Source organism: Phragmites australis, chromosome 5, assembly GCF_958298935.1.
Source record: "Phragmites australis chromosome 5, lpPhrAust1.1, whole genome shotgun sequence".
Taxonomy (NCBI): Eukaryota; Viridiplantae; Streptophyta; class Magnoliopsida; order Poales; family Poaceae; genus Phragmites; species Phragmites australis.
Window position 1 is genome coordinate 34,521,945 of NC_084925.1, and position 63,999 is coordinate 34,585,943.

Here is a 63,999-nt window from a genome sequence, read left to right on the forward strand (position 1 = left end):
AGTGACAGTAGTTCCGCACCTCATAGGCTAAAAGCCTTGATCGCGTGACGCACTACCTCGACAACCCCATGCCTCGGCAAAAGCCCTCAACGAGGGCATAAATAAGTCTATCATAGTGATACTAGCTTTGCACCTCGAAAGCCACAAGCCTTAGTCGCGTCGAGCAGATACCCCTCCATCGCCTTGAAGACACAGCCTCAATCGCGTTGAGCAGGTACCCCTCCGTCACCTCGAGGGCCACATGCCTCGGTCGCATCGAGCATGTACCCCTCTGCCGCCTCGAGGGCCATAGGCCTTGTCGCATCTAGCAAGTGGTAACCCTCCTCGCTCAAACCTGCAATAGCGTCACAAATTGGCCATCACCACAGCACTGTTCAGCCTCTGAAGTATCAGGACCTCGATCATAAAATATATATGGTATAAAGGCTCCACGCCCAGCAAGAGACCACACCTGCACATAAGATGCGACACACGCCCTCTGCTCGCTCACAATCAATAGACGCGAGGGGGTTGGCGAATGACGCTCCGCGCAATACACACTTGCTCGCAACCATTGCTTGCTCACGACCAATAGACATGAGGGGAGCCAAGGGTCAGGAAGCCCATGATGGTGGGCATCGCGCAACGCTGAATCAGGTTGCGTGCTAAGCTAGCCCATAATAGGTCACCACCTTTAGTCCTTATAAGAGTTAAAAAGGCTTGGCCGATCCTCACGAGCTGTAGGATTTTACTGACTCTTGGCTCCCCTCGCGTCTATTGGTCGTGACAAATACAGGAATAGTGCAAGGGTCAAGATCTCACGAAACTTAAGTGGGACTCAGAATATGTTGGCTTCGGGGGTGTGCCGTAATCATGACGACCCCTGGCTCCCTTAGCCTCGCCATTGACTTCATCTCCGGCCATCACCGTGGTGCTCCGGACGGTCGTGCTAAATGGGTCACGGACTGCCCCCCTCAGCCTTGCCGTCGACTTGGCTTCCGGCTCTAGTCGCGGCACTTCAGATGGCCATGCCTCCGTCGAGCATCGTCGCGGCTACCTACCAAGAGGCTAGCTGGTTGTCTCCTTTAGCCTTGCCATCGACTTTGTTTCTAGCCATCATTGCGACGCTCTAGACGGCCACGCCTCTATCGAGCATCACCGCACCTACCTACCGAGGGGATGGCTGGCTGCCTCACTCGGCCTTGCCGCCGAACTCATCTCCGGTCATCACCGCTGCACTCCAGACGGTCGCGCCTCCGTCGAGCCTCACCGTGGTTACCCGTTGAGGGGTCGCGGACTGCCTCTCTCGGCCTCACCATTGACGTCATCTCTGGCCAGCACAACGACGCTCCAGACGGCCCCTCCTCCATCGAGCCTCGCCGTGGCTACTTGCTAAGGGGGTGACTGGCTACCTCCCTTAGCCTTACCATCGACTTCATCTCCGCCCAGCACCGCGGCACTCCGGAAGGCCTCGCCTACGTCGAGCCTTGTCGCGACTACTTGCTGAGGGGATGGTCGGCTCCCTCCCTCAGCCTCGCTGTCGAATTCGCCTCCACCACGGTGCTCCGTACAACCACACCTCCGTCGAGCCTCGTCGCAGCTACCCGTTGAGGGGTCGCGGACTGTCTCCCTTGGCCTCATCGTCGACTTCACCTCCGGCCACCGTCGTGGGGCTCCGCATGGCCATGCCTCCATCAAGCTTGCCGCAACTACATGCTGAGGGAGTCACTGATTACCTCCCTCAGCCTCGCTATCGCCTTTGCCTTCGGCCCTCGCCGCGGCGCTCCGGATGGCCCTGCCTCCGTTGAGCATCGCCACGACTACCTGCTGAAAGGGTCACGGATTGCCTTCCTCAGCCTTACCATCGACTTCGCCTCTGGCCATCGCTTTGAGGCTCCAGATGGCCATGCCTCCATCGAGCCTCGCCGTGGCTACCCGGTGAGGGGATTGCGGGTTGCCTCCCTCAGCCTCGCCGTCGACTTCGCCTTCGCCTTCGGTCATTGTCGCGAGGCTCCAAATGGCCTTGCCCCTATCTAGCCTCGTTGCGGCTACCCGCTGAGAGGGGCAGCGAGCTGCCTTCCTCAACCTCGCTGTTGGCTTCCCCTCCTGTCACCGCCATGAGGTTCTGGATAGTTCTGCCTCCATCGAGCCTCGCTGCGACTACCCACGGAGGGGGTCTCAGGATGTCTCTCTCTGCCTCGTCATTGACTTCGCCTCCGGCCACCACTAGGAATGTCAATGGGGAAATTTCCCGTGGGGAATGGGTAACCATTCCCGCCTCGATTGGGGGAAATTTCCCTCGTCCCCGTCCCCGCTCGCCGGGGAGAAAATTCTCCCATCCCCATCCCTGCACGGGGAATGTATACCCGACGGGTTCCCCGTCCCCGCTACGCTAGCACGGTGAAGGGCTCGCTAGCTAATGGGTTTTGGTGGGTTGGGCTTTAGTTGGACCGTTTCTTGCATATATGGGCCATGGGGAGTTTAACAATTTCGGGGAATCGACTCCGCGGGGAAACAGGGACGGGAGATAGAGAACCGTCCCCGCCCCCGCCATAACCGACGGGGGAGACTTTTCTCCCATTAAACCCCCTGCAGGGGGAAAATTGGCCCCATCCTCATCCCCCAATAGGGGAATTCCCCGTTAGGGAACGGGGATCGGGGTCCCGTTGACATCCCTAGCCACCACCGTGGGGCTCCGGACGACCATTCCTCCCTTGAGGCTCGCCACGGCTACCTGCTAAGGGAGTTACCGACTGCCTCCCTCGAGCCTCGCCATGGCTGCCAACTTGCCCCTTGTAGAGACCCAGAGTGCTCATAACCGTTGCCAAAGTAGAGTCCCACCACGACTAAGACATTGGCCGCTGGATCTCGATGTTAGATCCTCCAAAGCGACGCTTCCGTAGAGTATACGATGCTCCAAGCACCGTCGTCGCCCATCCAGGCACGGATAATGTTTTCACCCGAGAGATCCCACGACGAAGAAAAGGAGGGGGAGCACCTTCAACAAACGCATCAAGGAGAAAGCGGTGCCCGACAATGTCGCTATTGTCGGCTCAGACCTAACGCCGAACAAGGTTTTCGCCTGAGCCACCCAATCCCCACCTAACGCCACAACCGGCACGAGCACCTATCACCATAAAGCCGCCCTCAAATCACAAGACTCCTCACAGACCAAGTCTGAGAGAATGAAAAAAATCCGATAATGGGAGGAGCCGCCATGGCAAAGGGACTGAGCGTAACCCGCACCGCGCCGTCCATACCGCGCCCACCACGACAGCACAGGACCCTACCGGCAAGGGCGACAGCATGCACGCGCGTACGCAGACACGCGCGCACGCGAGACCGCACCGAGCAGCCTCATTTTCCTGGTATTATCTTTTTACTTATGCGGCCGCATTTTCCTGGTTCTTGGTTCTTGGCGTACGTTGAATTCGTCGCTATTCAACCTGGGCATTTCTGACACAAGACTGTATTGTAGGGCCGCGTGACTTTCAGAGAAATATTTTAGTGGAAATATTTCTGAGTTGGAACGACTGCAGTGATATTTATAAAGTATCCACTTTTTATTTGCTCTGACATTGCGTATTCTTCTGTAGTGGTATACCCCTGTTGATGAAGAAGAGGACAAGAGAAGGTGGAGCTAGTCTAACACTTGCTGCACCATTCTGGATGTGCCATTTTTTTCCTAACACTTTCTTGGTTCTATTTTCCGGAATTGTAACAGAGCCCTGGTAAGCTCCTGAAATCGAGATGGCAGTTTCAGTTTCCCTCAGATATTTTTTTTTATTTGCTACGACAATTGTTTGGCGTGGCTTTTATCATCATGAAAAAGTAGAGTGCTTCCTGTAAACTCTACTCGCAAGTCCTTTGTAGCGCATAAAGAATACCGATTACATTGTTGTTACTCTTTTTATGTGTTCCTCATCCCAGTTATCTATGGGAGAGAAATAATTTGTGCATCTATTGCCTGATGATGAAATTTGTGTTGGAATTTCCCATACAACTTATCTCTTTAAGCAATGCTTTCCAGTTTGGTTCCCATCTGCCATCTAACTACTTAGTCTCAGACAAAAGTACAGAGATAGGAATCCAATGAAATTTGTTTCATAAGTTTGTGCTCGAATAAGTAGATAGAGTAGATAGGGCGTATTTGTGCAACGGGAAAAAAAAATGGAACCTTGATATTTCTTCCATCTTACTGATATTTTTCATCAGTTTCCTACATCCAAATAATTTAAAATGAGCAGTAACTCAGATCATGCGCCACTGCTACTAACTGGAGAGGCGTTGATACATCGCTCAGCTTCCTTCTGCTTCGAATCTTTTTGGACCACCGTGTTTGGCTTCCTCAATTCTGTCCAGCAGACATGGGCGCAACTTGTTTGCGTGTTCGACGCCATTTTGCGATTCCACGTCAAGCTAAATAGAATGACTAAGGCAATCAAAGTGTGGAATAGAGCCAACAATCTCGAACTTCGCATGGACATTACAAGGGAAGTCATACTAGTAGATATTGCCCAAGAAACAAGAAACCTATCCAACGATGAGCTTGAACTCAGGAGATTCTTGAAGGCTAAACTATCGGGACTGGCATCCGTTGAAAAGAGTAGGGCGCACCAAGAGGCTCACGTAGATAATAAAATCAGACACAAATACAAAAAAAAAATCACGTCAAGGCGAATGCAAGGAGACAGAAGAAATAAATACAATGTACCCGAACATAGGTGGGCTTTGTGATGACACACCAAGAAAAGCAAACGGAAATTTATTGGAATTTTGTCCAACAACTTGGCACAACAACACTCCGACAGCTGCGAATCAATTGGGCTGCCCTTGGATATCAGCCAATGGATCTCTCTAGTATGGAAAACCCATTCGATGAAGAGGAGATTTGGAGCGCAATCAAGTCTATGCACCCTGAAAAGGACCCCAGCCCCGATGGCTACATTGGCTTGTTTTACAAGCACTGTTGGCAAACAATCAAGGAGGACCTCATCGATGCTATCAATGAATTCTTTAGACTGGGATATGATAAACTGCACCTCATCAATGATGCCAACATCATATTACTACCCAAAAAATTTGATGCACAAGCAGTGTCTGACTACAGACCGATAAGTTTGATCAATAGCCTCTCCAAATTAATCACGAAGCTACTGGCAAACAGGCTAGCGCCATACCTGGATGAAATAATCCGAAATGTTAAAGTGCTTCATAAAAAAGAGAAGCATCCATGATAACTTCATGTATGTGCAAAACATCATCAGATGCCTGCACAAAAGCAAACGACCCGCTCTATTCATAAAACTTGACATTTCTAAAGCTTTTGATTTAGTGAGCGAACCATATCTTCTAGAAGTCATGGAAAATCTTGGCTTTGGGCAATGGTGGAGAGATTGGTCTCGGTCGTTCCCGTGACCTCATCATCGCGGATCTTGTTAAACGGTCTGCCAGGTCCACTGTTCAATCATGCAAGAAGGCTTCGACAAGGCGATCCGCTATCACCGATGATGTTCATTCTTGCCATCAACCCCCTACAAAATATGATCTCATTGGCCGCACGACAAGGAATCCTAAAGCCCATCCTATCGCATTCGGCAAAATTAAGATGTTCCTTATATGCAGATGATGCAATTATCTTCACCAACCCCAACAAAGAAGAATTGATTTCTCTACAAACAATCCTCAAGACCTTTGGTGATTGCTCGGGTTTAGTCACCAACCTAAACAAAACTGAAATCTACAAGATCTGGTGCAATGAACTACCTATGGCCAAAATACTATATGGATTCCTCAACAAAAATTAGCTTACTACCATGCAAATATCTTGGGCTCCCCTTACATACCAAAAAAGTGAGAAGAGTAGATGTCCAACCTATGATCAATAAAATTGGCAACAAACTATCGGGGTGGCAGGGGAACCTCCTTTCCTTAGCTGGCCGTGAAACACTGGTCAAGTCGGTTCTGTCCTCACAGCCGACTTATCATTTAACCGTTCTCCCCCCGCAGAAAGGGCTAATCAAGAAAATTGATAGGACTTGGAGAAGCTTCCTTTGGAGAGGGGAGACCCAAACAAGGTCTTGGGGGGACATTGCCTCGTCAGCTGGCCGCCCGTCACAAAGCCTAAAGAATTGGGTGGCCTCGGCATATTGGAATTGCATAATTTTGCCAGAGCACTTAGAATTCGTTTGTTGTGGTTTCAATGGCAATATGACAGACTATGGAAAGGCTTTCCCGTGCCTTGCGATCAAACGGATGTACATCTCTTCAACACATCAACGACAATCACTATAGGAAACGGGAAAAAGACCTCCTTCTAGCACTTGAGCTGGGTCCATGGGCAAGCCCCAAAAAATATTGTGCCCCTAACCTATGCCACTAGCTCAAGAAAAATTCTCTGTTAAACAAGGACTAACGTAGAACATATTTCTAGGCTACATCAGTCAGATAGACACCGAGGCAGAACTCCTCCAATTTTTGCACCTCTGGAGCTTGTTACGTGAACAAAACCTACGCCTAGAAGAGCCAGATCAAATAACATGGCGTTGGACAAATAGCGGTACATACACAGCAAAGAGTGCATACAAAATTCAATTCATAGGATAAATAAACATATGCAAGAAATAGTCGGTCTGGAAGGCAAGGGTGGAACCAAAATGCAAGACATTCTCTTGAGTGCTCCTTCAAAATAAGATCCTAACTGTAGACAACCTCGCTAAAAGGGGATGGCCCCATCACCAAGCATGTCGCCTCTGCGATCAAGCGGATGAAACACCAACACACATTTGCAAAGACTGCGTGTTCACACGACAGATTTGGTCCCAAGTGACACGTTGGTCGTGACTGCATAATATCCCACCATTAACTTCCTACCGCACAATTAGAGACAGGTGGAACGCAATGTTGCGTTGTATTGACAAACAGCTACGATGAACTTTTGACGGGGTGGTCATCGTGTTTTGATGGAACATATAGAAAGAAAGAAACTATTGAACTTTCTAGAACGTCCAATGTGATGCAGTGCAGTTAGCAAAAAAATCAAGGAGAGCAAGTACAAGAATTTCAAAAGGCACTACCAATTTGATCCACACTGTAGTAGCAGCATGTTATATTTACGTGGATTTGTTTCTGACCGGTGTGGCCGGGATAGCCGTGTTGTGCCTCTCACTACCGTGAACTTTTGTTTTGTATATGCTTTTATTCCTTCTCTAATTTTTTTTCAGAATCGGGACCCACACTCACACAGTTGCACAGGGACAGCGCCGGGGCTCGAACCTAGGTCACTCCCCCGACGGCAGCCTCCAGGAGCCACTCGGCTCGGCTGCCTCTAATAAAAATCAGCAATCCTCATGCTGTCTTTAAAAAAAAACAGCAAAACATTAGTCTGGGAGAAAAAGAAACTGTTTTTCAAACTTCAAATGTAGCCAAGTCCAAACTACTATACATGTTCTTGTATCCTGAAACGGGTACTCATCATTTAGAGTTGAGACTTTATCATACTCCCCAGCTAACCTAGAACTGGTAACTGTTCTGACTGCATTAGTATCTTTACTGCATGCACGCCCATAGTATATCTGGGGAGACAACTGAATTACTGACACGATGACGCAGGTACTACGCAACCGCAGCAGCAGCCGCCATCGGCATCTATCTCAATTCTCAACAAGCCCCCTCCCGGGCGTGTATATATAGAGCCCAGAGCCCACCGGGGACGATGTAAACGACGCACCAGCGGCAGCGGCAGCGGCCAACGGTGAACCACACGCACTCTCACTCACGATGGCCTTGCTCGCGCTCGCCTTCTCGCTCTGCTTCGTCATCGCGGCCGCAGCGCAGCAACTGGACGCCGTGGCAGCGGCGCAGCAGGCGGCCTACCGCGTGGCGGGGCTCCCCGGGCAGCCGCCCGTGGGGTTCGCGCAGTACGCCGGATACGTGACCGTGAACGAGACGCACGGCCGCGCCCTCTTCTACTGGTTCTTCGAGGCCACCGCGTCCCCCGACAAGAAGCCGCTCGTGCTCTGGCTCAACGGCGGTACGTACGTATATACCTCCGTGCAACGTCCTAGCTCTTACACCTACACTCCAGTCTACCGTCTGCTCGTACTTCAATTAATACGCACCAACTATTGAATTTCCATTGCTTCTTGCTGCTTTTATGATCCATGCATTTCTCCAGGAGCAAAAGCTTCTAGTAATCCACGTTTAATTTTTCAAGCCTCCTAAATTTTAAATGTCTAAAATTTAGGGCTTTTTCAGAAGAGAAACGCTAGCGTGGGTTAGGAGATGGGTTAATTTTGAGCTCCTTCGTCGCCGGACTTATAAGACACCCTGAAAGGGAGACTAACCTGACGGATGAGGTGGGCATAGGGCAAAATGGTGAGGCGACAGGGGCACCGCCGGCCACGGGTGACAGAGGATTGTCAGTGGGCCAGTGCTGTGTAGGAAGGCAAAAAGACTACCTTAATGTGGCGACAGGTGGTGCCGATAGATTTGGCGACGGAGCATCATCGGATACGAATGGAGGCGGGGTGAGCACACGAACTAGATTGAGGAGCGAGGGAGCGTGACGCCAGAAATTAAAAAGAAAAAACAGGCGGTTGATAAATATCTTGCCTTTAATTTCTTGCGTTAGGCCATGACTCCATGCATGTGGTTGATGCTGTAGCAGCTAGGAATTCAGACAGACAGAGATAGGAAGACGCACGGACAGCTGGTCGTCTCTGACAATTAGTTGAGACGTTCCTTCTCACTTCGAAGCTGACATCGATTAAGAGAGAAGACCTCACTGAGCCGGAGTGGCTGGTCAGAAGAAAGAAGAGCATGCATGCTGCATGCATATGTTCTAGTCCATTACCAGTGGGGCGCACACGACGTAGACTGCGCCATTCGAGAAGGATTGACGCTACGCGCTTGCCGTAGCTGCACGCACAGACACAGTGATGCTCGAGCTGATCGATTTGCTCACTTCAATTACGAGTGCTTTGCTTGCCTCATCGCAAGCTTGGCATGGTCAGCAGTCAACACGCGCTCCGGGAACTATGCAAGGGGATCCATGCAGCCAATGGTGTCTCGCTGTATGTTTCTTCCAAGCGATGAGCAAGCTTTGTGGCCTAATTCACGTCCTCGTGGGGATCTGCATATAGAGCGTTGCCAACATCCCAAGCAAGGTGTCAGAGAGGTCTAGTGGTATAGTTTTCCCTTCCTGCTTGCACCGACTGAGCTGTTCGTCAGACCGGATCCCTGGGGTGATAGTTTAGTAGAAACGTGTGACTCCAGCCTCTAGAGAATGATTGAGCAATGCTACTTAGAAATGGCCCCGCTTGCTCTGCAGTCTACCTGATAAGATAGTGTTAAGTTCTTTTTGGTACAAATCATGGTCCAGGGGTGGCTTAAGATACTTAGGTGCTCTATATGTAGTTAATCTTTTGATCTTAGGAAGTGTAGAAATTAAGAGCTGTGATGGTTAGTTCGATCACCATTTTATTTTGGTGGAACCGTCCAATCAGTTAGCTAGGACAGAACTATAACTTGCGAGTACAAATAGTTCTGCAGGTAGGTAGTTAGGAGACGCAGCAATTTTCTTTCCAGTTTTGTGGAGGCTATTAGGAGACCAAATCCGAGCATCCACGCTAAAGGTCTCCGACTTAGCCGTCGATCCCCTGAATAATTTGCTCTCGATAAGACCATTAAGCGCGAATGCGCACCACAAGCCGCCAAGCCGTTCTTTGTCAGTCGCTGGTCAGACACCGACCGGTCGATTCCCTTCTGCGATGCAGCATTCGTGAAAGGCAATATTCTTTCACGCATGTGCCCCCCCGCTCTCTCCTGATCGAGACACTTCTCTTTCAGCTAACGCACGCGCCTGCGCGGCCTCCACCGTCTCCTTTTCCGCACCGGTCGGCCTTGGCCATCATCTCGAGTTGGATAGCGCTCTCTCTCTATATATATATATATGGATAGATAGATAAATAGATAAAAAACAAGTCTGTACTTCTAGAAGTACATATTTTCTACTATAATATACTATATAAATAAATTAGATATACTTCTTTATCACTATGAATATATTTATATACTCATTCAAAGATACTCTAATGTGAACTATATAAAAAAATAAAAAAGAAGTCCATCAATTTTATTAAATTTTGATAATATCTTTGTATTTATACATAAAATGTAATACACTCAAAAAAAATATACAAACCACTAAAAAAAACTATACATATTATTTGAATGATCTTATATACTCACATGCTATATGTACTTAATATTTATCACACGAGATACTCTCTGTATAATGAGATATAATATATATATACACATATATAGTGACATTTCCATTGAGGAAAAAAGAAACTGAGGCGAGCGGGCGAGCGAGCGAGCACGCATGCATCTATCTCCGGGATATGTAGAAAGTCGCTCGTCCCTTTCTGCTTGTATGGAACTCATCAGCCCCGAAAGGCATACGCAGATCGGTCGTGACTCGTGGTGACCGAGCCTGAACTCGAAAGCACGCAAACGGCAAGAGGAAGCAGCTCGGCATGCCGCTTTCACGGGCGAGGGCGCACGAACGTAGGTAGGTACGCCACCACCAGCTAGCTACTCAGTACATGCGGGCCTACGGAATCGAAGCGCGGGAAAAGATCTAGATCCGAATCGCATGCGCTTCCAAGAGCAAGGGATCCGGTCCCTACTTATCTCATTTTTTTTAACTTAATTAGATAGAAGTGAATCTTTACATTATTTTTTAAGTTTTAGATCAACCAATGATAAAAAAAAAAAATACAAAACATGCATCCTACATCGGAGTGCAGCGCAGCGATGGTAGCTACAGCTTGACCGCTAGCTAACTCTCGCACCCACCACGGTCCACGAACTGTACTCCACTGTGCTCTGCTCTGCTGTACCCATCAGTTTCAGTCGCCGGTCAGTCGATCGGTCGCATGCGCGCAGCCGCCTCAGGCGGACGAGATGCGGGCGGGAGAGCGACGTCGGCGACTTAGCTGTAGCTGTAGGTTTCTCGTTGAAACGGCGCGAATGATTTCGTCTGTCCCTTGGCTAGCAGGTTTCTGCTGCTTCCACTGTTAATTTGTCTATCCGTTCGTTAGCAAGCTAGCTGGACCTCGTGTCGTGTCGCAACGTGAACCTTGGGGTTCTTGTCCTCGTCATGGCGGCGCTCCGTTCCCACTCCCTGCTGCGACGCTTTCGGAGACGTGGTTTGATTATGTGCGTGCAGTGATATTTTTATCGTCATGGTTATGAGCTAGTAGCTGGATATGGTTCGAGTTTCCTTCGGCTCGACTTTGGATGCCTCCTTTCTTCTCAATATAGGGATACCTAGTTCTTCTCCCAGGGAGCCAAAAGAAGTGCAAGTTAGGTGTGTGTAATTCTTGGCCAGGACTCAGGACGGATATTTGTTGTTGTGGTTGCAGGGCCTGGTTGCTCGTCTATTGGGTACGGAGAAGCGGAAGAGCTGGGGCCTTTCTTGGTGCAGAAGGGCAAGCCGGAGCTGAAATGGAACAACTACTCTTGGAACACAGGCATGTAATGTAGTACTGATAAAGGCAGGGAATCCATTGCACTCGTATGTTGACGCTTCTGTCTCAGTTTGCTGAAACTTAAACGAATTGCAGAGGCCAACCTGATGTTCCTGGAGTCCCCGGTGGGCGTCGGGTTCTCCTACACAAACACAAGCTCCGACCTGCTGCAGCTTGGTGACAAGATCACCGGTAAATTAGGTTTATAATTGGCATAGCTTCATATCCAAAATATTTTAGAGCTAAGTTAAATTTAGCTTTAAAAAAATCTTAGATCCAGAGTGTAGGCGAATTGAAAGTATTTAATTGAGTCATCTGATTTTTATTTTAAATTAAAAATAAAAGTTTAAACTACTTTATTTTATCATATAAACTCCAGATCCAACGTGAATCTCGAAACTAGATATGTGCTGAACATGCTCTTAATCCCCAGTATCACCTCTCTAAAAGTAAATATAAAAACAAAAACAATCTTGTTGTTTTTGGATGATTCGAACCATCTCTGAACTTGAATCGATTGCCATGTTCGCGTGCAGCTGACGACGCTTACATATTCCTGCTCAATTGGTTCAAGAGGTTCCCGCAGTACAAGTCCCACGACTTTTACATCACCGGAGAGAGCTACGCCGGTGAGTGGGGACCGATTGGGCACTGCACATCTCAACATCTGAGCTTCAATTGCAATTCAGTCGGAGCACGCAACTGGAAAAAAAAATCATAGATCGTGACACGAGTTGGTTTCGCATTTTTGCTGTCAGGGCACTACGTTCCTCAGCTGTCAGAGAAAATCTTCGACGGGAACAAGGCGGGCCCCAAGGAGAACTACATCAACCTCAAGGGCTTCATGGTCGGGAACGCCCTGATGGACGACGAGACGGACCAGACGGGCATGATCGACTACGCCTGGGACCACGCCGTCATCTCCGACCGGGTGTACGGCGACGTCAAGTCCCACTGCAACTTCAGCATGGTGAACGTGACCGATGCGTGCAACGCCTCGCTGGACGAGTACTTCGCCGTGTACCGCCTCATCGACATGTACAGCCTCTACACCCCCGTCTGCACCGACCCCAGCTCGTCGGCGTCCTCCGGCCACAGGAAGGTCGCCGTCCATGGCGCCGCGCCCAGGATCTTCTCCAAATACGTGCGTAGCGCACCGTCGCATACATCACTTTGAGTCCTCGATGATTACGCGATCGACGTGACGAGACCATCTTTCTTCTCCGTTGATATTGCAGCATGGGTGGATCATGAGGCCGGCGGGCTACGACCCCTGCACCGCGGAGTACGCCGAGACCTACTTCAACCGGCCCGACGTCCAGGCGGCGCTGCACGCGAACGTGACAAAGATCGGCTACAACTGGACTCACTGCAGGTGCTGTATGACTTGCTACTCCGGATTGAACAGCAATGCTGCCACTTCTCCTCAGGTTTGCGAGAACTGACCGATCCTCGTGTACAGCAATGTGATCAACAAGTGGAACGACGCTGCCTTCTCTACTCTCCCCATCATCCGCAAGCTCGTCGGCGGCGGCCTCAGGGTCTGGGTTTTCAGCGGCGACACCGATGGAAGGATCCCCGTGACGGCGACGAGGCTCACCCTGAACAAGCTTGGGCTCAAAACCGTTCAGGAGTGGACGCCATGGTACGACCATCAGCAGGTAACCTGACGAACCCAACCCGTGCAGCCGTGCGCAGAATATAGCTCGTCGCGAGCACCAACTGACATCTTTTTCGGCTGAAAATTAGGTTGGCGGATGGACGATCGTCTACGAGGGCCTGACGTTCGTGACGATCCGCGGCGCCGGGCACGAGGTTCCTCTGCACGCGCCGCGGCAGGCGCTGACGCTCTTCAGCAACTTCCTGGCCGGCACGAAGATGCCCCCAACGGCTTTCCTCTAGCTGCCGCCCATTGTCCGGCAACGCCGGCTGATCTGGGTTTTTTCCTTTTCATTTCTCCCAAAGATACAAGTGTATTTCCATTGGAAAAACCGGGAATAAAGACTTACTGCTGATTTCAGTGTTCACATCACATTGGCCTGCCTGTTGAATGCCCTTTTGCGTGTCCTTGAAAATGAGTACTCCACGAATGTCTCGTAGCTGACAACATATGGGAGGCGAGACCCTAAAAATAGTGTTACAGGACAAAGTGACAAACTAATCCATACCGTGAATACTGCAACAGATTACCAAATCCCAAGTAAGATTTATTACACCATGGATCAAGCATCTGGAATTCATGTTTTCTAACTGCTACCCTAAATACACACATAACAAGGGACACAAGTTCATATGCTGACATCACAAGGTACACCTGACAAGTTCAAGTGATGCACGAATCTGCCCACGTTCCTGGCTTGGCGCATGTTTCCTTTCGCACCTCTGCAGCTAACCTTTCTTTGGCATGGCAGCCAGCCTTGTATACATACGGGCCATTGATTGATAGCCCCTAATATCGCCTGATCGCAAGAGATTGCCTATGGTTCAAGAGGAGGAAAAAAAAGGTTAGATAGAAAGTAATGCAAGATTTAGAGTAACATTGTAGGCCTCTCCGAATAAATGAAGCCCAAGGGGGTCAATATTGTAATTTTTTCTAAGCGGTACATGACTAATCAGAAATTGATCTTGCAAATTACAAATACAACATATTTTTTCCATCAAGCGTTCTAGTAGCAGATCGTCAGTTATTACGTTCATTCTTTTAATTGGTCCATGTTTGGATCCACAATGAAGAACCAAGTAATATAGTTGACAACATGCTGTACATTCACAGGATCCTAAGTCATGCTAATGCAGACTAAAAGACAAGATCATATTAAGCGTAGGTGGATACCTACATAAGTATAAACAACTAAGATAGAAGGCGCCATCATTGCTTCAAGGGCTAGAAATTCCAACAATAATCCATAGAAAAGAAGAAAATCATAAACTTCTTGAATCTAGATATTACAACTGTTAGTTATATAAAACAGTTAAAATGCAACTGTTTCTTCAAATCTAGTTCTGCCATTGTACAATACGGTTAGTTCAGTCGATAACACAGAATGCCAAGAATTATATTTTTGTGCTCACCCTAAATTTGAGTACAGTTCCTTCACCACGATATCAGCTCAGACACTTGATATATATTATCACCTCCATTAGACCAATAACCTAATATTTCTTATTCATCTTATATGTGTCATCTATTATAGTGTACAACATTTTAGGTTAACATTGCATCACCTCAATCTAATTCAGAAAATCGTGTAATAAAGTGGAAGGTGGTAACTTTTCATATAGCATAGCTTGATGCAGAGTGAGAAAATGAACTTAATACAGCCAAATTCATAAGTAGGAAGATAGAACTACCTGAATCACAGTTAAGTGGGCTGTCTGGTTCGGGATGAGCCATCAATGCAATTATTGCTCTACAAACAGATTGCAGGGTCCATGCAGGGCTCCATGCATTCTTCAAAATATCCAGGCATATTTCACCTGTCTAGAAACAGAAATGAGGGCAAACAAATGTAACTAAACAGCAATTGCCCCAACATTTTGTCGATTCATATTTAGCAATTACAAAAACAGGCGTGCTGTGCCACTTTCTTAGCTAACCTTGAAATGCACATTTGGGTGGAAAATTTTGGTCATAAATCGAACTTGTGGAGGTAGCAGAGGATACTGCTCTGGAATTGCAAACGCAAGTTGAAACACACCACCTTCATAAGGTGTCTCGGAAGGGCCCTAACCACATAAAAATAGACAATCAGAAAAGCCGTACAAAGCTGATCCTGCTTGTTTCTGCATCACATTGCAATAAAAAACTACCTTGATAAGAGCTGTCCACTTGAATATGTTTGAATCATCGCATATTAGTTGGATATCTGGGTCAGCTGATTTCTCTCGCTGTACCTCCTTATACTCCTTGAAAAGCCTAGCTCTAGATGCCTATGGATAGAACATATTGTCAAAAAGGTTACCCTGGGAATCTTGATAGTTATTCATTGAAGACATTGGGAAACATATACGTCCTATGAGTGTGGTGGAAAATTTGATGTAGCATTTCAAACTGTCCCTTCTGACAATAACCCTATATTATCTCTTGGGCATAGTCTTCCAAGTAATTAGCAGCTACATTGTTAAGGAAGAATTATTAAATTATAATTCATTTCATTACAGAATTTGATAGTTCTGGACAAACTTCAATTTATAGACAATAACTAGAAGGAATAGGGAGCAAAATGTTCTCACTGATGTGAAGTGCCTAGCTACAGAATCTTGGCATGGGGGCATAAGTGAAATCACCAAGTAAAATTGGAATCATTCAATCTTTATGGGATGACTGACATATTTCAGAACTATGCAATCAATGTGCCACTGAAGCAATTGTGAACTGACCTGCATCAGTTCTCTTCTCTACAGGTGGCCACAGACCTGATATGATGAAGGTGTCACTGGATGCAAACAAAATAAGAACTAAGACTAGTTAGCAAAATTCAATCAAAGTGAAAAATGAACAAACTTAGTATGACATGGACAAAGAGGTATGCAATCAAATTAAACTTCCTGGCACTAGATTCAGGAAGCTAGAAGCAGTTCACAAGAATGACGAACCGGGCTTATAATCCACAAGTTTTCGTGAATATTAAAGATGGTACAGCAAAAACTGGACCAGGCATTGTTCTAGTTAAGACGGAATCGAATGCGGTCCTCTAACTGCAACTAGGAATGACAATATCTTACAAGAACATCCACTGGACTGCGTTAACCGGAATCTAAAGCTATCATCAACATGCACGTCATCTTCAAGCATCCACTACGGCGTATCAAGAACCTGACTCAATCGCCCCCCACCCCCAAACTTTTCGTCAACGGAAAACACCGATACCACCGATCTGGACATTTGCCTACCGCGCTCATCGGACCGACCATCGACCGGCAGACAGCGTGGGACTCAGGACGCCAGCCCGTGCACCGCAAAACCGCGCATCCTCTCCGAAATCAGCTGGCAACGTTTCCCTCGTCAACGTCCCTAAACCTTCCCTCAGCCCCAACCGTGAATACATCGAGGAAAAATCGGGGGCTGCTCAGGAAGAAATCAAGCGTACCAATTTGAAGGCCAGGGCCTCGCGAGTTCGATTCCGGCGAGGGGAAAGTCACCTCGTCGGAGGTTGCTTCGGAGAATTGGGAGGAGCTCGAACTGCCGCGACGGTGGCCGTGGACAGGAGGAAGAGTTCGGGGCTCGAGGGAAGGCGATGTCAAGCGTGCGTGCGCGGTGGGCCCGGCCCGATTCTGCTCTGCACTGCAGTAAAGAAGAAAAGCGTGGGTTGGACTCGGAGCCACTACGGGCCTGATTTTCGGTTCCCAAGCCTAACTATTTTGGGCCTGCCAAACAATAATCAGACCGTATACGTGGAGAAGGCTTGGTTTCCCAGCCCAGCCGGTCAAGCTGTAAACTCTCTAATTCGCCTATCCGTAGCATATCAATGGGGTTTTTTTTCAAAAATATATATTTATTTTGTCATTAATATTGCAGTGATGGATGTGCATATGAAAGATTTACGAAAGAGCCAGGTCTTTTTACCAAAACCATTTAGCGAATTTCCTTTTCACAAAAACTAAGGCTCGGTAGCCTTTCAGAAGTGCTTATTTATTTATAGTTTTAATGTAATTGTAGTTGAAAGCATCTTTATAGAATTTGTAATAGCAAAAATTACGCTATAAATGGTAAATATTCTTTTAACTAACTAGTTCATTTCTGATGGTGCGAAGATGGCAGAGGCATTTGTGAGTAAAAAAAAAGATGCAGAATCACGTAGCACAATAACCATAAACATAAAATCATACCTGGTTGTTTCAAGCCCCTCCAACACTCGATTTTTTGACCTCACGATCTGCTGCAAGTTTTGTGCCCCGGCACCAGTAAACTGCTCTAGCAAGGTTAGGATTTCGGGTTTTGGTGTGGGGATGGGCTTAGAGGGAAGGCCGCACGAGGCGACTTGGAGGTGCAGTAAGGCGGCAACGACACCGCTGGCAGGCGAGCGGTGTACGAGATTAGCGGTGGGCATCAAGAAAGAGATATATTAGCGAGCGAGTGGGTGGCAGCAGCTCTACTGCCGGAGACAAGGAAGGAGGGTGTGGCGAGAGTGAGGATGTTGTTAAGAGGCATGTCGAAGGCAAGGAAGGAGGAGGTGGGGTGGTAGTAGGGACGGCAGCTCTACAAGGATGGCCCGCTGGCATCAAAGGTGAGCGGCAACACATTGGGTGGCAGCGGTAGGGCAATTTCAATTGGGAGGGAAGGAATTAGAAGGTAGATGACGATGTTAGGACTGTAATATCCAAATAGGGAAGATGTCACTACTACAAAAATGGTCATCAGTGCCGACTCAAAAATATCACCAGTTGTGGTTTTTGAACTGGCACTAATTACTCGGTACTGATAGTCTCCGGCACTGATAATGAGTATCTGTGCCGATCCATAACAAAGAACCGATATTGATGCTCAGACTATCAGTGCTGGTCCATAAGAACAAACCGGTACTGGTAGTCTGAGTATCAATGCCGGCTAGTGTGATAAGCCGTCATTGATACTTCTGTAGGCACAAATAAATTATGATTCAATAATACAACATTCAAAATGTGATTTTAAATTTATATTCAAATATACGTAGGTATTCATCACCGGAAGATATATACACATGGATCATAAATAGTTCATCCACATCCACACATAATTATGAGTTTATCAATATCCACACATAAATATTATCATAGTTCACATCATAGGTTAAACATATTGCAAATGCACTCATTTATGATTCTACGATGCACGTCGAATCATATAGTCTTCATAGTAGAAGTCTATGATATCAACTCCATATATCTTTTTCAAATGGTGTAGTGCATAAACGAGCACACTATCTCGAGCAAGAAAGAGCAGATCCATCACAGTTCCATAAACAGCAAAACCTCCTCCACCAAATTTCACGTAAGTCTAATACCTACCTTCACAAACTCTCTTGACTTTCAGGCCAATCATTGTGAAACCCAGCCGCTCCATGACATAAAGTAAGAGTACGTCACATACATTTTTGTTAATTTCAAAAATAAAAAATCCCAATACGTAGCCTCAACTCAAATAACTGGCCCACAAATAAAGGCCCAAAGCCGATTTAGACTCCAGATTCTCAGCCCAAAACCTTCTTGCGAAACACTCCACTCTCTCCTCCCTTTCCTCCTGCGATTCCACCACCTCCTACTCGGTCTCGTCGTCCTCCCACTTTATCAGCCGCCTCGCCGTGAATCCCCCACGCGGAACCCCAACCCGGAGAAGCCGAGGAGGTGGCCGCGCGCGCCAGCCATGGGCGACAGCCAGTACTCCTTCTCGCTCACCACCTTCAGGTTTGTGCCCTCTCTCTCTCTCTTCCCCTCCCCCTTTGCTCGAGATCGGGCGAGATTTGGGCTAGTTTTGGTGGTTTGATGTGAGTTTTTTTTTTATTTCGTTGCAGCCCGTCGGGGAAGCTGGTGCAGATCGAACACGCGCTCACGGCGGTCGGATCCGGCCAGACCTCGCTCGGGATCAAAGGTGCGATCTGTGTAGTAATTCCTCTCCTGTACTTTCTCCTGTTGGTTGTTTTGCGTCCGGTAGAAAAGTTTGAGGTCTATCTGTGCCATTTTAAGACGGCAGTGCGGGGTTTTATGATGTGCACAACATTAGGGCAGTGCGGAGTGTTTAGTGTTCGTGACCTCCTGTGTGAAGTGTACGATTTAGGTTTTGCCTTCGTGTGTTTTTAGCCCTTGTTGATTTATGTGGTTTGATTAGGGCTTTTCTCCTATTTCATTGGCATCACAGAGTGCTAATGTTGGATGTAAATACAATTGCGCATATAGTTTGATTTTTTTTTGAACTCTTTGATGCCTGTAGACACTACTGACCGTGTTGAATATGTGGGTTGCCTACTACTGTATTGGGGTGTTGCATGCTTCATAGATTCAGGGATTTCAGTAGTGAGGAGTGGTGCACAACAACAACAAAAAATCCCACTGACTGATTGCTTCTGCTAGTAACAATTAAGATTATGTGCCAATTTAAGATACTAAGATTACTTTTCTGATATAGAGTGCATTATCGAGTTGCATACGAGGTTGAACTTTATGAGTTCCTTGATGTCTGTGATGACTATTGGAGCTAATAAATTTGATGAACTTAGCCCCATTCGTCCTGTTGAATGGACTGTCAGAGATGTGGCATATTTATAGTTGTATCCCTTTACAACAGTGCTTATCATGGTTGTAGAAGTTGATGCCTTTTGTGATGTAGATTTTATAGTTGTTTGGGTATTTGGAAGATATTGAATTATATTCTTAAGAGCGTGCCCCATTGCAGAGTTGGAATTCTAGTTTTCTATCTTCTGGCTTTTCAATGTTCAATGGGGACTGCTGGAGCTTCTCTATCGCAAATTGCATATTTATTTGTCTACTTCATATCCACTGATTAGTTTACTTGCGCTTCAAATCATCTAACGGTGCCTCTTAACAGCATTGTGCTATGGAAGTTGAAAGCAATAATTTCAATTTTAGATCATGATTTTTGTATTAGTGTTTGAATTACTGAATGGAACTAATATTTGACATGCATTCCTCTAGTTGCTGCCAATGCATATTGTTGTTTTATTGGATGATTTTTTAGCATAGTAGGTATTAGGTATGTTTTTATCAGATTGTTCTAGTCTATGTATTATATTTGGTTACTGTTCAGCGACCAACCTTTTTAGTTCTCTTTTGCATGTTCTGTTGATTCTGAGATACATTTTTGATGTTTGCAGCTGCTAATGGTGTAGTTATCGCCACTGAGAAGAAATTGCCTTCTATTTTAGTGGATGAAACATCTGTAAGTGCAAATCATCCTTAATTTTTAACTTTCTCTTTCAGCCGCATCATATACTTTATTCTTTTTTAAGAAGTGCTAAATAAATACCTATTTGCAAAATTGTAGGTGCAAAAGATTCAGACATTGACTCCAAACATTGGAGTTGTCTACAGGTAGTTTTCTACACTGTCTTGTATAGTCTTGTAGTTCATTTTTCTATTTTGGATACATTGCGATCATGTGTTATATGTTTACTTTGAATTACCCCCAACTTCATATTATTGGTTATGTTCTTAATTTTTCATGATGACTGAATCAGTGTGTCAATATTTGCTTCGGCATTTTAGTTGTTGTACTTTGTTCATTGACGAATTTTTAAACACAATAAATAAAATTATCAATTGGTTTGAAGGAACTTATTTTATGGGCACAGGGAACACTCTTGACCTTAAGAACTGTAACTGTGTGTAGTCATAGACTCCTGAAAAGGCAAAAATGGAAAATACCTGTCCAACATGTGCAAGACCACAAGCTAATTGATATTTCAGTCTATGTTATATACTCTTCTGCACACATAATTTCAGAAATCCGTAGTTAAAACTTTTGTTTGTAGCACTAGCAAATATGGAGCATCAACCCATTTTAGGCAACTTGATATCTTATCAAGCAGAGTTTAGAACTTCTGTTTGCTATTAACATGGAAATTATGTGTTGATCAAGGGGCTGTTTTGTTCTATGCCAATGCTTACCTTACCAAAATTTGGTAATGTTGACCAATTTTGGCAAGCATTTTGTTTGCTACCAAACTTTGGTAAGATTCTTTGCTCTATTGGAACTCTAGTTCATTTCTTTGCCAAAGTTTGGCAAACCCATGGATGGTCAAATTGGTGGCCAAATTTTGTCATTGCCAAACTTTGGAATGGTTTGGTGGGGAAAATTTGTCACCAAATTAAACAGCCCCTTGAATTCTCTGGTTAAAAGTTATAGTCTAGAAAATGCAAATACTTCATTTGATTTGAATGATTATCTGAAAACAAAAATTGGTCTTTCAGTGCACTGTCAAAACAAGTTGACTAAGTTTCTTTAATCACAGAAACAGAAGTACATGTTGGAGATAAACAATTAGCTTTGTAGTGCTTAGCAATGTGAAGAGCTATATTTTATTTTCTTCAAACAGACTTTTCTTTTCATTTCCTTTCCATTAATACATGTTCCGTTTCAGTGATATGATTGTTGGAGTTACTGTCATGTGTATTATGAATTGTCAAGTCTTTCATTTTTGCTGCACACACATGTACTTACCTCACATTATTTTCAGTGGAATGGGTCCGGATTTTCGAGTTCTAGTGAGAAAAAGTCGGAAGCAAGCACAACAGTATTATCGGTTATACAAGGTATGCTTTTTTGACAGTTCATTTTGTTTGGACTTCCCCAATGTTTCTATATTTGATAAACGCCATTCTAAATAAATTGCTATTTGTATGCCTCTACTCTTATGTTCACCTACAACCAGGTAAATATTTTTGTTTCTGATTATTGTTTCTCATTGTCAAATACAGGAAACTATACCTGTTACACAGCTTGTCCGAGAGACTGCTGCTGTTATGCAGGAGTTCACACAATCAGGGTATGTCACTATGCTTGGTAACTTTCATTGGTGTAAATGAGATTGTTAGATCATTTACTTGCACTACCTAATTTATCCATGATTCATGAGAAATTAAGTTGCTGAGTGTTTGTATTAGCATTATTTAGTCAAAGAGATTATTGGCATCGATGCCATCATGTTAGAAACCACATAATAGACTCTGCGATTGCTTTTGCTTATGGTGATTGCTGAAGCCAAAAGATCTCTCTTTTACTCCTTATAGATAGGATGTACTGATGTTTTTTTCTTGTGAAATTTTGTTTCAGTGGTGTAAGACCATTTGGAGTATCATTGTTGATTGCTGGGTATGATGACAATGGCCCACAGTTGTACCAGGTATGCACAAGGAGCTACATGATAGAAACCTTGTTATTTTCGTTCCCTGTTGTTTTTGCCTTATTTTACGTGATGATCCATATCTCAAGACAAGTTAACAAATATATAGTATTGTTCATACTTATTACCTTGTTATGACATATGGCCAGAAGTAGTTATAAATTGAAATATTGTACTTTTGGACTAATTAATATATAGCTGTTATATCAGTTTGGGGTGTAGTTAATAAATGCTGGATGGCTTTTCTATCATCGACTCTTTCTTCAGGTTGATCCCTCAGGATCATACTTCTCCTGGAAAGCATCAGCCATGGGGAAAAATGTGTCCAACGCAAAGACGTTTCTTGAGAAGAGGTACATACAGGATTGATCTAGCTTACCACTAATGTTGTGTTACACACTGTTGACTCAGTGTTACTAATATTAATTGATAATGATCATAAATAAATTACAAGTGATTTTATATATCTCCTTTCACTAGTATAAGCACATGTATGTTGTAAATGTTCATTTTTTTCATCCATAGATGTATGACTTCACTTGTCTAAGTGTGTAACTTATTTTGTTGTTTCATTTCAGGTACACAGAAGACATGGAGCTTGATGATGCCATCCATACTGCAATCTTGACTCTGAAAGAAGGGTATCACATCCCTGTCTTGTAGTTGCTTACTTTTGAAACATCCTTAGTTACTGACTGGTTCTGGCTGGACTTTGCAGATATGAAGGACAAATCTCTTCTAACAATATTGAAATTGGAATTATTCGATCTGATCGCGAATTCAAGTATGTTGTACAGACTCATTGACCTGTTTCTTACTGCCGCATATTTATCAGATGCAGTGCCCCTTTCACCTTTTCCAATGAGCTTAATCTTGAATCCCTCCCGAACTTGTGAAGATCTTCATTTGCTCGCTAACAACCTATGCTCATCTTAACTCCTCACTATAGCTCCTTTTAACTGTTGAGCAATTGTCAAATTTGTATTTCTTTTAGTTGCTTAGTTTGTGATAACTGGTAAGCCCTAGATCTTTACTAGTTCTTTTCTGTAATTTGTGCTTGTCTAGTATTTACCAGCTGTTATTGTAATTTAGTTTGTGATAATTGATAGTCCAATGATTTTGTTCTTGTCGGCTTATATCTGTTGCAACTGTAATAATAAAGTAATCAAGTGGTTTACTGACAAGTAATACTTTTCATACAAAATGCAGAGTTCTAAGCCCGGCAGAGATCAAGGATTTCCTGGAAGAGGTGGAGTAAGTGTTGACAATTTACTGCTTCGAACATGGAAATCGTCACTCTTGAGCAGCCGCCCTGAAGCTTGTCTTATTCTCTCTCTTTTATTTTGTCATTTACTGTAAACTGATTTGCTCCAGTGACATGAGATGAGCTTACATTTGAATCCTCTTGATGCACATTGTAGACAAAGATGTTGTATTAGTCTTGCGTTAGGTGGATGTTACCTAAACTGATTTACGTTAGGTGGATGTTGTATTTGTCTTGCTTCCTGCTATTCGCCAGAGCTATTTTGGCATCGTATTATCTTACGCATATTCTTGTGATTCCTGATTCTTGCTGTCTGGGAATCGGAGCTTGAAGGCACAAGCAACTGCAGATTTGCAGATGTGATGGCTTTCGAGGTTGCAAAAATCTACTAGCTCTGTTGGCTTACCATGGAGATAAATTGACCAAGAAGGATTGAAAGGTGATATGGCTTAGTGTGCCCCAAACCCAGTGCCCAGAATTTCCTCGTCACAGCGTAAATCAGAACAGAATATGTGAACTTGGGTAGGCAGATTGGCATCATTATACCGCTTATGTGCTTTTAGACGTTTGAAGTTCCCATGGAATTTATGTGTTTGAAAGGGTAGCAATGCCTGAAAACAAAATTAGTCTCGATCACTCGTCATCCTATGCGCAGTTCGAAATTACATGGTCGTTGGCTCGCCGTCCCCTCTTGCTCGAAATTAACTGTTTTAAATTTTAATTATAAATCATTTTTTATGTATTGAGTTTGGATATATAAAAATGTTATAAATAGATTTGCCTCAAAAAATACTTTTATAATAATATACTTTTAATATATTTTATCAATATATTATAACAAAAAGTAGTAATTAAAGTTGTATTTTGAAGACCATGTCAATATCTAAAATGACACTTATTTTGAATTAAGTAGGGATTACTGCTACACAGTAAAGAAAAAAGAAAAAAGAATACAGTATGTGACATGTAAAATGCAAAAGTTCAGTGACCTGCATAGAACTTTTCAAATCAATAAACTGGAAGAACCTAGGGTTACCGTCTTCCTCTTTTTCCAGTTGCCCTTCTCAGTAGTAGTTCCCGTTTGCCGTTATAATTTATAAGGTTTCATTTGGCACATCTCAGATAAAAAAATCTTAATCTGAAGCTATAGGTGGATTAAAAGTATTTAGTTGAATTATCTTATTTTGATTTTAAACTAAAAATAATTTTTTAATAATTTTATTTTATCATATAAACTTTAGATTAAAAATAGATCTTAAAATTAGAGTGGTACCCACTAGCCCTAAATAACCCACCAAATCCCTGAATCCAAATCCTCTGACTTCTGATAGGCGCTACAGGAAAACAGTAATCCCATACTTCATTTACTGTAGAGTGGGTACTTAGACAAACTCGCTATCGTAAAACTACTGTAACAATACTGTAACATCAAGCTTAACCCTCCACCGTGAAACACTCAACCTAAAGTCAGAGTATCTCGTTCCCCAAATCCGACGGATGGGGTGGTGCTCCCCGTCCACTCCCCGGCAGCTCCTCTCCACCGCCTCGCTCTTCGCCCTCGGCGCGGGTCTCCTCGCCGCCGGCATCCACCTCTCCTACGTCCACATCGAGCCCCAGCGCGCGCGCACGCTCGCCCGCGACCAGTTTGTACGCGACTACCTCCGCAGGAAGCACGACGAGTAGCCCGCCCCACGAGATCCCCCTCCCCTAGATCGGAACTCGGAGGCGATGGCTCTGGCCCCAGCGAGCTCGGGGAGCGGTTCCTTGATCGCGGAGGTGGAGATGAACGCGGGCGCCGACCTGGGCGCCGCCACCGTGCGGGCCACCGTCGTGCAGGCGTCAAGCGTGTTCTACGACACCCCTGCTACCCTCGGTGCGTGCTATGGTTTTGCTCTTTATCCGCTGCTGCCATTGTTGTTGGAGTAGCTCAAAAGGTGTTCGATTCATTCTCTCGCTCGCTCGTGTAGCTGTCAGGATTGGTGCTGCACGCAAGGTGCTTGTTTATTTGTCTCGCCGACACTAGGTTACCGACTTGTATTCGATTAGACTGACTGCTCATATAAAAGTGCGTTTGGTTGAATTGAGATAGCGTCAGTTGATTGACATGATGGCAACTACATCAAGAAGACATTGTTCTCCATTATTTGTTATGATCTTAGATATATGGAGGGACCAGTTTGCTCAGAGTGTATGAGCTAAATGGAAAAAAGGAATGGACGCAGCTTTTTTCTTAGATAGTGGTGAGTGAGTTGCGTGGATAGTTTCTGTTGCTTGGAGGACGAGGTATTTGAGGTGTGACACACAGGCATGTAAGGCAAGAAAATCTTGGCATGCTACTATATGTGACACCTAGTTCGTACCCAATAGTGGGGTTACATCTTTTTTAAACAATCCTTTTATCAACATGAAGTCCTACAGGATTGGAGATTGGATATTTTATAATTTTTTACACTGCACTGTACTTCAGATAAAGCGGAGAAATTGATAGCGGAGGCAGCTGGATATGGTTCACAGTTGGTTCTGTTTCCAGAAGTCTTTGTTGGTGGCTACCCTCATGGGTCTACCTTTGGACTGATTGTCGGCAATCGCTCTGCGAAAGGAAAGGAAGACTTTCGGAAGTATCATGCAGCCGCCATAGATGTGCCTGGTATTCTGAAATAATGTTAATGTATCCATGCTTTACTTTATTTTTTGCAAGTTTTTCCATGTTTTGTCATTTTACTTTTTCCTTCAGAGAAATAAATTTATTCTCAGAATTGAACTTTCAGTTCTGGAACTGCGGTTGAACCCATCTTAAGTTGAGCTAAACACCTTTATCCTTTTGTAATTTACATTGATAATAATTTTTATACTAGAAACTACAGTGCTAAGAATGAAGCGCAAACCTCAAAAGAATTGTAAGCACTATACTGCCCCTATTTTCCGGTCCCATTGAAAAATTCAAATGGAGGAGCAATCGGGGAGAACCTTTAACTTGCGGTTCAGATGGCAAACTGATAAATTGCAGCTTATGTCGGCTATATATTACTGAACAAAAGTACTTACAACATGGCATTTAGTTTCTGTTTTAGGCCTTAGCATGTGAGTAGTATTGTTTCTAAACTTAGTATACTAGGATTGAGCCTTTTCTTGCTTGTTCCTAAGGAAATTTGGATGGAATATCTCTTCAAGTAGAGTTACGTGGTTGACAAAACCTTGTGGTAATGCATTTCTTCTTCTATGAACAGATGCACCCATTTTCTCATCTCTTGTCAACTTTTCTGTCAAAATGCACTAACAACAACGTTTTTTAATGTAACTTGGCTAATTATCAGCATCAAATAACCACTCATGTATTGGTGGAGAAGTGCTATATCTAGAATTTGCACTGAACATATTTCCACTTGTACTCTTTTGTATTCATCAATTCTCATTTAGTGTAGTTCTTGCACCACTAGTACCTACTGTCATCCACTTTCTATTTGATATCTTTGCCCATTGAAAGAATGTGTTAGTACACATCTGCTAGTTCTACAGAGCATTTTACAATCATTTGAGGAATGCAGGCCCAGAGGTATCCCGCCTAGCTGCGTTAGCGGGAAGATACAAGGTTTTTTTGGTGATTGGGGTGGTTGAAAGGGCAGGCTACACACTTTACAACACAGTGCTTTCCTTTGACCCTCTTGGAAAATACCTAGGAAAGCATCGCAAGCTCATGCCTACTGCTCTGGAACGAGTATTCTCGGGATTTGGAGATGGATCTACAATACCTGTATATGATACTCCTCTTGGAAAAATCGGTTCCCTCATTTGCTGGGAAAACAGAATGCCGCTTATCAGGATGGCCATGTATGCCAAAGGTATTCCTATTAACTGGAATGTTATAGTTGCTATAATAAATTGAAACAATAAGCGGGATTGTACTTTAAAACAATAAGGGATAAATGAAGATGCACAATGTCACTTGTACTTTACTTTATATTTTTGTATTTAATCCTTCCTATGTTTGTGCAGGTATTGAGATATATTGTGCTCCCACTGCTGATTGCACGCCAAGTTGGCAGGCATCTATGACACACATTGCCCTTGAAGGGGGATGCTTTGTGCTGTCAGCATGCCAGTTCTGTCGCAGAAAGGACTATCCTCCCCCTCCGGAGTATACATTTGGTGGTTTAGAGGAAGAGCCATCCCCAGAATCAGTTGTTTGTTCTGGAGGAAGTGTCATCATTGCACCATCTGGAGCAGTGTTGGCAGGTCCCAACTACGAAGGCGAGGCCCTCCTCACAGCTGACCTGGGTAAGATATCCAGAAATCAAGTGAATCATTTGCGAAATACATTCCTTGTTTGGTGTTCATATCTTCATATGCATTACGACATGGTACTTCTAGTTAAGATGTTTGCAATGATTTATTACAAATGACATTATCGTGACTGTGAAACGCCACGGAGACATTTCTTATTGGAAATTGCCTGATGTCTGCAGACCTTGGAGAGATTGTTCGAGCCAAGTTTGATTTCGATGTAGTGGGCCACTACTCGCGACCTGAGGTGCTGAGCTTGGTCGTGAAGACTGATCCAAAATCCGCTGTCTCTTTTGCTTCTGCCGCAGAGAAGACTTCAGCTGGAAAGAGTGACGACGTTTCAAAGACCTTATAACTGTTGAAGAATATAATGCCATATAATGAGCATATATCTTATTCCAAATATACAAATATTTGAGCTATTTATACACATGAATAAGCAGCTGAGAGAATTAAAACTAACAGCAGCAAACATCTCAAACAGGTGTATCACCAATAGCTGAATACCAAAATAAAACATATGAGGATGATCTCAGAATGTAATGACAGCGTAAAAGTGAAAGAGATTATATTGCTCTCAGATTTGTGTAACAATTGGCTCTAATACTTAGAAGTCTTGCTCCCTAATTGTTCTTTTCTCTTTATCATAGATTGGGCTATTAATAAGATCTTAACTAGCTCAAAGAACTTGGACAGCTAAACAATTTATGTTCTGGATAGTAACTGAAAAGAATTTTTTAACATAATCCATCTAGCCATAACAGAACCAACTAAGCCATAAAAAAATATGAGATCAACAGAAGTATGTTATGGCTAGACATTTCAGAATAGAGCTGCACATTGCACCTTCAAAGGAACTGACAGTGCTACAAGCAAGATCAGCAACACATGCGCATAAGGTTGTAGTCAACATACAACCATATGTGCACACAAGTCTGCAGCTGCTATTCTTTTCACAGCAATAACAAAATTATGTCCAAAATTATGCATACTACAGGAACATCAGCACCATGTCCAGATCATAAGTCTATAGCTATTGTACTCATCTAATAGCCCAATCTAAACATATATAATCATCACAAAGCATGTTGTCCAGGGGAAGTGGAAGAAAACTCACAGCGAAAATTTGATCGAAATCAAAATGAAGAATGGCTAGGCACGGCTAGCAACCGCTGACCCAGAAAACCTATCACTCTCTGTTGCCGGCAGTGAGAGGAGATCGGAGATACAAAGCCTTTCACCGTACTGCCACCACAATACAGGCAAGCCTCGACACTGCAGCTCTGGCCACCAACACCCTTTCTCTAGAGTAGAGCACCAGAGACAGCACGAGAGAAACCTCGGGCTCTAGTTCCCGATGCAACACAGAGAGAAATCACAGGGGAGATGAATTAGCCAAAGCTCATGCCTTCACACCGAGAGAGGGAGAGGGGAAGAAATAGGGGCCTTATCCTCATCGCAGAGAACCGGCGCCAGCTCTCCAGCGAGATTCCCGCGGCCACCCAACGAACCGACGGCCTCCAGTGTTGCTGCAGCCAGCCAAGCGACCTGGGAAATCGGCCGGACGTTGCCGTCGCCGCCGCCGCCAGCACCCGAGCCATCGAAGAGCGCCACAGCCAGAGGAAAAGTTTCCTTCCCAACCCTAGAAGCTGCACTTATATGGTGCCCACAGTGAGCCTGAACCAAAACAGATCAGAGCCCAGTTCTGACAGCCCATAAAACAGTCCAAGGCATAAACATTGAAATTTTCATAAATTACAACAATGACCACTTCAATCGCCTATAACAATTGCATCTCGCCACCGCATCACAATAATTGTGGCCTTTTGTTTCTTGTAAGATGGGACATGTCAGAATAAACTGTTTTGATCAGTATGGTGGATTCTATACTATATAGGTCTGGCAATCGTGTCTGTTTCTGCTTGTGCTCAACTTGGTGGTGGTGTCACTTCATGATAATGGGGACAAAGATGTTTCCATCTTCCATGCGCCCGATTCCCATGACTAATCTCTTGTTAGCTGTCACTTGACAATCGATCGATCACTTAGATAATGATGGATTTTGTTTCATTCCGTTCGCTATGGTCAAGAATAGTTCCTTGGCTGAAAGCGACCATCACTTCTTATCACACGCCACTTTGTCATTCGTCTATTTCCTTCATTCTTTTTTTTTAATCTGGACCAAGAGAAATCATGATTTTTGAATTCATATCAATAAACACAAATGCTCCTAAATAAGAAATTCATAAATCATACAGACCGAAATTTCTAGACTTTCTTCGTCCTTACAAGCCCTAAATTTCCACTGACTTCACTGCACTTGTAGCAGCCATCTTGGCTACTAATCTAACGTGCGGTTGTAGAACTGTGAACGTTTTTTTTAAAAGAAACTGTGAACGTGAACCAAAAGAAACGGAGAAAGACAGAAGCACCAGCAGAAGAAGACAAGCCTAGAAGCATCGTGATAGAATATATGGGAAAATTTCACTAGACTATGCTGACGCATGATTTATCTGTATTATTTATTTATATTGAGATTCATATTAAAAAGATAAATAAAAAAATTATAAAATATGTAAAAGAATTAGCAGGTAGATAAGTATTGAAAGTTATAAACAATTGCTATAGTCCGTTGACCACATCTCAGGTGAAGGTGCCTTTCCCGTGATAGAAGTTCCTCCTCCCTCCGAATCGGAATCCTCTGGTGTGCAGTCGGCAGAATCCACCATCCGCTACATCCGACGCCTCTTCTTCTGAGTCTTGCCTGCCTATAGAGCGGCCCAGTTCGGCCCAACAACACAACATGGCATGGAGCTCTTCTCGCTGAGGCTATGGCGGTACAAGTCGAGGCGGCGATGGGCGAGCTGAGTGACCCGCTGCACGGCGAGGATGAGCGGCGCGGCACGATGAGAGGCCATTTCTTGCTCATCAATTCACCATGGCCCACTCGACCTCCTCACTCCATCTATCTCTCTTGGCACCGTCATCGTCTTCCCGAAGACCGGCCGGGGGGCTGCCACCGTCCACGCCAGGAGCCTGACCCTTGCACCCCGCCGTGGTACTGCGCCATAGTGTTGGTGTGCCACGCGCGCCAGGGAGCCGAAGCCGCCGGACGGGGCCCGTCCAGTACCCCCGCGCAAACCGCCGGAGCGCCGCCGTTTTCGCGCCCATGCGACTTGGCCGAGTGCGCCTCTCGGCACCGCGTCAGAACTGCTCTGCTGGAGCATAAACACCAGACACAAGCACAGTACGAGTCACCGCTGATCTCCACTCCGGCAGTCGACAGCGAGCTCTGAGCCTCTGACAAGCCGCCTATACATGCGGACATGGCTGTTCTGCTTTTCCCTCTTGCTAGGAGTCAAACGCTCAGCAGTACGCCGTGTGTTGCTGGGCCGAACTGGGCCGCTCAGTAGGCAGACAGGATTTATGAGAGCCGTCGGATACAGCGGACGGCCGATACAATGCCGACAGCACGCCCGTGACGCCGGAGGCGAACTCAGAAGATCCCGATCCCCTTAAAAAAAAAAGAGGAAAAAATGCGAAAAACCCCTCCAAAAGTCATTGGATTTTGACTTTTCCTAAAAATTGTTTTGTTGAAAAACCCCCTAAATGTTTGATTTTGTTGAAAACCACCCTAAAAATTCAAAAAAAAAAATCACCAAAAATTCTAAAAAAAACTAGAGACAATTCTAAGACCTTTGGTGAAATTATTTTTCAAAAATAATATCTTTTGCATCATATTTTATGGAGAGTAAGTTTGAAAAAAAAAAAAGAAAAACGTGTAGCTCATTTATTAATTTGAGTTAAATGCATAGTTAATTATTTACTAATCCAAAAATCATGAAACAAATTTTTTTAGTCTTCTTACATGATCCTCTATCTTGTAAAAATACATAAAATCTTGAAATAGTTATTGTAACGTGCATGATTGAGTAAATGTGTTGCATATAGATTAATTCATAACTAATCCATAACACCCCAAAATTAGTGAAACCACTTTTATTAGTTTACTTAAACAATTATTTGTGTAGGAAAAATAATGTTAGACATGACAAAATTAAAATAACATGAGTTAATAAATGAGCTGCACATTTTTTTTTCAAACTTCCTCTCCATGAAATGTGATGCAAAGGATATTATTTTTGAAAACAAATTTCACAGAAGGTCTTATAATTGTCTATAGTATTTTTTAGAATTTTTTGATTTTTTTAATTTTTGGAGGGTTTTTTCAACAAAATTAAATTTTGGGGGTGTTTTTTTGCAAAAAAATAACTTTTAGTGGGAAAGTCAAAATTCAATTGACTTTTGGGCGGTTTTTGCATTTTTCCAAAAAAAGAAGGGTTAATTAGATTGGTGCCATTATAATTTTCATGGTTTAGAAATATGTCATCAAACTTCACTAAATCGGCCTGATGCCATTATTGCTTTGCATACGTCCGAATCTTGCCATTTTGTACGCCTCCGTGCTCCTTGGGCCCACCTGCAGGCGGGCGTACTTCGGTATATCCCAAAATACCCCTCCTCGGTCTCTAACACGGCCACCTGGTCCACTCGAGCTGCTCCCGCACCACTCCCTCACTGATCGTCACCAGCGACGACGGCGACCAACACGGCGACGGCGGAGGCGACTGGGAAAGGCAACATTGTCACCAGCGATGGGGGCGGAGCTCGGCTGAGGACGACTGCGCCCACACCTAGGATGGACGACGCACTTCCCACTGCGCCCGGATCTCAGAAACCGTGAGTAACCCTAGACTTCCCAGATCCCCCTAATTCCTGCACAATGCATCAGTTCTCGGTAGGAAATAGCTCGAATTCGTGGTTTAATTCAGTTCTCGGGAGGAAATAGCTCACGATTTGATTAGGTTTCCTCTCTTTTCTTGCTAGGATTTAGTACACAGTAGAGATTAAGATTGAAGGTTTTGTCACGGTTGACTCAAATGGTAGGAAATCGTATACAAAAGGTTTAACTCGGGATTGGGTAGTGGATTCAGACAGCTTTTCATTGGATTTCCTTATGAGAAGCTTAAGTGTCAAGGTTAAATGGGGCACGAACCAAAAGCCAGTGGTGTGGGTCTTTGACAAGAGGATGGGTGAGGATATTCTATTAGTTGATGAGAGTCAAATATTAGACGTGCTTGACATGTACAAACCAGAGAAACACTTAAAGCTCCTGGTAGCAGTGTTTGACAAAGACACATGTGATCAGTACGATGCTTTAGTCTAGAACCTTTGTGTGTTGTGCCACTAGAAGCAAGTACCATTCCCAGTGAATGTTTCCCACCTCCTGCTCAAGAAGGCCAGACAACATTTGAATCTAAAGTAGCAGGTTCTAAAGGAATATAGGAAGACTGATGGAGGATGGGATCTTGCCAAATGTGATCAAGGACATGAATAAAGCAAGCAATAGCTTAAGAGTTATCAAGATTGCTAGAGGTGATGATGACTTTGCAGAAGTCACTCTTGTTCATGCTGACAATATCACCAGGAGGCATACAGTGGACCTGCAAAACCACAGATGCTCATGCAGGCAATGGCAAATCACAGCAAACCTTGCAACCATGCCTTGGCTTGGATATGTGCCAATAGAGGTAAAATAGAATATTATGTCCATGATTACTACTCTGTGCAGAGGTTCAAGGCAACATATGCTGGTATGATACCCCCAATGACAGATAGGTCCCAGTGGCCTATTGTGGACCTTGGTTACAAAATGTTTTCACCAAAGCAAAAGAGAGGTGCATGGAGGCCTAGAGTTCAGAGAATAAGATGTGTTCTTGAACCAGGAAGAAGAACTGTTAAGTGTAGGAGATGTGGAGACTTTGGACACTTTGAGAAGACATGCAAGCTAGCTGAGGCATCTGGTGAGGAGAGCAATGAGGAGCATGTAGGCCCAAGTCAATCAACACCAAGGAAGAGGTAACCCCAAACTGTACTGTTTTTATTTTTTATTTCATATTTGTGAAGTGTGCCTGACAATGTGATTATGTAAGCAGGAAAAAAAAGGCTTTCACTGGGGAGGGTGAGAACCAGACGCCCAAGAAGCAGAAGAGGACACCCAAGAAGAGGAAAACACCAAAAAAGAAGAAGGCTAAACCAAGTGCACCAACTGCCAGTGTTGTCAAAAAGCTCTCGGAGTGGTTGAAGACCTGATGCATGTAATATGTAGTTCTGGACATGTAATATGTAGTTGCTAGTTTTGAACATGAGGTGTTAAGCTAGTTCTGGACATGATGTGTTAAGCTAGTTCTGGACATGATGCATGTAATGTGTAGTTGTTGTTATGCTAGTTCTGGACATGACATGCTTGTGTTTAACACGTTCTGGATCTGATGCTTATGTTAAGCTTGTTATGGACCTGATACTTGTGTGAATCTTGTTCTGGATGTGCTGTTCTGCTATGCTGTGCTGCTGTTGTGGATCTGCTGTCCATTAAGTCTGCTGTTCTTCTATGCTGCTAGATCTGTTGCACTAAGCTTATTCTGTGCTGCTGTGACTAGCAATTTAGTGTTCTGGACATGATGTGTTAAGCTTGTTCTGTTCTCTCCCATTTTATACAGAAGTATATCATCACACCATCCACTAAAGCAACGAGTACAAGGCTTTGTATCACCTTGTAGATCTGTAGTAGTGCTATTCTTCTTTCACATTGTGCACTGTTAGATTCTACTTAACCCAAAGTAGCAATATTGTACTTGGAGCAATCGTAATGCCTAGCAAACAACATTTAATTCAATTAACAAAGTAATTACACAATCCTTCACTACTTGCACACATTCAAGCTTCTAAATACTTGCACAGAACTGCAACCACAATACCTAGCAAACAACCAACTAAAGAAACACACACTATCAACTACAACTCATTTCTTCCCTATGCATAACATTGTCCTCAACAACACAATTTGCTGTTTCAACTCCCTGATTTCATTTGTCAGATGGGCAATCTCATGCTTCAACTCCAAAATTTGTTGCTTCACTTCTCCATTGTGACCACTGTGGAACATATCGTCAGAAGAGCAGGGCATGACAACATCTTCCAGCAAACGCTTACGCCGCATCCACGACCTGTACTCGTTCTCCCATTTGTAGAATCCACAAGTCAATGGATCATCCTACCAATATCAACGAAATCAACAAAATCAAACAAAGTCGTGGCCAAGAACACCGAAAACTAAACATCGATTTGATCCAGCTCACCTTCACATTCTCCTCATACTTGTACAAAACTCTACCATATGTCGCAGCTTGCTTGCTTTGTAGCTTAATCACACGTTTCCCACAATATGGACAATCCTCCACATCGCTGCCGGTTGCGCTTGACCCCGACGCCGCCTTCATCGGGCTACTCCAAACCCTAGATTGGGACATGCTTGGGGCTGTCGTCGCCGTGTTGGTCGCCGTCGTCGCTGATGACGATGAGTGAGGGAGTGGTGCGGGAGCAGCTCGAGTAGACTAGGCGACCGTGTTAGAGACCGGAGAGGGGCATTTTGGGACATACCGAAGTACGCCCGTCTGCATGTGGGCCTAAGGAGCACGGAGGCGTACAAAATGGCAAGATTCGAACGTATGCAAAATAATAATGATATTAGACCGGTTTAGTGAAGTTTGATGATATATTTCTAATCCATAAAAATTATAATGACACCGATCTAATTACCCAGAAAAAGAAAGACGTTCCTCCTCCCTCGCCCCACCAAAACCGAAGAGCGCAACCACGGTACGGCGCTCACCGTCCACGGCCTGATCTACTCCCCGCGAACTCGCTCCCACCTCCGCCCCCTCAAAGTTACCGATGGCTCTGGTCACATCGGGCTCGGGCGGCGGGCCGGTGATCGCCGAGGTGGAGATGAACACCAGCGCCGACCCGAGCGCCACCACCGTGCGCGCCACCGTCGTGCAGGCCTCCACCATCTTCTACGACACCCCCGCCACTCTTGGTAAGCACGCGCTCGCGTTCCCCCTATTCTTCTGTGACTGTGAGTGCGCGCGTGGGAGGCTGGGAGTGCGGCCGTGCGCGCGTGTCAGTGTGCGGTGAATTAGTAGGTGCACATCTGATGTGCTGTACGCAAGCTGTTCGTCCGATTGCCTCTGTCGCACGCTCTAAGCTTGGATTTGATGAGCGCGCCGCCATAGTGCGATTGTATGAGTGATGGATATGGGGGGAAGGTTGCAGATTCACAAGGGGCTGGATCTATGGTCTTGTGATGGAGATCACCTCGCCCCAAAGCTGGAGGAGCTCAGAGTGGAGGCTAGCTCTGCTTCTTCTATCTCATTAGTTTCGGATTTCGCTAACTGATGCTCACCATCACCATTAATGCTGCATTGGCTTCATGACTAGGAAAATCATCCGGTCTACTCGACACATTTCACTAAAGGATCTTTAAGCAGCGAACACATTACTCAAAGTCTCAAACTCAGATAGCAGGCACTAGAGGAGGTTTCGGTGATGGTGTTGACATATAGGTTACGGTTCGTTTTGCAAAGCTTATGCTTATCATATTGAAATAAACCAAGTGATGCATTCCAAATGAATTTATTGTTCTCTAAAACATGAATATTTACTGTACTAAGCCAAATACCAAAAAAAAAAAAAACAGATTGCAGTTACACTTTGAGGTCCAAGGTTTGCCATTGTAGTTTCATGGCTTCGTTTCCGATTTCCATCTTGGCCGGCACCTCCTCTAATCAGTGCCATTGCCCGGGAAAGGAATAGGAATGGAATGGATAATTTTGTATATTTCACTGGATATGTATGCAGTAGTAGTACTTTTGAGAGGACCTGATGCATTTCAATGAATTTATACTTATGAATTTGTTGTTAATAATACTATTTCCACTACAGATAAAGCAGAGAGATTGATAGCAGAGGCTGCTGGGTATGGTTCACAGCTAGTTGTGTTCCCAGAGGCTTTTATTGGAGGTTATCCTCGTGGATCCACCTTTGGCTTCGGGATCAGTATTAGTATTGTTAATCCAAAAGACAAAGGAAAGGAAGCATTCAGGAGGTATCATGCAGCTGCCATAGATGTGCCTGGTATGTGGAATATAATGGAGTATGTCTGTCCCTTGTTATTATTAGTTCTCTTATTGTTATCTAATAAGTTCTCAAGACATTTAGGTGTTAGATTCTTTGTATTTTCTTCCTGAATTTGGGAATACTGTTACTTTTTTCATGTTCGATGTATGCATAAACAGTCTAAGGTTGGCAGGAAGGACTTGTATGGCTTTCCAAAAATTGCTGACTGTTTGGTAATTCTTCTACTCTTCCTGATTCAATTGATGGACAGTTAAGCTTGCTTGGAGTGTCCCTCAGATGTGGACGATCATCTAAGTTGGTCCTTTCGTTGATACTTGGTGTTGCTGCTTCAGCTACATGTTAGGATCACGTTTTGGTGATGGTGTCGACATATAGGTTACGGTTCATTTTGCAAATCTTATGCTTGGTTGTGCTGCTTCAGCTACATGTTAGGATCATTTCTGACATCGATTGCCATCCAGTAACTTAGTACCATTCTTAGTAGTAATTATGTCTTATATATGATTTCCACTGTTTTTAGTTTTCCATCTATCACAGTTGATAATATTTCCATATTTTTCATTACTATGGACATATAGTTTGTTTTTACTGTATATATCTCCTTACTGACAGAACAAGCATACAGGTCCAGAGGTGACACGCTTGGCTGCTATGGCTGGAAAATATAAGGTCTTCTTGGTAATGGGAGTGATTGAAAGGGAAGGTTATACACTGTATTGCTCGGTACTCTTCTTTGATCCTCTAGGACGTTACCTGGGTAAGCACCGCAAGCTCATGCCTACAGCATTAGAACGGATTATATGGGGATTTGGAGATGGATCGACAATTCCAGTTTATGATACTCCACTTGGAAAGATTGGAGCCCTCATTTGCTGGGAAAATAAAATGCCACTTTTGAGGACAGCGTTATATGGTAAAGGTAAGACTCTTGAACTATTCTTAGTGTTGTGCTGATAAGTTTCCTAGAGACAGCTTACCAAGAAGTATCGATATTTCCTGACTTCACTGGATGGTAGCCTTGAAATGAAAAGGAAATATACTTGAAGCACTAGTTCGATAAGCAAATACTGAAAAAACATTGGCACAACAACATGTACTTGAGTTTCTTCTCTTATGTAATGTGCAGGTATTGAGATATACTGTGCCCCCACTGCTGATTCCAGGCCTGTTTGGCAAGCCTCCATGACTCATATTGCCTTGGAGGGGGGATGCTTTGTCTTGTCAGCAAACCAATTCTGTCGCAGAAAGGACTATCCTCCCCCACCTGAATATGATTTTGCTGGTTTAGGTGAAGAGCCTTCTCCAGACACTGTTGTATGCCCTGGCGGCAGTGTCATCATTTCTCCATCTGGAACAGTCTTGGCAGGTCCCAACTACGAGGGAGAGGCACTGATTACAGCCGACCTTGGTAAGAATGCAAACACACTGCTTTTGTACATGTGTTTGTTTACACAGTTCTGCTCTAGTGTTCTCATAGTTGTTTTGGCATCAGTTTTGAATTGTTGAGAACTACCACATTCACATTCTGGTTAGAAGGTTGTAACGAAATGCCTTTTGCAGACCTGGGAGAAATTGTCCGAGCCAAGTTTGATTTCGACGTGGTGGGCCACTATGCACGACCTGAGGTCCTGAGCTTGGTGGTGAATGACCAACCACAGCTCCCTGTGTCTTTTTCGTCTGCCGCTGAGAAGACCCCAGCTGCAAAGGGTGACGGCATTGCTAAGTCCTATTGATGAACGATGACCCTTAAAACTCAGTTGCATCAATACGTTGGTGACCGTGGCCCAGTTCCCCTGGGTGAGTCAGTCTGGGATGGGAGACCGTGGCCGGCGTGCCGTGTGCCCTGGTGGACCACCTGGTAACCACGGACGCACGGATAATGCTCCTTGTTTGTAAAAGACACACTTATGCTGCTTGTAAAGGGATGTACAATGTCTCAAGGATGAACAGCTGGGGTCTGTGCAGATTTTGCTCTCTAATAAAATATCCTCGCAGCTGTTTCTTTTCCGCCCGTGCCCTCTTATGTTACCATGGCATTTTTTAATGATGATAGTATACTCTAGTTTACCCAAAAAATCCGGGTTTTTTCGTAACTATTCGTGTGTTGTTCCAAGGCTTCAAGGGCACGAGAGCATGGGGAGCGCAATATGCTTTCCCACTTCACTACTCTCTCATATTTCCACAGTTAACTTTGCGATTCCGATTAACATATAGCATAAGAAATCTTACGCCCATTTATATGCCTGGACCGTATTTTGTGCATTTTAACTCTAGTGCTTAGGTGGGGGGCAGCCTATTTACGGTTTAGGGCTTGTAGGGAGCGATGTCTCTGACCATAGAAGCCAGGAGAGATGGGTAATGGCAGCGAGGAACCGGGCATCCACTGGTGATCAGTGGGTTGCGGCCGAGGGTTAGGGTGGTGTCGGAGAGGGCGCATTCTCAAGGAGCAGAACATAGAGCCATAGAGGTTAGTTGCGTCCGTTAGATTTTGCGAACCTATTGTGCGTACGTAGAAACCGGGGTTAATCAAGCTTCCTTTTCTCTAGCAATTACTAATAGCAAATATAGCAAAATCAATGTTTAAAAAAATCATGTGTATTAAGGGGTGTTTGCCAGGGGCTCCAGCCTCCAGATCTGGGATCCACTATGGATCTAGGCAAAGCATTATCAAACAGGACAACTCTACAATTTTGTAAAGCAATCCAATCTATGATCTCCTTATTCCCTAGTGTAATTTTGTAGAGCAGTCAAAACGTTACTTCAAATATGGATTCGTCCCCGTGAAAACCAATCAACTCACCGAGTTGAGAGGATATTACCTACTTTTATCTTTAGTTCATTGATGAATCTGTTCCACTGTAGATCTGCGGAGCAAATTTTGGATCTAGAGCCCTTCCAAACAACCCAATGAATCTAATCTGGGTTTGGAAACTTGGCGAGCCTATCTATGTTATCATACCACGCCGTTGCTTCTCATTTTACCAACTCTAGAACTCAGCATCTCGATAAAAGAAAAAAAGGAGTCTTATAACTCAAGAGACCAGGACTGCGAAGATGGTTTTACTGATCACAACTAGTTCGATATCATCAAGGAGCTGCGTGTAATCAAGAATGCACTTGCTTACAGAGAAGAAGGTTCAAGATAGAATGTGTTGAAGTACTTTGGCACTAGATTCAGAGAGTTTATACGGTAGGTTGTGACGTAAATTTTGAAGAGGCATTCCCGGATGCATGGTTCAAGTGTAGAATATAGTAAAGCGATGCAAAAGCAGCATGGACTTTCAGAAGTTTGCCTTGTTAGCATGCAATACGCTTTCAACGTGTGAAATGTTTAGTATAGACGCATAAGTTTTGCCAATTCAAATCCTTCTTGTTCTGATTGAACTTTTGTGTAACTATTGCATACTCTTCTTAGAAAGCTCAAGCCCTCATTTGAAGGTTAAACCTAGATCTTTCCCCCACCACATTTCTTACAAAATTAAGGAGGGTCTAGCAAAGCTGCACAGGTATTGCAAGTCTTTCAAAATAGCAAAACCACTTCAGCTCCTGTTTATTTCAGATTTTGGATTCTGATTATGCTCCAATAATCGGATTATACAAATAAATGGACGGATTCTAAACGCAAATTGCAGCAATCTAGATTTAGATTGTGACACCATTCATAATCTACCTCAAAGTAGCTTCTACAGTCCATAATACAGATTTTAGATTCTTAAAATTCGCAGGGAAACAAACATGCCCTCAGTACCAGAGGAGCGTAGCAGAATGATGCCGAACACTTTGATGAACAAAGTGGGTGTATCCAACTGGGCCAAAAGAGGACTGATGAGTTGGCCCAATAGTTGGGATGCACATATCCAGCGGCCCAGCGACGGGGGTAGGAACCACCGAGCCTGAGAAGAGGCCAGAACTAGAAGAGGACGGCGGACCAGGGAAGAACCAGGAGGCGGAAAGAAGCAGCGAGAGAACGCCGGCAAGAGGCCATGGAACCCGAGAAGACCGAGGCGGCGGCAAAGCAGCCGATGGAGGCGGAGGCCGGAGACCCCGTAGATCCCCGCGAACTGGGTAACTTACTTAACCCCCTGGATTACTTCTGCTTCAGATCGTTAATCTTCATATAAACCTTTTTTTTTTCCCTTCTTCCTCTAAGAATCATACCCCTGCAATTTGTGCAAGAAACAGCGGACTTTTTTTGCCCTGTTGTAATGCGCTAAAGCATTGTCTCTTACTCGCCTTTTTGGTTCCTGCGGTCTCTGATTTGCTAGTGTCCAGCGACGATGAGATAGACTACTCCGTCGAGCCCGAGTTCTACGACCCCAACCTGGATGACGCTGATGAACGGTGGGTGAACAGGCAGAGGAAAGGCCGCACATCTGACGCCGTGCTCAGCTGCCCCGCCTGTTTCACTACCTTGTGCTTGGATTGTCAGAGGTAATCCATTACTGCTTGAGTGCTTGACATAGCTCAAGGATGGGGAACCTTGGATTATAGATTTATATTCAGATCGATTTTTTGAGATTACCCAGTTTTGTTTCCACTCTTGTTAAACAAAATAGTTTATTTTAATGTGAGAACTTTGCAGTGATGATTTTCCTATGGTAAAGAACCTATCAGTTACCATTACTCTCATCAGGGGCGTGGTGTTACTGCCTTTGTGAAACAGGAATGTGAACAATTGTCATCAATTTACTGATTCACTGACAATTATAAGCAATGTCTCTTATGTAGTCATGTTTAGAAGAGCTTATGCATATTAGACTACTTGGAGTAACTATATAAATTGATCTTTTTATGTAGACATCACACCAAGGCTTATGAGCGGCTTGATTTGTGCCCCAACCAAGCTTGCCAAATTTTGGAAATGCCCCAAAAAATTGGCACTTGATTGGATGGTTGCTGAATTTTGGCATGCCAATGGCCCCTTGGCTACATCCTATGCATTATCTTGCCAATCATTTGCCAAATCATGAGCAGGCAAATTTTTTGACAGAGTTGGTTGGGGCACAAAGCAAATAAACCCTTAATGATCAGATTGATTGGTTATTGTCAAACAGTGAAATTCCTTAGTGTATGTTTTATTTGTCTACTTTACATGAGATTTATTTCTGAAAGATACTTCTCTTAATATGGGAGAAACACTCCTGGAAGTGAAAACCCACTATTTTAAACTTGTGAGGAACATCTAAATGCCTGCCTTAATAAACTTGTGGACTATTGGCTGTAGGATTGCATCAATAACCCTAGCATTCACTGTGCCTTCTCATTTCCTCCTTCAGAATACGCAATTATAGGACTCGTTTCTGCTCAAATTTGTTTGAACAAGAATGAGAATCCCAGGTGTGAAATGAATCAGGAGATCTAGTTAAGTACTATTTATTTGTGATTCTTTGAGGAATCACTTTATATTGTAAATTTTGAAGCATGAATACCTCTGAAAACGTGGTGCTGTTGTTTCCATTTGCACATTGTTTGGAACTACCTTATTTTTTAACTTTGATTAAGTATTTTTCCCATTTTTGTCGGGTTAATTAATTTTCTGCCACTCTAGTGGATGACACATTTCCAAAAGCCACCCATTCAAGATGCTATGCTAAAATGCCACCACGGCCCCACAAAAACATTTTCGTTTGCCACTTTGAGCTCTTTTTCACCGCCACGTGGCATTTTTATTTTTATTTTCACCTGCCGATGTGGAAGCGAAGTGGAATGATCACTCTACCCATCCCGCCCGATCTGACGATGCGCCGCCATCGCCGTTCGACTTTGACCGCTCGCGCGCGCTCCTGACGGTCTCCTCCCCTGCGCCTCCTCTGCCACGCACGCGTGCCGCCGCCGCTGGCTCCTCTCCCGCGCCTCCTCTGCCACCCGCTCGCGCCGCCGCCACGGTCCTATCACGCTAGCGCCTCGTGTAGCGCTGCGGCCTTGTCGCCGCAGAGGGGGTAGAGAGGGGGAGGAGGGTCGCCAGCGTTGGCCATGGAAGGACGACACGTGTGCATCTAAGGCGAGGGGAGGTGGCGCTCGGCTGAGTGAAAGGAAGAGGAGGGCAAAAATGATATTTCCACTTCGCTTCCACATCGGCAGGTGAAAAAAAATTAGAAATGCCATGTGGGAGTGAAAAAGAGCTCAAAGGGGCAAACGATAATGTTTTTGTGGGGCCTAGGTGGCATTTTGGAATAGCATTTCGAGTGGGTGGCTTTTGGAAATGTGCCATCCGCTAAAGTGGCAAAAAATTAATGAACCCATTTTTGTCTGTTGCTCCGGTTATTGATGCAAAACTTCCAGTTGTTAATTGTGGGGTGTCTCTTGTTGATGTTCAGGCATGAGAAGTACGTAAACCAGTACCGTGCAATGTTTGTGTGCAACTGCAAGGTCAAGACTGATCAAATTTTACGCGAGGACAAGGGAAAAAGGAAAAGCCGCAAGGGAAGGACTGCTGATTCCTCTACTACATCAACAGAAGGTGAAAGCAAGGGACAAGCTTATCACCCAGTTTGTTGCGAGGTCTGCTCGACTGAGGTTGGAGTGCTTGATGAAGATGAAGTTTACCACTTCTTCAATGTCGTCCCAAGCAACTCCTGAATTTAGTGCTGCTGCTGTTCTGTGAACTGTTACTGTAGAATAGATTGTCGGTCCATGCGCCCCGTGGTAGTATGATATTGTACTTGTTTTAACTTTCATATCGTGAATAGACATAAACAAGTTACTCAGGAACTATGGGTGGCATGTTGCTTTAATTTGTCTACCTGAACGAGAGACTATCAGGACTGCAGTAAAGTTCAGACCAAATGCAAGAAAGTCAAGAAATTCTTCAGAAGCGCACATCTGCTGGGAGTCCATTAAACAAGGTAGCTCCAGGTCAGCAACCTATGTGCATCCTGCGGTCTCATATCGTGCGCTGATGTATGGTTGCAATGTGACAGATGGGGATCGAAGATGGAGTGCGCACGGTAAAATCAACAGGAGGACCAGATCGAACGCCGACACCCCCCCTTTTGCCAACGAAGCCTTTGCCGGCTGGGGCTCCCTCCCTCCAATTATACGCGGCCGCGACATTCTGATCATATCCAAAACTAGGAAGGCTGGTGGCCCGTCTATTCGCCTTCGCTTTCAGCGCAGGTCATAATCATCATTACGATGCCGGAGCCGGAGCCGGAGCCTCTCCGCAGTCCACATCTACCCCAGCCATGCTGTGCTGAAGAACGCTCCCGTCCCTCGCCTAAGTCAACTAATCGATGGATACAACTTACAAAGGTCAAGCAACCTCGGCACCTCCACCTCCATACTGGTTTTGGCATCTTCACGCACACATCATGCCGGTCGCCGCCGGCGCCCACAACGAAGTCTCGCTAGCTTTGGTTGGTTAAGGTGACCATCGCCCAAGATAACCGGCAACAAGGGCGGGGCCTGACGTTTCCTCCCGGCGGACACGGGCCTGGAACGGAGTGCATGCGAAACTACCACCCCGTACGTCAGCTGGCGCGGCCGCGGGACAAGTCGCGTCGAGCCGTCGAGCCCTTCCGCCCGCCGCAACCCAACTGCGTCGTGACCTCGTCTCGGCGACGGTCCGTCTGCCCCCCCCCCCCCCCCCCCCGCGTACAGCAGCAGGTCAGCACCCCCGAGTCCCCAAGACCCAAATCGGATCGGTGCACTGTGCAGTGCAGCACAGCCCATTTCAGGCTGTGTTGCTCCATGTCCACGTCCATTCAGGCGCAAGTTGGGGGATCTGTACGCACGCATGGCCTGATAACGATTTTTAGTAGGGCAACGGCGAAATCTCCGCAGCCCCAGCAGCGTGCCCCATCATCTGATGTCGATCGCCTCTGAGCTTTTGGTCGAAAACGATCCTATATTTCTTCTCCTCTTTCTCCAAACAAAATCCTTGATTTTTTTTTGAACCCAAGCAGGAGAGAGCTGGAAAGACAGGGGATCGCAGCTCGGGCTGCTGTGCCTGCACATTTGATTTGCTTCACCCCACCCATGAAGATAAGCTAGTATATAAGCTCATGCCTGTCTAATCCCGATTGCGATGTGATTCCGTGATAGACTTGCTACTACTAGACAATTATCTATATATCACTGAATGTTAACGAAGCTCTTGATTTGTCATTGAACAAAATCATAGTGTCTTCTATGCAATTACTTTTTTTTCCTTTTCATGCGTGCCATCATCTGAATATTGCATCCGCTGTGTCATACTTAGAGGATAAAAAAACTAAATTGATGCTATAGAAGAGAATATGATTTTTTATGGCAAACTGAGAATTTTTTACTGTCACTGGGAATTATCTCTGCCACTATATGTAAAAGACCTGCAGATTCCAGCAAAGTGAGAGCTATGGACCCAGATTCCCATGTGCCCTGCTCCCCCTAGTGGCACAGTGCTACTGCACCCCGGTCCTCTCTGACTCTTCTACCCGTCTGCCTTGTACTCTCCCTCAGTCTGTCATCCGTGGGAAAATTTTCTTACTCTAGGTTACTGTCTTTTACATTAGTGCTAATGCTACACAAATATGCGCAAAATATCTCGAATATGTATTGTTTGAATTCGTTTTGAACTCGTTGGTCGTACATAAAGAAGTGGGATTGTTACATGGCTCGTTTGACACTTTTGCCGTAGGTGTGTGCATGGAGGCACACACGAAACATGTGCATTACAATACTATGACTCTACGAGCAAAATAGCAATTTCGTTTATACGAATACGTAGAAAATGAAGTAGTACTACAATGGTAAGAATATGCAGAATAAAACTGTGCAATAATACATCAACTCCATTATAAATCTACCCTCCGTGTCCCTCTCCTCATCACCTCAAAACCTCTCAAACCCCACCGGTCCACCACTCTCCAGACCAGCAACAGGACGAGAGACAGGCGCCATGGCCACCCGCGACGTCTCCACCTCAGCCGCCGCCATGTTCCACATCTACCAGCCCTTGCCGGTCCCGTCCACGGCGGCCCCGGCCGCAGCGGCAGCCGACGGCGCCGTGGTGGTCCCCGCGACGCCGGGCAAGAAGGCGGCGCAGGGCGGCAAGGACCGGCACAGCAAGGTGAACGGGCGCGGGCGGCGCGTGCGCATGCCGATCGTGTGCGCGGCGCGCGTGTTCCAGCTCACTCGCGAGCTCGGGCTCAAGTCCGACGGCCAGACCATCGAGTGGCTGCTCCGCCAGGCCGAGCCCTCCATCCTCGCCGCCACGGGATCCGGCACCACCCCGGCCGTCTTCGTCTCCTCGTCCGCGCCGTCCACCTCCTCCTCCCACTACCAGCAGACCATCCTCGGCAAGCGCCCGCGCGAGGAAGGCGACGCCGCCATCGGCACCGCGGCGGCGGCCGCGGCAGCTTCCGCGTTCTGGGCGGCACTGCCGGCGCCGCGGACGGAGGCCTGGGGCTTCTCGCCGTTGGAGGCACAGGCGGCGGCGGCGTACGTGCCAATGGCGCAAGCCCACCACCACCACCTCAACCTTCTCGCCGCGCTCTCCGGCGCCGCCAGGCGCGCCGAGGAGGAGTCCCGGTGACTCCACGGCTCCTGACACGTTCTACATGCGTCACTCGTTCATTGATTTCCGTGTGTTCTACTTCTTGGCAGTGTTCTTGATTCGCTTGTTCCTCTCTTCCGGTCAATCGCTAGTGTGTTGTTTCCAAGATTCGATGAAGATTGTTGTGGGTGCCTAGTGCTAAATGTAAATACGATCAGATCCTACATTCCAGTAGCATGCGTTAGAGTTTGCCGTCAGTTTAGGTTTCCTGTGTTCTTTTCTTGATTCCGTGGAACCTGTTCCAGTTAGCATCTTTGTCTGTATCGATCAGCTCAAGTCATTTAGTAACAAAAGTTCAAAGCTGCTCTTCTTTTGTGGGTCATTTATTATTCTCAAAGTGCATTGGTGATAAAATTACGTATGGGATTGCAATGTTTCATAATCAAAGACTTCCATGAAAGTTTCATAAGCTCATTAATTTTGAGTGTTTGACTCTGTTGACATTTCTACTACTAGAACTACGTACTTGTAAGTTATAATGACAGTAGAGCACTAGAATCGAGCGCCTGTGAAAATTTTCAGATGTCCAATGCCCATCCAGGCTGCAGATGTGCAGATTACACCAATGATAACACTGGAGGAAAGAATTCCATTTCCCCCGTCGGTTGCTTTTTCTCGTGAGACTTCGCTTTCCCTCTGCTCCGAGGGGAAAGGAAGGGGGCAAAAGGCTGCGGCGCCTGCACCCGCACAGCCGCTGCTGCCGCTGCCGCGCTCTGAAAGGTTGTGGCCGTTGTACCTGTGCACTCGACCCGATTCGTGTCAAAGCTGGAGGCAACTTCTCGGGCTCTGAACTGTAAAGATGCCTAGCTCTGCCGTGCCGTCTCGTGCAGCGTACCGCCATACAGATGCCCTGCCTATGGTAAGTACGGGTGAAAATGGATAGGATAGAGATACAATAGTCTATTTTCTATGTTGCTATGAATGAATATAAATATAAATCTGAATATCTTTGTATATGAATACGAATCAGATTATTCGAATCTAAATACGTATTTCGGTATCTACTCGATCAGGTTATAGGTAAATATTTCACACCTTTAACGGTAAGATTTTTTATTTTGTACACAAATGTCCGTTCACATTTTGCAATTACTAGAATTACCCCGAATTTTTAGAAATTTCATTTGAAATTCATGTTAGAAATTTAAATTTTTAGTCAAATTTGATCAACTTTGATCCAATTTGATTGGGCTGGAATATATAAATTCCCTACACCTCCAAAATTTCTAAAACTTTAGCAAAATTTAGTTCTCTAGTTGGTGGATACGGATATTATCTATTTCTACATCGGAGTTCAAAGCAATTATGATATCTACATTTGAATCCAAATCTCGAAAACAAATTCAGATACATTCATTTTAATATTTATTTCAAAAACTAATATGGATATAAATAATTTAGATACCTACTATCTATTTTTCACTCCTACTGCTACCTGCACCGGCTTGCAGCAGAAGACCGGTTGACTTGGCGACGATACATGTCACGGCATACAGAGATCAGTTTGCTGTTGCCTATACTTATCTATCTATACGTGCACTTCTGCCTAACCTAAGGTTACATGCCTCTTCTGCTCCGCATGTGAACGAATGAATTCGTTGCTACTCGGAAGGAAAGGCCACGAAGCAAAAATGGGTCAAACGGTGAAAAGATGGACGAGTGTGATGCGTGGTACTTCATGGGGGGCTGGTGGTCATACTCGCCAGCAGGGGTAGAAAATATATAGCAGGTATATTTGAATTATTTGATATCCATGTCTGTCAAAACATGAATATAAATATATGTATTCATATTTATTTTTAAAATAGATACTAAAATGGATGTATCTGAATTCATTTTTGAGATTCGGATTCAAACATGGATATCCGAATTGTTTTGAATTCGGATGTGAAAATGGATAATATTCGTATCCGCTAAATAGAGAACCAAATTTCACTAATGTTTTAGAAATTTCAGAAGTGGACGAAATTTATATATTCCGGCTCAATCAATTTGGAACAAATTTTAGTCAAATTTGACCAAGAATTTAAATTTTTGACATGAATTTTGAACGAAATTTCTAAAATTTTGGTAGTTCCAGTGATTCCAAATGTGAACAAATTTTTTGCACATCAAAATAAAATTTGTTGTCATTAAACGTGTAGGATATTTGCATACAACTTGATCGAGTAGATATTCGAATGCGAATTTGAACTATCCGATTCGTATTCGCATTCGAGGATATTCGAATTTATATTCATATTCGCATTAAAATATAGATAGCAAAATAAAAAATAAACTATTTAATCCGTATTCGATCCGTTCCATTCCAACCAGCCAGGCCAGTCGCCAACGTACATGGCATTGGCATGCAGCATGTGGATCGGTAGCGTACGTACGCCTGTTTTGGGCAATCACGTACACCTCCTGCCGGCCGGTACACGGCTACGGATCAGGACTTCGTGTGCTTCTCAGTTTCTACTCGTAGTACTTGGTTTTACCGGTCCGTCCGCGTCGCCAGGATACAAGTGTATATATGCTAGAAGAAAAAAAAGAAGAAGCAATTCAATCGCATGTGGTACAGACGCATGGACCTGACCTTCGAAATAGCGCAGCTTTCGGTTCGCCGTGCGCCTGCTTGCTGGTCTGACAAGCTGTACGTGCGTAGACCCAGGCGAGCGGCCGGCCTGGCCAGACAGCCGACGCGGTGCCGGTGCATGAAAGCAAGCGAAAGCGTAGGCGGGCGTGACTGAGACCCGTCCATCCCGTCCTGGCTGGGGTCCCAGAGCAAGATGCCAAGTCCGATCAGGTTCGCGCTGGCGCGCGCCCGTCCGTCCGTCCCTGCCCGTCTGGCGGCCAGCTGCTGCCGCGCTGCGCTCTGCGTGCATGCATATTCTCCCTTGGCCAACTAGCTGCCATGCATGCTACTCGGCTGGTCCTAAAGGGTGGCCGGGTGCAGTTCGGCGAGTGTCCTGGGCGCTTGCTCTGGGAGTGTCGTGCCGTGGTGGTGAACCGATCGGCGCCTTCGCGGCTCTGCTGAGCTTGGCCGGACGACAACGTGCCCCAGGGGCGAAGCTAACGTGAGCCTGCTGCTCCGCACGCGGGGCTGGCGGCCGGTCGGGGATAGCGGCTGATTTTACCGCCGCAAGTACGCCGATGGCTCTGCTGCGCATCACATGCATGATGCATCAGCTCGTGCGGGCTTCCGAATGTTTTGGTGACCCAGGAAGTAAACGGATGGCAACAAACAAGCGCAACTGAATATTGCGAGTCGAATTACTAAATTTGTATGTATTGTATTTTGTGAAACAGAAAATCAAAAGCGGGGATAGCTCAGTTGGGAGAGCGTCAGACTGAAGATCTGAAGGTCGCGTGTTCGATCCACGCTCACCGCAAATAAGTTTTATTTTATTTTATTTCCCTCTATTTTGTTTGGCCCTGTCCCAGATTTCAGGTCGGGGGTTCCTTCTCGTTCCCAGGTTTCCCCTCTCCCAGCCGCCGCCGCCCTTCGCAACTCCGGTCGTCGCAACACACCGCGAGCTCAGGCTTCGACGTAAGCTCTAGCTATTCCTTTTTTTTTTACAGCGTTCAGTTCCGTCCTGCTTCCATCAGGGAAAAAAAACTGGATTTGATCTTATCTTCGTTATCAAGAACGAAACTAGGTCATGCAACCTTAGAACCACAGTTCCTTGTAAGCATGTCTTCGAATCCTGTATGGTTAAGAAAAATTTCAGGATTGTTTAAAAATACTTTGCGTGCCTCGGCCTTTTTCACTAGCTGGAATATTATATTTCGCTCCTTTGTAGCCTTTGCCTTTTTTGTTCGCGGCTTCGTATGATCTGTCATGTAAGGCATTCCGATCATCTAGGTCTTAATTTCGTAAGTGAGGCTTAGATCTCTGTTGGCTCGATAGAAGAGCATTGGCTTTGGAAGAATTGAGGTTTCTTTCCCTTCAAATGATGAGGCGTGATTAACTGAATTGGGCCACTGAATTCTGAATTAGGAGTTTAGGACCGATTGCGTTGTAGACTGTTCTGAGATCTGTACCTATTCAAGTCGGCTGGGGACTACACAGGTCAAGAGAAGATAGCATGATTGTTTACAGTTCATGAACTGGATACGTACTTTGTTGCTTGGAAGTCATAGTATGCGGATCCGCATCATGCTATATTAACGACTTGACTTTGTGATAATGGGGTAAGGCTAATAAGCATTTGAGATTAGGTTATCCCAAGCCGCCAAGGTATTCTTTTCAATTATGTGATCCAATTGTGGCCTTGATGTTGGTTCATGATCCCTACTAAGTGCATCTTAATGTGAATTCTGACCTCTGAGATTTAATTCCTGTTCATCCTGGAACGGTCCATTACGCCTTCTTTTCTGATTATGTCTACATTACACTGATCAAACTTAGGTCTTGTAATAGCTATTATCTTCCATAACTAGTAAATCTTGCTACCAGGTATTGTTAGTAGCTGGCTGTGAGGCAGGCTATACCAATGATGGGTTCACGAGGTACCAATGCCGTGCTAACAAGAGCTGCTCGAATGAGGCAAAAGCTGCAGTCTGCTTTGGAGGCCAGTGTCCTAGATATTGAAGATGTTTCTTATCAACATGCAGGGCATGCAGCTGTCAAAGACAACGCAAAGGAGACGCATTTTAACATCAAGGTAATTTCACCAAAATTTGAGGGGCAGAGCCTTGTGAAGCGACACAGGATGGTGTATGATCTTCTAACTGATGAGCTGAACTCAGGGCTCCATGCTATCTCCATTGTTGCAAAAACCCCAAAAGAGTCAGGATCCTGATTGTCTACTCTCTAATAAGCACTAGCTTGTGTTTCAAAATAAGTTGATTGAAGCAGTATCATAAAACCATGAATTGATTGCCAAAACAATGTTACGATATGCTGCTTTTCTTATGAAGACCTTGTATTTGCATTAGATTGAAGTGCAGAGTTTATGTCAATCATTGCTTATGGCCATGAATTATCTGGTTCTTTTGTGGTTGCATGAATTATTGTAGCGAATACCAATTTTGTTCTCTTTAGTTAGTATTGGTCATCTGACAAGATTTATTTATTTGGTGATGCTGGCAGCATTTGTCAAGATGAATATTTTGTGTTGGTTAGTTGATGATAGATCATAGATATATACCCATCCACTCCCCCTGGTGATGGTATATACTCTTATAGTGATGACAAGCAATAAGGACTATTCCATCCGTTTCGCTATATTTGTCCATAGCTTTGGGAGTATCCGTTTCACAATATTTGTTCATCTATCTTATGATAATGGTTTCTCTCTTCTTGTCAATTGATTTTAAATACAAAGTGTGGCTTTTAAAGGAGAAAAACCAATGCATGTAGAGCAATTAAGGGGGTGAGCACATAATTATAGGGGATTTATTGCACCTTTTGCATTGCTTTTGAATTTTCTTAGTTTGTACGCAATAGTGGGAGTGGATAAATACAGGGAACAAAATGGAGGGAGTCAGGTCTTAGTTAAAAGTGAAAACTAGTAAAGCTGAAGCATATTTAGCGCAGTGTCGATGAAACTATTCAAGCATGAATCAATGGCCGAGGCAAAGGGTGTTCAACTGCTAGTTTTGTGCAGAAACATGTGTGGATACAGTACGGATTTCTGTCATGGAATCTCGCCCTGATGTTGGTAACGGTGTCTCTCCATCACCATTCTTCTCATAATGCTCATGATTTCCAGATGACAACTAATATTGTCTGGTCCACTCGGCTGCCTTTCTCAGCAAAAATGTATCAATTTGAGAGGGCATGAGTCCAGGCTTTCGCAAGGCTGCAAGACCATTGCGAACGCTTTGCTTGCTACTTGCTACGAGCAGGAATGCAGAATTGCAGTATGATGCTGCTGCCACAGCTGCCTTGGTACTGACACTTATCGCCTTATCAAGCAAACCTTTTACCCTTTTCTGGCCGTCTGAACTGTGTCCCGGGCTGCAGAGCTAGCTCCCCTACATTTGAGATGTGGAATTTGATTTGATCTGCGTTTCGAGCGAATACTCAACGAAATTTGATAAGCTTTTCTGAGCGAAACCGGACGAGACGGGCGGCGCTGCCACCGTCCGTCATCTCCTCGATGTAAATTAGCCAAAGGCTATGTAGCCAACGCAGTTTTCCAGCTCGCCTGATGCGAGCTTGTTTGCCGTTCTGCGTACCGGCGGATGGGTGAAAACAGCTCGGAATAGGTTGGAATAAGATTTTACTGTATTCGAAACTATTTTTTTGCCTAAAACTTATACAATATGATCACAAATAATATCAAAAATAAATACAAAATGGATCTAGATTAAAAACAAATACGACCGACAAATATTTACTAAAAACATGAAAGACTATTCAAATTGTATGTAAAATCGTAATAAAAACAAAGAGTATATTCAGACTAGAAAGTTACTTAATAACTAAGATAATATAATCCATATATTTGATCACTTAGATAAAAAAAATAACACAACTTAGCTCATCACAACTTCACAAGTTTACACGTTAGGCTTGGTATAAGTTCACATATACACACAATACTTAAACTTAGTATATATATATATATTTAAATTTAGTTCATCACAAACTCACGGTTATGACTAACGATCGAAATAGAAGCATCCCATTTTAAAAAATAAACATGTTGCACTTTCAACAGGTGACACGTTTAAAAAAAAAACTTCGTTCTCTTGCTCTTAAAATTAAAAACACTATCAAAATTATCATAAAAAATTCTAAATAATTTTGGTGATATGAAGGATACTATAATCTAGTTCTCAAAACAATTCAGATAAAAATATGATATACACAATAAGAAAAAAAATAGACAAATTTTATTATACACAGATCATATTTTGGGCTGATTTTTTAGAGCTAGATTATATAATCCTCTACAATATAATTTTTTTCAAAATGTTTCAAAATTATTTCAATAATATTTTGAATTATAAGAGTATTAGAATATTGTTTCAGCCCTTTGTTTCGGAGTCTGGATATCCGATGTCAATGTTGGTTCTATCAAAAACTGCTACGCTGATTCTAAGCCAAAATATCCGATACTAATTCCAAAAAAGATATATGTTTTTGCTTCAGACCTGGATCGACCAAACCTATGCGAGTCGTTTTCACCCTTAACTGTTGGTGATCGGTTCGAGTGAAATCTCATTGTTTTGACTCTTGAACATATAAGTGAGACTCGTTAGGTCTTTCCCGGATTTTTTTGAATAATCATTAATTTTTTTAAAACAAATATATCTTGGTCGTCACACTGTGGCACTACCAAACAAAATCGCGGTGCGGTAGCACGACATGTGGCTTGGTCTTAGGTTGGAGGCACCAAAGCATATTACGTGGTCTGTATCTTTTGGATTTCGAATCTAGTTTGTTTCTTACTCAAGACATTAACTTTTGCTCCTTTCTCATTTAATTATTTACCGCATCAGCTTTCATCCTTTGTACATTTAATGTCGAAAACATAATTTAAGTGGATAATTAGGAGTGGTATAGCAACTCCTTTTCAATGCAGGTTGACTTCAAGCGGACCTGCAAGGCAATTTTATTTCAGCCCACCACTTTTTTCATATTTTTTAGAAATATGAAAATTCTAATTCACGCGCGTCAGTGAGTGATTAACTCGCGCACCACGAGCGGTGCGCGTAATAGCCCAAGTCACAGCTTACATAAAAATTTTCTCAATAATTTTTTTTAAAAATTTATCGATAACTTTTTTTAAAAAACTTTGCTCGATAATTTTTATCTTAAAAGTTTTGAGACAGAAAAGATTTTTTTAAAAACTTTCTAAAACAGGAAAGTTATGGAGGGAAAAACTTTTCAAAAAGATAAGTTTTGCTGTTGGGTGAGATCCACGAGCTACCACGTGGACTAACGTAGTGCGGGGGCCATATGGTTTTTTCAACAAAAATTTCAAAAACCTTCTCAGCAAACTTTTCTTGTTAATTTTTCTCAAAACTTTTTTAGCTAAATTTTTTTCGTGCAAACTTTTCGAGTAAATTTGTCTCATACAAACTTTTCTAAAAACGGAAAAACACGAGAGAAAAAATTCCAAAAATCACTTCTACTGTTTACACATCAGACTATCCGGTGATTAGTATCTTCACTGTGTTGAAAAGCAATTCTCTTGAAAAATACTTCGGTGTTGCAACTCATTGAACATCGGACTATCCAGGGTATTCAACTCTATCTTCTGTAAATTTGCACAAGTCTTACAAAATGCTCCGACGTTCTTTTCACCTAACATCGAATCATCTGATGTTAACTTATGATTTTTCAGCCAAAAATACTCCGATGAGAGTAATTTGTTGATCGCTGGACTATTCGGTGTATTCAACTCTATCTTCTATGAATTTGCACAAGTCTTACAAAATGCTCTAATGTTCTCTTCACCCTAACATCGAATCATCCGATGTTGACTTATGATTTTTCAGCCAAAAATTCTCCAGTGGGAGTAATTTATTGATCGCCGGACTATCTAATGTATTTAACATCTATCTGATCTACGCCAAGAATACTCTGATGAGTTTAACTCAATGAGCGCCAGACCATCTAGTAAGAACAATTTTTTTTAAGCTCGTATAATTCAAATTTTCTTAACATATAAGTGGGACTCGTTAGGTCCTTCCCGGATTTTTTTAAACAATCATTAATTTATTTGAATTTCTTTTTTAAACAAATATATCTTGGTCGTCACACTGTGGCACTACCAAACAAAATCGCGGTGCGGTAGCACGACATGTGGCTTGGTCTTAGGTTGGAGGCACCAAAGCATATTACGTGGCCTGTATCTTTTGGATTTCGAATCTAGTTTGTTTCTTACTCAAGACATTAACTTTTTCTCCTTTCTCATTTAATTATTTACCGCATCAGCTTTCATCCTTTGTACATTTAGTGTCTAAGACATAATCTAAGTGGATAATCAGGAGTGGTCTAGCAACTCCTTTCCAATGCAGGTTGACTTCAAGCGGACCCTGCAAGACAATTTCATTTCAGCCCACCACTTATTTCATATTTTTTTAGGATGATAAATAATCGAAATCTACTTTCTGCGATGTCAAATAGTCAATTTTCTCTCTAGCGTGGCCGTCGACCGCCACCGCATGCAACAATGGTCGAGGATTGTGCAGGTTGGGCGCCGCGTCTTCCATTCGTTGCTAGTTGAGGACATCATGGACCACTTTTTTCCAAGGATCACACCCTCCCTCTCTGCTCAAACCAGCAGTCAAGCTAATGGACACTATGCAAGCCACAAGCTTTTCTCCCTCTCTCTCCATGGCAGAACTGTGCCGATGTGGCTCTGCGAAACCAAGAGCAACGGTGGGGTGCGTTGGACGTGCCCTGATTTAAGATAATTTTTATTTATTTCTTCAAAGGTAAATGGCAGATCCCAATCGACACGTCGCGTCGGGTACCGCATAATGCGAAAATTCTGATTCACGCGCGTCCGTGAGCGACTAACTCGTGTATCACGCGTGGCTCACGTAATAGCTCAAGTCATAGCTTACACAAAACTTTTCTCGATAATTTTTTAAAAACTTTTCTTAAAACTTTGCCCGATAACTTTTATTTTAAAACTTTTGAGACAGAAAAGATTTTTTTAATAAACTTTCTAAAACAGGAAAGTTATGGGGAGAAAAACTTTTCCCATGTGATTTTTTTTTAATTTTGTTTTCTCAAAACTTCTAAGCAAACTTTTCTCGTAAATTTTTTATCAAAACTTTTTTAGCTAAACTTTTTTCATAAAACTTTTCAAGTAAACTTTTCTCATACAAACTTTTCAAAAACGGAAAAACACGAGAGAAAAAATTCCAAAAAACACTTTTACTGTTTACACATTGGACTATCCGGTAAGTAGTATCTCCACTGTATCGAAAAGCAATTCTCTTGAAAAATACTTCGGTGTTATAACCCATTGAACATCAGACCATCCGGTGTATTCAACTCCATCTTCTGTGAATTTGAACAAGTCTTACAAAATGCTCCGACGTTCTCTTCACGTTAACATCCAATCATCCGATGTTGACTTATGATTTTTCAACCAAAAATACTCAGGTGAGAGTAATTTGTTGATTGACAGACCATCTAATGTACTTACCATCTATCTGATCTGAGCCAAAAATGCTTCGATAAGTTTAACTCAATGAGCACCAAATCATCTAGTAAGAATTTTTTTTTAAGCTCGTCTAATTCAAACTTTCTTGAACTCTAACTTCTCGATATTTCAACTATGAGCTTCTCTGTACTAACTAGTGCTAAAACTTCACAAATATATATTTAATCAAATCTAGACTTAATTAGATCAAACTAGTACTTTTAACCTCTCTTTATAGTACGATCAAAAGACTGAAAACAAGAGATATATATTACTTAAAATTAGAAAATTCTTAATCTTGATGCTCGTATCTTTTGATTGTCTATAGAATCAACTTAATAACTAAGAATATCCAATTATTATTGTGAACTAAAATTTTAATATCTTTTAAAATATATTTGTTAGTTATAATAATACAATTATTGTTAATCATAAACACTTATTACTTAGAGCATAGATGCTAGAAACATTTAATGGAGATTCATTATCTCATCCACGTGAGATCAGGATTGCATCTTATGCGATGCGCAGAAAGCAAAAGCAAAACGTGTGAAATTGAAAGTTTTAAAAAATTGCCCCCATGCAGGATCGAACTACAGACCTTCAGTTTACAAGACTGACGCTCTACCACTGAGCTATAGGGGCCATATTGGCCCACGGTGTAAGAAGATTGCAATTTTCTTATATAAATGTCACCAGTCAAACAAATCACAGGGCCGAGGTTTCCGATTAACCGAACTTTCCATGCCATGATCAAATGAAATGCTTTGGGAACCAATAGAGATATCAAAATCAAAGTTCATGGCCTTGCACACGCAGGAAATAACAGGAACAAAAGTTAACAAGGTTCCGGGAGCTGGTGATAGTTTTCTGTAGTTGAATACGGAAGAATCTAAGAATAGCTCGGTTCAATTTACACCCACAAGACGAGTATTTCCCTCCGTATTTCATCCGCTGCCAGGTATATAAGATTGCCTGTTCAGCCAATCGTAGAAAACTGCTCCCTGCAAGGGTAACTAAGACTTACTTTGTTGCAGCCTGGTGTTTCAAATATTTTAGCCCAGGCAATATGAACATCCAGCAGGACAAGCAAATGATATTTTAAAGTGATAACAGTATAATTTGCAAGAATCATATTACAAAACGCTAGAAGTAAACAAAAGAAAGTAGTCATGTGCACAATGAAGAGTTTACTCCACATCTTTCTCCTCATGAACAAGAAGCTCGCCTTCAGTGAATTCGCATGGCTTGATGGGCACAGCTAACTGCTTGCGCATTTTCCTTACAACAAATGCCTCGGTTTCTTCGCATATTGTGACCACAGTCCCCTTCCGCCCGAGACGTCCAGTTCTTCCAGCTCTGTGGGCGTAATGTGTAGAGTCGGTTGGAAGATCCAGATTAACCACAAGGTCACATTCTGGCACATCCAGTCCTCTGGCAGACAACTCATTCGTAACTAGAACTCTGAATTCACAATCCTTGAACTTTTTCAAGACTGTAGACCTTGCTAGCTTTCCAAGATCACCATGTAGCTCAGTAGCTTTGATCCCACGGGCCTCCAACTTAAATACAACATCCTTCAGTGGCCTGGTGTTGTTCATAAATGCAATTACTCTCTGTGCTTCCAGGGCATGGATGCATCTCCTTAAAGTGTCAACTTTGTGTTGAGCCTTGGATGTACAGTAGTAATGTTCCAAAGAAGGCGGTAAGCTACCAACTGCAGCTTGATTCACTGAGTTTGTTGGAGAGTTAGCATCAGTTTGGGATAACACAGGTTTCGGAACAGTGATGGAGTCAAGTGGAACTGCACTCTTAGCTCTAACGAGAACTGGATCATGACCCCAACTCCTTGCTGCTCGTATAACTGAAAAGGGTATTGTTGCAGAAACCAAAATAGTCTGACGCTCAGACCGCCTAGCAAGTGGGCCAAGAATATCCCTCGATGTGGTACCAGATTTCCTTCCGACATGCTCCAGAATTCTATACATATCCTCACGGTAATTAAAGGACAAGAGCTGGTCAACTTCATCCAGTACAAGAAAGCGGCAGCCATGGGTGTGTAGCTTACCAGCTGCTGAAATTTCGGAAATACGGCCAGGTGTTCCAACAACAATAATTGGTTTGTTCTTCTTTAATGCTTCTTCTTGCCTGGAACGATTAGCACCACCAACAAGTTGCTGGACAAGTCTAGGCCCAAAATCTTCTCCACTTCTCTCACAATCTGCATTCCCAATTCCCTGGAAGGAGCAATAATAACTGCTTCTACACCTGATCTTTTCTCAGAATTATCTTGTTCCATAGGCTTCTTCAGGGGGCCTATTTCAGAAAGAATTGGGAGAAGGTAAGCAAGTGTTTTCCCTGAGCCAGTATACGGTTGGATCACCACATCATGCATTTGAGCTATTATAGGAATAGCAGCGGACTGGACCTCAGTTGGAGCAGTCAGGCCTTCCTTGTTCAACCGATCAATAAGCAAAGGCGGCAAACCAAGCTCTTCAAATGACTTTGCAGAAAACAGAGCCTCATCTAGCTTCAGTATCTTCTTTTTCACAGCTGACTTTGGTAAGGCACTCTTCACTGGTTTGACATTAAGAGAAGAAACCTTTGGTTTCACATTGATGGAAGACACTCTTGAACTTGATTTCGAACCTACAGTTCGTGCCATTTTTTCCTTCTTCCCATAATCAACTTTGCTTTGCACTTCTAGGCTACCAAGAGTTAGTGGCCCACCACTACCTTCTACAATTTGACTACCACACCAAGCGGTCTGATGAAACCCAGCTGCCTGTGGTAGTGATAACATCCTGAATGGAAGGTGGTCTCCAAGAACAAAGCATGACTGGGAAGATGCCAATGGAAGAACATTTCGATGGACTATACATAGACGCATTTACACTCATCGTAATAAAATCAAACACAGCACCACAAATATTCTTTCCTTCAAACTTCTTACAAGTTTGCAGCAATGTGATCTGGTGCCTGGCAGCCTGGGTAAAGAAACCTAAGTAGATTAGGTAAGTTGGAAACTTTCCTAATGTGAACCAAAGAAGACTTAGAAGTTCGAAGACACAGTGGAAGCCCGGTAGAAAACATGTATACATGTCGTACACTGCCTGTCTGCTGGATATCAAGGTGTTCATAATGTGAATTCGGTAAATATTGTTTATGAAACTAGATACCAGGTTTACCAAACTAAACTTAAGCTCAGTATTGCTAAATACCATTCCGTAACAGTATACACCATATTTACCAAATTAATGTGTATAACAGAAAGATAAGAACTACTTTTCAATATGAACAGTATGAGAAATGATAGTGGTCAGTACTCGGTAGGGCAACAAACAAACGCTGAATCCAATCCAGACAAAAGATAAAAAGATGGGCACAACTACATTTCTCACGAGAAACTCAAGATTACCGTTTTCTCCTTTCTATGACAATAGAAATAAGTGCACATTATGATCAATTAAATACCTGCGCTCTTATGCTTGCCAGGCTCTATTTGCTTCTAGGAGCTCAAAGGTCTTTTCGTTCTTCCTGCACAATCCATACACAGAAATAAGCAGATAGATGAAAGCAGGGGCGGATCTACCACCCCGGCGAGCTATGGCGGCCGCTAGAGGTGGACGGCGGAGCAGCCCCCCCCCCCCCCACCGGCGAAGCGACGGGAGCGCTAACGTACCGTTGCGATGGGCGACGCGTACGGAAGGCAGAAGCCGCCGCGGAAGTGAGGAGGAGGTGGTCGGCGGAGGGGTCCAGCGGGTGGAGGCCGGCGTCCTCCGCTTGTGTGTGCGGCCCCCCGGGGGGGGGGGGGGCGAAGCCTAGAAGACGGTGTCGAGGGTTTTTGGAATTCGGTCCACCTGTCAGCGAGGTAAAGCCATAAAATATGATGAAGGGGGCACGGGTTGGCAGAGTTGCCCCAACCTGTTGGCAGAGTTTTTTTCCCATAGCCGCCCACCACGTCTGAAAAAAGCATCCTTATCTAAGGGTGGTAATAGATTTCTCCTAATCGGATTTTACTATAACACATTATCTAATTTTAAAATAGATACTAGGTATAAAGTGACTTCTAGCTCTGATAGGAACCTGAGCGTCAGAGTGAGAGGACTGACCGACTGAGGGCGTGAGCTAAGCGACGAAGCAGCACGAACGGCATGACGACGGAGGACGCGTGCTAGGCCTCGATTGATCGAGGCAGCGAAGGCAGGTGGGCAAGATGAGACAACGGTGGACGACCAGGGAGCGGCTATGGCAGGCGACCAAGTGAGGCATAGCGAAAGCGGGTGGGCAGGGCGCGACGACGGTAGGCAACATGTAGCGACAAGGGTGGCTGGTCGGCATGTGCGCAGCGATGTCGGGCTATCAACGCATGCCCACATGTGCATGCGCTAGGCTGTTTGGGCCATCGATGAGTTTTGAGGCCCACGAGAGCAAACACAACCCCCACCCCTAAACCTGATTCGGGTCAGAGCCCCGACCCAATGGCCCTACGAGGCTGTTTTCCCACCCGAACCCGTTCCATCGGGTTTCAAACCTACGGAGACCAATCTGATAGAGGAAACTGCCATCCCTACCCTTATCACAATGATTCTCCAAGCGGGAGCAGCATTTTTTTTAACAACCAGCACACCAAACGATGTCCGATTCTATTAATATAGAAGAAAAAATAAAAAAATAGCCCTAGAGGCTATAATCAAGAGAGAGAGAAAATAGTAACTATCAACAGCTAACAACGACTAAACAACTGCAACCAACAACTAGCAACAACTAACTAACAACAAAAACAACGACAAGTGGCACCCGACTGCTGCCAAGCTAACACAAAACCCTCTGTTGCACACCGGCATGCTGACACATCAAAGCTGTTGCTTGCGCTGTCTTGCGACGATATCCTGCACCGAACTAGTCACTACCAAACAAGACTAGTCGTCGTAGTCCGCTGCAAGACTTTTTACCGACACACCAAGCACCACACTGACGCACCAAACAAAGATCCGAAATCGATCCAGAGAAAAACAGAAGTAGAATGCATCGACCGCAGGCACACAGGCAGTGTTACAATGTACATTTAAATGAATATACATTGTCGGCATTGCTACAATACACAACGCACATACGTTCTACAGACTAAATCACATGCCAAGCGAATTGGGAAGTGCACACCGCTCATGGTTTGCGCCCATGGCGTTCTCCGGTTCTTGCACGGGCTTGACGATGCAAGATCGACAACAATGTTAAGCACTCGCAGCACTCTTCGAAGTCTTAGCTTCCAAGTTCACACTAATCTTGGATGCTACTCACATCATAGCTTCTCCTAGAAGAACCTACCAACAGATGGGTCAGACTCCAACAAGCTGCCGTAGAAATTCACCTTACAGCCACCAGGAAACTGCAACCCAGCTTTGCTCGCAGCTGTCCCTTGTAACCTGCGGACATGACCGAACATTCAGGTACTCAAGAGCCTTGCAGGATTCAATCACACTGCTCACTCCTGCAACCGTGAGCCTAACACAGCTGCTGATCTTCAAAACTCTCAATTCAGACTGAGATCCATTTTCTTCCCTGCCCTGAAATGCTGCATCTGTTGTCTGGCCACAGCACCCCACATCGATAGCCACAAGAAGTTTACAGTTAGCAGACTTGCAACGATGCGTCTGTCATTTCAAGCACCAGTCCATTCTTAGGCTTCTTAACAAGCAAGTGCTTCTATGGATGCTGCAAGCAAGCAAGAGCAGGCATGAGCAAGTGCTTCTTATGGATGCATCGCTAATGTTCTGACATCCACCAATAACAAGAGCCTCTAGGTTATGGCAGAACTTAGCTAATGAATAGATGGACTGATCTCCCACTTTGCTGCAGTCCAACAACTTCAATTACACCAAGAATGATGAAGAAACCTCAGCGATTTTACAGATTCCAGGATCACCAACTTATTGCATTTATTTATGTCTAGTGATTTTATACGATGACAGCCATCAGCTAGAGCAGAGATACCAAAGTATGTTATGCTGTTACATCCTGCAACTCCAAACTCTTCCAGTTGTAAACAGCTCTTTGAGCAAGCAATAAATTATCAGTTATTAATCTGCAACCTGTAATGTGCAGTTGCCTCAATTTTTGGCATCACAGTGCAACCGCCATCAAACCTTTGTCAGTCAACTTTATGCAGCGCGAACATCAAGGGATTGTAGACATGGCAGTCCATCCCCCACTTTGGCCACTCCAACATCAGAGATACCTGTAGATATGGAGAGTGAAAGCCCGCTACTTCATCGAGGGTCAACAAAAGATGTTGTTTAGAAATTTTGCAACGGTATGTATTTGCAAATACTATTTTCTTAGTGGTCTTGAACCCCAACCCACACAAAAAGTATATATTTAGGGAGTTTCTCTATGATTTATTTGATTTTCAGTCGATGCCTGGAACCATCGAAAGGTCAAACCACTGGCCCCCAACGGCTCTCTCTCTCTCAACAAACCTATGCTCTCTCTCGAGGTTGCAGCGCAGGTCGTCGAGGTGTAGTTGAAGCGGATCACGACGTCGGCCGAAAGGAGGAGCGCCCCGTCGGCGCTGGCCGAAGCGTTCCACGGCGCGATCAGCACGGGAAAGCCTTGGTATTGAGCGCTGTCCGAGAACCTCACGCGCTGCGGGCACTGCACATCGCCGCCCATGGCGTCGATGTCCAGGCCGCCGCCGAGGCTCCGATCGATTGGTCGCTAGGATGTAGTAGCCTACGCCAGCTCTTAGCTCCTGGCCGTACTCCGTGTCGTAGATCGGCTCCATGTCGTTGCATCGGATGGAGCTCAGGACCAAGAGCGCAACCAGGACGCGGAGTTGCATGAGATGCTTCATGCCCGAACCTTGGCTAGCATTAGGGGGATTGGAAATGTTTTGAGTCAGTGCCGCTTGCTTCAAGAGTCTACGGAGCTCCCGAGAGATTTGCATTATATTCAGACCATCAATCCTACCTGGTTCCACAAAAAACTCCTCCTTTCCATCCATACCAACCATATTATAGATGAAATTTCTTGTAGTATATATATGTACCGTATCCGCGCGGTGTGATGTTCGGTACAGCGGTACTACGTACCCATCATTTATTTTGTTGTCACAAATGCGAACATATCCTTTTGAGCTTATCAACAACCACATTGAAATATAAATCTGTTCCAAAGATATATATAGAAATATAGAGGTTCTGCCTATTTATTTAAGATCTTAGTAAAGTATTTTCGTCTGTTGACAAATAGATATAGTGTGTTCTATGCATTCGTACATTGGAGATGTGGCAACCAGCAGTCTCTTGCCAGCGTCATCAAGATATAAAGCAGAGGAAACATGCAACTCGATTTTACGATCCAACGATCCTTTGTTTGGTGCCTCTTCATCAACTCTCAGCACTTATTTGTTGTCAACAATGACTGCCAT

The 63,999-nt window shown here is 44.2% G+C and overlaps 7 protein-coding genes, 2 non-coding genes and 2 pseudogenes across 11 annotated transcripts; 7 read left to right on the forward strand and 4 right to left on the reverse strand.

Annotated features, from left to right (window-relative positions):
• Positions 1-7,685: 7,685 nt before the first annotated feature.
• On the forward strand, positions 7,686-13,548 carry LOC133919380 (serine carboxypeptidase-like 34). Of its 2 annotated transcripts, XM_062363754.1 has the most exons (8): positions 7,687-8,011; positions 11,412-11,519; positions 11,613-11,708; positions 12,053-12,145; positions 12,275-12,660; positions 12,755-12,891; positions 12,979-13,177; positions 13,266-13,548. In XM_062363754.1, exons 1-8 carry the CDS (start codon positions 7,759-7,761, stop codon positions 13,416-13,418), a joined length of 1,425 nt encoding a protein of 474 aa, XP_062219738.1. In that variant the 5' UTR covers positions 7,687-7,758; the 3' UTR covers positions 13,419-13,548. The 2 variants fall into 2 exon arrangements, with proteins under 2 accessions (XP_062219739.1, XP_062219738.1); XM_062363755.1 differs by lacking the exons at positions 11,412-11,519; positions 11,613-11,708 and having other exon boundaries at positions 7,686-8,011.
• A 133-nt stretch (positions 13,549-13,681) lies between these two features.
• Positions 13,682-16,784, reverse strand: LOC133919381 (protein PEROXIN-4-like). Of its 2 annotated transcripts, none has more exons than XM_062363757.1 (6): positions 16,607-16,784; positions 15,897-15,932; positions 15,327-15,446; positions 15,114-15,242; positions 14,868-14,997; positions 13,682-13,993 (listed from the first exon to the last, which is right to left on the reverse strand). In XM_062363757.1, the coding sequence occupies exons 2-6, from the start codon at positions 15,900-15,902 to the stop codon at positions 13,905-13,907; spliced, it is 474 nt and encodes a 157-aa protein (XP_062219741.1). In that variant the 5' UTR covers positions 15,903-15,932; positions 16,607-16,784; the 3' UTR covers positions 13,682-13,904. The 2 variants fall into 2 exon arrangements, with proteins under 2 accessions (XP_062219741.1, XP_062219740.1); XM_062363756.1 differs by having other exon boundaries at positions 15,897-15,952; positions 16,607-16,782.
• A 1,905-nt stretch (positions 16,785-18,689) lies between these two features.
• LOC133919382 (proteasome subunit alpha type-2) lies at positions 18,690-23,830 on the forward strand. The gene is made up of 11 exons (XM_062363759.1): positions 18,690-18,899; positions 19,007-19,083; positions 20,324-20,388; positions 20,494-20,540; positions 21,686-21,761; positions 21,927-21,994; positions 22,282-22,351; positions 22,619-22,704; positions 22,930-22,992; positions 23,070-23,135; positions 23,561-23,830. The coding sequence occupies exons 1-11, from the start codon at positions 18,859-18,861 to the stop codon at positions 23,607-23,609; spliced, it is 708 nt and encodes a 235-aa protein (XP_062219743.1). The 5' UTR covers positions 18,690-18,858; the 3' UTR covers positions 23,610-23,830.
• A 1,238-nt stretch (positions 23,831-25,068) lies between these two features.
• Positions 25,069-28,476, forward strand: LOC133919383 (bifunctional nitrilase/nitrile hydratase NIT4-like). Its single transcript, XM_062363760.1, has 5 exons — positions 25,069-25,488; positions 26,083-26,262; positions 27,161-27,454; positions 27,609-27,890; positions 28,079-28,476. The coding sequence occupies exons 1-5, from the start codon at positions 25,344-25,346 to the stop codon at positions 28,249-28,251; spliced, it is 1,074 nt and encodes a 357-aa protein (XP_062219744.1). The 5' UTR covers positions 25,069-25,343; the 3' UTR covers positions 28,252-28,476.
• Positions 28,477-35,563: 7,087 nt separating this feature from the next.
• Positions 35,564-38,942, forward strand: LOC133919384 (bifunctional nitrilase/nitrile hydratase NIT4). Its single transcript, XM_062363761.1, has 5 exons — positions 35,564-35,835; positions 36,741-36,932; positions 37,561-37,854; positions 38,062-38,343; positions 38,496-38,942. Exons 1-5 carry the CDS (start codon positions 35,691-35,693, stop codon positions 38,666-38,668), a joined length of 1,086 nt encoding a protein of 361 aa, XP_062219745.1. The 5' UTR covers positions 35,564-35,690; the 3' UTR covers positions 38,669-38,942.
• A 1,865-nt stretch (positions 38,943-40,807) lies between these two features.
• On the forward strand, positions 40,808-43,669 carry LOC133919385 (uncharacterized). The gene is made up of 3 exons (XM_062363762.1): positions 40,808-41,000; positions 41,201-41,366; positions 43,253-43,669. The coding sequence occupies exons 1-3, from the start codon at positions 40,919-40,921 to the stop codon at positions 43,512-43,514; spliced, it is 510 nt and encodes a 169-aa protein (XP_062219746.1). The 5' UTR covers positions 40,808-40,918; the 3' UTR covers positions 43,515-43,669.
• A 2,067-nt stretch (positions 43,670-45,736) lies between these two features.
• Positions 45,737-46,792, forward strand: LOC133917610 (transcription factor TCP21-like). The gene has a single exon (XM_062361487.1). The coding sequence runs from the start codon at positions 45,814-45,816 to the stop codon at positions 46,447-46,449; it is 636 nt and encodes a 211-aa protein (XP_062217471.1). The 5' UTR covers positions 45,737-45,813; the 3' UTR covers positions 46,450-46,792.
• Positions 46,793-49,771: 2,979 nt separating this feature from the next.
• TRNAF-GAA (transfer RNA phenylalanine (anticodon GAA)) lies at positions 49,772-49,844 on the forward strand. The gene has a single exon. It is a non-coding gene; the product is annotated as a tRNA-Phe (tRNA).
• A 7,299-nt stretch (positions 49,845-57,143) lies between these two features.
• TRNAT-UGU (transfer RNA threonine (anticodon UGU)) lies at positions 57,144-57,215 on the reverse strand. Its single transcript has one exon. It is a non-coding gene; the product is annotated as a tRNA-Thr (tRNA).
• Positions 57,216-57,478: 263 nt separating this feature from the next.
• LOC133919386 (DEAD-box ATP-dependent RNA helicase 47A-like) lies at positions 57,479-60,404 on the reverse strand (annotated as a pseudogene).
• A 1,480-nt stretch (positions 60,405-61,884) lies between these two features.
• LOC133918008 (uncharacterized) lies at positions 61,885-63,242 on the reverse strand (annotated as a pseudogene).
• Positions 63,243-63,999: the final 757 nt, after the last annotated feature.

Excerpts from the sequence above, each read along its gene's own strand:
- LOC133919380 (XM_062363754.1), top strand. The coding sequence starts at position 7,759 with ATGGCCTTGCTCGCGCTCGCCTTCTCGCTCTGCTTCGTCATCGCGGCC. Across the intron at positions 8,012-11,411 it reads CGTGCTCTGGCTCAACGGCG|GGCCTGGTTGCTCGTCTATT; the intron begins GTACGTACGTAT and ends TTGTGGTTGCAG. Across the intron at positions 11,520-11,612 it reads CAACTACTCTTGGAACACAG|AGGCCAACCTGATGTTCCTG; the intron begins GCATGTAATGTA and ends AACGAATTGCAG.
- LOC133919381 (XM_062363757.1), bottom strand. Across the intron at positions 14,998-15,113 it reads ACCCAAATGTGCATTTCAAG|ACAGGTGAAATATGCCTGGA; the intron begins GTTAGCTAAGAA and ends TTCTGTTTCTAG. Across the intron at positions 13,994-14,867 it reads CCCACTTAACTGTGATTCAG|GCAATCTCTTGCGATCAGGC; the intron begins GTAGTTCTATCT and ends CTTGAACCATAG.
- LOC133919382 (XM_062363759.1), top strand. The coding sequence starts at position 18,859 with ATGGGCGACAGCCAGTACTCCTTCTCGCTCACCACCTTCAG. Across the intron at positions 21,995-22,281 it reads CAGGAGTTCACACAATCAGG|TGGTGTAAGACCATTTGGAG; the intron begins GTATGTCACTAT and ends ATTTTGTTTCAG. Across the intron at positions 22,993-23,069 it reads ATCTTGACTCTGAAAGAAGG|ATATGAAGGACAAATCTCTT; the intron begins GTATCACATCCC and ends TGGACTTTGCAG.
- LOC133919383 (XM_062363760.1), top strand. The coding sequence starts at position 25,344 with ATGGCTCTGGCCCCAGCGAGCTCGGGGAGCGGTTCCTTGATCGCGGAG. Across the intron at positions 25,489-26,082 it reads CGACACCCCTGCTACCCTCG|ATAAAGCGGAGAAATTGATA; the intron begins GTGCGTGCTATG and ends ACTGTACTTCAG. Across the intron at positions 27,891-28,078 it reads CCTCCTCACAGCTGACCTGG|ACCTTGGAGAGATTGTTCGA; the intron begins GTAAGATATCCA and ends TGATGTCTGCAG.
- LOC133919384 (XM_062363761.1), top strand. The coding sequence starts at position 35,691 with ATGGCTCTGGTCACATCGGGCTCGGGCGGCGGGCCGGTGATCGCCGAG. Across the intron at positions 35,836-36,740 it reads CGACACCCCCGCCACTCTTG|ATAAAGCAGAGAGATTGATA; the intron begins GTAAGCACGCGC and ends TTTCCACTACAG. Across the intron at positions 36,933-37,560 it reads AGCTGCCATAGATGTGCCTG|GTCCAGAGGTGACACGCTTG; the intron begins GTATGTGGAATA and ends ACAAGCATACAG.
- LOC133919385 (XM_062363762.1), top strand. The coding sequence starts at position 40,919 with ATGGAACCCGAGAAGACCGAGGCGGCGGCAAAGCAGCCGATGGAGGCG. Across the intron at positions 41,001-41,200 it reads CGTAGATCCCCGCGAACTGG|TGTCCAGCGACGATGAGATA; the intron begins GTAACTTACTTA and ends CTGATTTGCTAG. Across the intron at positions 41,367-43,252 it reads TTGTGCTTGGATTGTCAGAG|GCATGAGAAGTACGTAAACC; the intron begins GTAATCCATTAC and ends GTTGATGTTCAG.
- LOC133917610 (XM_062361487.1), top strand. The coding sequence starts at position 45,814 with ATGGCCACCCGCGACGTCTCCACCTCAGCCGCCGCCATGTTCCACATC.